The sequence below is a fragment of the Chiloscyllium plagiosum genome, unplaced genomic scaffold (genome assembly GCF_037043375.1).
Source record: "Chiloscyllium plagiosum isolate Xiang-an unplaced genomic scaffold, Cpla_swu_hap1 HiC_scaffold_52, whole genome shotgun sequence".
Taxonomy (NCBI): Eukaryota; Metazoa; Chordata; class Chondrichthyes; order Orectolobiformes; family Hemiscylliidae; genus Chiloscyllium; species Chiloscyllium plagiosum.
In genome coordinates this window covers 10,483,801-10,555,889 of record NW_028270190.1, presented here as the reverse complement: position 1 = coordinate 10,555,889, position 72,089 = coordinate 10,483,801, and the positions used below count along the sequence as shown (strand labels likewise).

Here is a 72,089-nt window from a genome sequence, read left to right as displayed (position 1 = left end):
AGTGGCTGCTTGAAGGCTCGGTGACGTTTGTTTAACGGTTTAAATTCGAAAGATTTTTTTAAAAGAAAGCGTGGAGCGGACCCACAAGCTGATGTAGCGCAAGCATACCGGGGTAGGATTGTTCCGTACAAAAACGTGCAGGTTTCAGGGTTTAAAGGTTTTAGTAGGGTCAGAGGAGGGGGTAAAAGAGGGGAAGGTGTGACATTGCTTGTCAAAGATACTATTACAGCGGTGGAAAGGACGATGAATAAAGACTCGCCATCTGAGGTAGTTTGGGCTGAGGTTAGGAATAGGAAAGTTGAGGTAACCCTGTTCGGAGTTTTGTACAGGTCTCCTAATAGTCCTAGAGACGTAGAAAAATGGATTGGAGGATTATTCAGGAGAAGAGTGAAAGTAATAAGGTGGTTGTTATGGGGGACTTTAACTTTCCAGATATTGACTGGGAAAGCAATAGTTCGAGTTCGTTAGATGGGTCGGTGTTTGTCCAATGTGTGCAGGAGGGTTTCCTGACACAATATGTAGACAGGCCAACAAGTGGTGAGGCCATACTGGATTTGGTTCTGGGTAACGAACCAGGCCAGGTGTTAGAATTGGAGGTGGTGAGCACTTTGGGGACAGTGACCATACCTCGGTGACTTTTACTCCAGTGATGGAGAGGGATAAGTGTGCACTGCAGGGCAAGAGTTATAGCTGGGGGCAGGGAAATTACGATCAGGTGAGGCACGACTTAGGATGCGTGGCTTGCAAAAGTAGGCTTCAAGGGAAGGGCGCAATTGAAATGTGGAGCTTGTTAAAGGAGCAACTATTGAGTTTCCTTGATAAGTATGTACCTGTCAGGCAGGGAGGAAAGGGTCGTGTGGGGGAGCCGTGGTTTAATAAGGAATTGGAATCCCTTGTTAAAGGGAAGAGGGCGGCATATGTAAAGATGAGGTACGAAGGTTCAATTGGGGCGATTGAGAGTTATAAGGTAGCCAGGAAGGATCTGAAGAGAGAGCTAAGAGCAGCAAGAAGGGGGCATGAAAAGTCCTTAGTCGGTAGGATTAGGGAAAACCCAAAGGCTTTCTATCGGTATGACAGGAATAAAAGAATGACTAGGGTAGGAATAGGTCCATTCCTGAAGAATAGGTCCATTCCTGAAGAAGGGCCTGTGCCCGAAACGTCAAATCTCCTGTTCCCTGGATGCTGCCTGACCTGCTGTGCTGTTCCAGCAATAAAGTTTCAACTTTGATCTCCAGCATCTGCAGACCTCACTTTCTCCTAGGAATAGGTCCAGTCAAGGATAATAGTGGGAAGTTGCGTGTGGAGGCTGAAGAGATTGGGGAGACACTGAATGAATACTTTTCGTCACTATTCACTCAGGAACAGGACATTGTTGCCGATGTGAATACTGAGTCACAATTAATTAGAATGGACGGCTTTGAGGTATGTAGGGAAGAGGTGTTGGAAATTTTGGGAAGGGTGAAATTAGATATGTCCCCTGGGCCTGATGGCGTTTATCCTAAGATTCTCTGGGAAGCAAGGGAGGAGATTTCAGAGCCATTGGCCTTGATTTCTATGTCTTCGTTGTCTGCAGGAATAGTGCCAGAAGACTGGAGGATAGCAAATGTGGTTCCCTTCTTCAAGAAGGAGAGTAGGGATAACCCTAGTAACTATAGGCCGGTGAGTTTCACTTCTGTTGTGGGTAAAGTCTTAGAGAGAATTGTGCGGGATAGGATTTATGAACATCTGGATAGGAATACTGTGATCAAGGATAGTCAGCAGGATTTTGTGAAGGGCAGGTCGTGCCTCACAAACCTTGTTGAATTCTTTGAGAAGGTGACTAAGGAGGTGGACGAGGGTAAAGCAGTAGATGTGGTGTATATTGATTTTAGTAATGCGTTTGATAACGTTCCCCATGGTAGGCTACTGCAAGAAATACGGAGGTATGGCATTGAGGGTGAGTTAGAGGTTTGGATTAGGAATTGGCCGGCTGGAAGAAGACAGAGGGTAGTAGTTGATGGTAAAGGTTCATCTTGGAGTGCAGTAACGAGCGGTGCTCCGCAAGGATCTGTTTTGGGACCATTGCTGCTTGTCATTTTTATACATGACCTGGAGGAGGGACTAGAAGGTTGGGTGACCAAGTTTGTGGATGATACGAAAGTCGGTGGAGTTGTTGACAGTAAGGAAGGATGTATCAGGTTACAGCGGGACATTGATAAGCTGCAGAGCTGGGCAGAAAGGTGGCAAATGTAGTTCAATGTAGGTAAGTGTGAGGTAAGAGTAACAAGACGATAGGGTACTGAGCTAATGGTAGTGTGGATGAGCAGAGGGATCTTGGTGTCCATGTACACAGATCTCTGAAAATTGACACCAGGTAAATAGTGCTCTGGAGAAGGCATATGGCATACTGGCTTTTATTGGTAGAGGAATTGAGTTCCGGAGTCCTGTAGTAATATTGCAGTTGTATAAGACTCTGGTGCGACCGCATTGGACTATTGTGTGCAGTTTTGGTCGCCATACTAGAGGAAGGATGTGGAGGCACTGGAGAGTGTGGGTGCAGAGGAGACTTACCAGGATGTTGCCTGGTATGGTCGGAAGATCGTGTGAGGAAAGGCTGAGGCACTTGGGGCTGTTTTCATTGGAGAAAAGAAGGTTTAGGGGTGACTTGATAGAGCTGTACAAGATGATTAGGGGTTTAGATAGGATTGACCTTGAGAACCTTTTTCCACGTATTACGAGGGTGCATAGCTTTAAATTAAGGAGTGGTAGGTATAGGACAGATGTTCGGGGTAGATTCCTTACTCAGAGTCGTGAGTTCATGGAATGCCCTTCCAGTAGCAGTGGTGGACTCTCCCTCTTTATGGCCATTTAAACAGGCATTGGATAGGCTTATGGAGGATAGTGGGCTAGTGGAGCTTAGGTGGGCTTGGATCGGCGCAACATCGAGGGTCAAAGGGCCTGTACTGCGCTGTATTTTTCTGTGTTCTATGTAGCATGGTCTTCAAGTCCTGATGCCACATTTCTAAAGCTCCCCGGGGTTCCGGATGATTCCACAGTGGAGTTAAAGCATTGTATAACTAAGCTATCCATAACCTCCTTACACTCCAAGCAGAAGAAAATGTTCATTGGTCCGACTGAAACTTTCTGAGTAGCCCATATCCTCGTGAAGAAAGTTGCGAACTCCACCACCAGCTTTTTCACTTTGATACTCCGATATGTTACAGTTCACAAGTTAACAACGTTCAGTTCTCGGGAGAGGACCAACACAATACATTATAAATCGAGTGAAAGGTTCTTCAAATCCAGAAACTGGCTACAAATGTGTTGGGTTTATTACCGCCTGTGGCTTCCTTACCATTTTACATGTATCAACCTTAAAACAAAATTCAAACAAAGTTGTGCAGTCTCGGCCAAAAAAAATATTTTTGTACGCTTGTCTGTATATTTCGCACCCTGAGGTGATTTCCTACATGCAGTTCATATGCTACCCCTAACACCTCCTGTCTGCATTCTCCCAGCAACACAATCTGGTGCACTTCGGCCCATTTCTTCTCTGCTCTAATCTGCCGTGGTCTTAAGTTCAGACTTGGGATCTTACCTTTCAGAAAATAACCCCCCAGACTACACTCTGCCTCCTTTTCGAAGTACACATCCGCATTATATATTTTCTCATCTAGTCTTGCTGTTGCAAGTCCGTTAACATTTCAGGACTAAACACTTCTGTCTGAATATCTGCCTGTTCACGTTTTTCCTGCGCTATTGCGTCAAAGAGGTAGTGCACTAACTGAACCTCAACACCTCCCTCTTTCTTTATAATGTTCGCCTTGTCCTGTCACTTCTGATAGTGCAATCTATTAACTGCACAGTCTGATTTATATCTGCAGTTTTATTTATCCCTCTTCATCGGGATTCTCCATAATAAGGGGAGTCACTCCCATCTTGCATCCTGACAAATCATTCCCAAGAACAAACTAAATTCCTGGAACTGACACTGTCTCATTCGCTCCCACAGTAACTTCCCCAGTATTGAGCTGGCACTCCAAATTACATAAGGAACTGCAAACTTTCTTTCCATTTATCCCACAAATTACCAGACTCTCAGGTACCAGGTGAAAAAGTGTGCATATTCAATCATCACTTATTAACAGCGACTGGTTAGATTTTGGCTCTCAAAATTATAACTTCTTGCCCTTCTCCCACTGTTCTTTCTGAGCAAACGTTTCACACAAGTGCGAATTCTTTTAGAAATCAGGGACTAATTCCAAAAGTCCCTGCCTGGACTGTGGCACTTTCCTGCAGCACCTGGGCTATTCTTGGGGTCTCTTTTACGACCAAAACTAATGGGCACTGCCTTTGCTACCGTTAGCACATCTTTTCCAAAGATCACTTTCTTTAACGATCTTCTGAAATCAGCAACACTGTAATTTTATGTGAAAACAGGAAATAACACCACGAAAGGAAATACCATCACCAACCCAAAGAAACCCAAACACATAAAGAGAAAGCAGGAATTTTCACTGAATATATGATAGTAAGGTAACGAAACGTCAGCGAGAAAACCAACACCCAAACTTCAACCTGAGCTATAAATCTTCTCAAAACTCTCTTTATGTGTAAACACCTGAGGCCTTTCACCGCCTGTCCATACTCTTCGGTTTTTTGTCATTTTGTGCTTAAATCTGATCAATACTCTCGACTCTTGATTTCATAGCGTGGCAACTGCCCTTCTCCCAACTTCTATCCCTCATAGGACAACATTCTGTCCAGAAGCTTGTCTTATGCGCCAACATATACTCACCTGCTAATTCTGCTACCCTTCTCACTCGCTGAACTTTCTGTTCTTCCATGTGAATCTTACCCGCGCTGAAAGTGAGTTTTTAAATTCGTCCAGCAGAATAATTTCTCTTCAAGCCTCAAACGATTTCCCTGTTATCAAAGCACGCACGCATCGATCAAATTAAATATGTTTAATTCTTTTGAACTCAACATATGTCTGAGCTGGTTACTTCTTTGTGTTTCTGAACCGCTATTATTTGTTTCCAGTGCCAATTCATAAGCATTTAAAATACCTTGACTATCCTCTTCATCACCGCTTGCAACTGCATCTGACAATGCGTTAAGTGGTTCACGAGCTGTGCCTATCATTTTAGTCTGAACTAGCAGCACCCAAAAATCCTCGGACCACTACATCTTCCTAGCCAACTTTTCAAATGGAACAATGTAGGCTTCAGCATCTTTCTGATCGAAGTGTGGCAGCGTTTTGACATACTTCATTATATCAGTGCCTTCTCTTTTAATCTACATCCTGTTACCTTTACTTTGCTGTCAAAGTCGCAACTTCCCAAGTTCAAATCGTCTCTCGTAATGCACAGCTAACAACTTTTTATCTCTTTCTTTTTCCTCCCGCTCTCTCTCTCTCTTTCCTCTGTCTCTCTTCCTCCCTCTTTCTTCTCTCTCTCTTTGTTCAGCCAAGAACCTTCTCTCTCTGTCCTTTCTCCTCACTCTTACTCTCTTCTCTCGTTCGTTCTCTATCACTTTCTTCTCTCTCTCTCTCTCTCTCTCTCTCTCTCTCTCTCTCCCTCACCTCCCCCCCCCCCCCCCACCCCCCCCATCTATCTCTCCCCAACCCACCATTCCTCTCTTTGTTTATGCTCTAACACGATTTTCCTCAACTGAAATTTAAGTTTTTTACCTCGGCTGCACTCGTCTCTTTCTCTGACACACTTAAGTGTTTGAGTTACCGCTTTGCAATTTCAACTTTACTTTTGACCTTGGTTACACGCAAATCTAACTTATTGCTGATTCTAAAACTTATGGCCGTTTTCTTTCCTTCTAAAGTTTCATGGCAGATTTGAGATTCATCTTCAAATCGCAGAACATATTTTTAGCAATTTTAATTTAATCAACCACAAGTCACCAAAATTAAACAAACGTTCTCCCATACATTTTATTTGAAGATCAAGGACCCCAGCATGCAATTGTTTAAATCTCCTCCGATTTTTCGGACTCCCAAATCTAATCAACTCTGACTTAACCAGTTCAAATCACGGACGTGAACTCCCAAAGCTCTTACAACACGGAGTAACCCTCCTTCTTAATTTAAAACCAGCAATGGAAAAAAGATATATCCCATGCGGAAATCTGTGAAAAATCGATTGGTTATGAACTATTTAAAATAAAATTTTCCACTTTATTTCTGAAATGATAACAGGGAATAAATAACTAACAATTATTTATGAGTCCTTACTCTAACCTATGTCTGACATTCCCTTCGATAATAGCATTCTGAGAAAACTACAATTAAGGTTTACAAAACAAAACTTCTGTCTCAAAAACAGATAGCTTTCAGTTCTTCTGTTTGGAATTTCCTGTGCCTTCTTTTCTTCTTAGCGATTCTGTTTCTTAGGTTCCTGGTCTATAAAGGTATTTTTAAGCGAACGATTTTTCAGGCAGTCTTTTGCATGATGGTAGCTGGGCAGTTCCCCTCCCAATGTTCAGTTTTTATTTTTAACCTGGCCATATATCACACAGCATCCGATTGTGTCATTGGCTTTTAAGCGACTGTAATTCCACTCTAATTCTTACAGAATTGGGAGAGATTGAGGGACAGAGCCAGAATGTGTGAGAGAAGAAAATTGCAGACAGATCGGACATAGGTAGAGAGATATACGAGAAAGGCAGAAGGAAAACAGGCAAGGAGAGAAATTGAAAGTCTGAGTGAGACACAACGGAGGAGGGAGAGACTTGGAAAGGACTACAGATTGAAAAGCCCTGACCCTGAGACAAAGGTTCGCAGAAGGACTGAGTACGTCGGTAGGGAATAATGCAGAGACAGCACCACAGTCAGATAGGAGAAAGACCAAGAGAGAGACGCACAGAGACCGACGGCAAGTTAGAAAGCGAGAGAGAGAGGGAGATTCACACGGACATAGACAGAAACAGACAACGAGAACAAGAGTCCCAGATAGAGATAGAGGGACCATCAGAGAGGGAGAGGGGCGGAAAGAGAGACACACAGACAAAGGCAGTCAAGAGATTAGCAAATAGGCAGAGACAGATGAAAAGCCAGAGGGGAGCTGGCGCAAAGGAAAGAGAGTGCGACAAACATGTTTGCAGAGACAGAGGGAGAGCAGCAGAGAGCACGTGGACAGTCAGATATGGAGTTGGAGAGAGAGATGAAAACACAAAGAGACAGAGGTATCGTCAAAAGGGACCCACACACACACACACACTCGAAAAGGGACAATCAGACAGGGAGAGAGGCAAAGACAAACCTGAAGAGAGTCAGAACAGAAGAAGTAGCCTTCGAGAAGGAGAAAAAATAAGAGACAGCTTTATGTATTGAGAGACAGATAGCAAGAAATCAAGTTTGAGTGGAGTCGAGGTAAGAGAGTGCTGAAATAGAGACGCAGGCAAAGACAACATAACGTAAAGTCAGTAAGTCACAGAAACAGAAGGGCACAAAGAATGAGGGAAATGGAGGCAATGTGGAAGAGAGAGAGAGAGAGAGAAATAACGATAAATAAAGACTAATTTAATTGGACAAACACAAACAATTCAAAGACGATAAAATAACTGGAAGAAGCGCAGAGTGAGAGACACCATGTGAGAGTGGGGATCAGACAAACAGAAGAAGATGGACAGGTACAGAGGGAGAGTGGCAGAGGAAAGCGTGGAATAGTTAATCCTCTAAATCACTGCCAGAATATGACACTATCCACACAACCCAGGACACAGTAAGCTTCCAGAGATTCATCTATTTATGTCACAGTGGTTTGACTTCTGTAGCCTTTTGTGGAGGGGAATTCCACAACATCATCATGCTCTCAGTGAAGACAGTTTGGCTAACAATAAAATTTCTGTCAGAGCATTACAAAAATTTAGACTCACTGAGTAAGAAGACTGTTCGTCCATCATTCTCGATTCCAACGTCATAGAAACATCTTTGCACTTAATGGTGTTCATAGGTTAATCTTAACAATGGATAGGAATTTGAAAAAACCATAGAATCCTGACAGTGTGGAAATAGACCATTCAACTAAACAAGTCCGCAGTGACCCTCCAAAGAGTATCTGATCCAAAACCATCCCTCCTTCCCTGTCATCCAACAAAAAGGATCCAATCCAAAACCAACCCGCCACCCTATCATCGTGCGCTTTCCCATGGCGAGCACAACTAACCCGAACTATCCCGTATTTGCAAATTAGCAAGGTCAATCGAATTAACTTATACATCATTGGATAGTGGGAGGAAAAATGTTGTGTTGGAAACGCATAGCAGTTCAGGCAGCATCCAAGGAACTGTATTTCTGATGAAGGGCTTTTGCCCAAAACGTCGACTTGCCTGCTCCTCGGATGCTGCATGAACTGCTGTGATTTTCCAGCACCACTGTAATCTAGAATCTGGTTTCCAGCATCTGCAGTCATTGTTTTACCAAGCATCCAAGGAGAGAAGAATCAATGTTTCTGGCATAAGTGCTTCATTAGTAATGAGGCTTGTAGGCTGGAGGGCAAAACTTCTAACTTGGCACCGCCATGTTGACTTGTCTGTTCACCCTCATTCCTACTGTCCGACCTGTCAATTTCTCCCGAAACTTCATCTATATATTGCATTCTCAACTACGTTCTCTCCAGCACCACCCACCTCCCATTTGCTTTTCTCTTATAACCAACACCCTCCCTTCCCTGTCCGAGAAGCCTCATTCCTGGCAATGGGATTTTGCCCGAAACATCGATTCTCCGTCTCCTCGGATGCTGCCTGACCTGGTGTGCTTTACCAGCGTCAGGGTCTCGACTCTGATCTCGAGCATATGCAGTCCTCATTCCCCTTGTGCATGGAAGCCGGAGCACCCAACGGTAGCGCACACAGACACGGGGAAAAAGTGAGGACTGCACACAGGCTGTCACCAGAGGCTTGAATCAAAGCCACGTCTCTTGTATAATGAAGCACCAGTGCTTGTAACTGAGTCATACTGAGTCAGTGCTTCAATGTTGGGAACGTCAATACAGAGACAATGATGCACTGTTGGAGGGTCAATAATAACGAAACGCCACATGATGGACATTCTGTACTAAGGGAGTGACGATCTGCTGCAGGGTCGATACTGAAGGAATGCTGCACTGTCGCAAGTTCTGGACTGAGGCAGTACTGCATTGAAAAAGGGCAAGTATTGAGGGAGTATTGCACTATCGGAGGGTCGCACTGAGTAGCGCTGCACTATCAAAATGTCCGTCATGAATGATTGCCCTACTGGCAGAGGGTCAATACTGAGGGATCAGTGCACTGTCGGCGGCTTAGCACTGAGTGAACTGATGGACAGTCAAACTAAAAGGGAGGTCAGTGATGCATCTGCATTGACATTCACAGTTTCCACATCTGCATTTTCGAGACATTCTGCACTATGCGGAGGTGCTGCTTTGATTATGGGTGTGTATCTGTATGATATTAAGGTTTAGTTCAGACGTTTTTTCTTAGGACGATTGTAAGAATCTGTTGCAGAATGGATGTGTTCGTCGGATGACCTTCCTTTGTTCTAGAATTTATATCATGCGATGTGTTTCTGTTTATTTTAAGTGATGACCTGACTTTGACTTCGATTAAATGCTGAAAATGAATCCGTTAACGTTTTCGAAGTAGTGAAGGGTGCTAAATTAGTTTACAGTTAAAAAAAGCAATGCTAGCTGTGTGGAGAGTGGCATTGTCATATTATTTTTTGGTTATTTTCTTGTAAGCTCGAGGCTAGTGTTCTGTCGGTGTGGGTTCAAATCCACCACAACAGGTGCTGACATTCAAATTCCAATCTGCTTTAAATACAAAAGTCTCATCCATGTTTCCATTGTTGGTAACCCATCACGTGCAGTGGGTCCTCTTCCCTCAGGATAGACGGTATGTTCGCTTCACTTGTCCCTTCATCTGATTCTAGATTCTGGGAAATTGGCGATGGGAAATAAGTGTTGACCACGACAGCAAAGCACACAATCATTGTGTGAGAAGAAGCACATTTCAATCAGTGAATGAAATGTCCTTACTTGAAAAGGGCAGCTCCTCCCTGAGAGTACAGATGGACAGGTCTGAGACATACTTTCAAACTTCTAATAAACTGCACAGGTGCAGCATCGGTAGAAATAATTTTGGTCGGAATAGGGCTCATGGTGTTTGCATGGACTATGTTGTCGCTGGCAGATTCCAAATAATGTTTTTGTTAGTTCATCATGAGATATGAACAGTTACATTCTTTTGTAATTGTGATTAAGGTTGTTATTGTACTAAATTTATTGATTGACAACAATTTGAAAATAAAAGTAACAAAACTGAGAACTTTTATTACCTCGATCTCCCCAAGGAGCTTCCACACAGTATAATGCGACGTCTCTGGGAATACATCAGCTCAGTGTTTCAAACAAGGAGCTTCTCAGCTGCCTGCAGGAACAGATCACCGCGCACAGAAAAATGCACCTACCAATTCAACACGTGGAGAAGGTGTTCTACACCATCCTTGCTTTTATTGGCCTTCCTTGTATGGCATTATGGCAAATGAAGTTGTATTAATCTGCCAATGATCTGCTCTCTTTTTTTAGCTTTTCAACAATAATGTCTCCATGTACTGGCTGGTCTGTCTTATACAAGCACCAGAACAGTGACAGCAATTCACGCAGCAGCATTCTCAATACAACGGCGACCCCCAGCTTCAGTGATACTGCGGCATTTTCTGATTTCAGTGTTCTGTCATCGGTTCCGTTATCATACGGTTTGAAGGTATGAGGACAGATCATGCAAATTAGCTCTGCAGAATGGTCACTGGCACAGAAGCGTTAACTCTGCTTTCTCTCCCGTGGATGCTGCGGATCTGCTGGGAAATTTCCAAGTTTGATATGCAAGTTAGGCCAGTTTTCTCTAGAATTTTGATGAGGACGATATCGTACAATTATTGAAAGGAAATAACAGGAAAACGTGAACTGTTTCCATTGGTTGTGCATTATAGAATGAGGGAGCTTAGTGTGCTAATTAGGTTCAGAACGACCAAGAGAGATGATAGGAAGCACTTCTGCACGGAAAGGATGGTTAGATTTGGAACTCTATTAAATCCTGGCATAAGATACTGGATCAGTTATGAATTTTAAAATGGATCACACATTTTTGTTAAATAATAGGAATCGGGGCAACGGCGCTATTTTGATTTTTAAAGCTTCATCTAACTACCATTCCTTCCGAAAATTCTCTCCTCCCTACCGTCCATGATAAGTAGATTATAGTCTTGTCAGAATAACCTCCTGACTTTATATAGAGATGTATGTCATGGACAGATGTGTAGGTTTACAACGTAAATGTCACAGCAGTCCTAACACTCATACATTGTCACGAAGGGAGCCCCTGCATCATCAGTTATGATGTCCTTGTGTAAAACAAATTGAACAGTCTTGTTTAAGATGCTGTGCAGATTTTGATGACCTGTTTCCTAGTCCTATTGAGACTCGGATCGGGATTTGGCCCAATGAACAGGGAATGACCTGATCTAAAGAGAGAGAAGAATTAGTTTCAATGATGTTTCAATCACCTGGTCGATGACTCAGTTGCGTGCGAGATTCCTAATGGGTTCAGCATCTGAAGGACTTGGAGCTGAAAACTGTCAGAATCGACTATACTCATTGGAATGTACTTTTGAGAGTAGACAAAGAATTGAGATGGAAAATAATATACAGCAGGTCATGCAGCATCAGAGGAGGAGGGAAGTCGACGTTACAGTTTGAAATATTTCAGCAGGACTCAATGGGGTAAGGGGACACAGAAATAAATGGGTGGTGTGCGGCTGGTGGAAAGATATGTGGGGTGGCAATATGTGGAAGCAAGTAGGAGGTGTCTGTGATTGGTCAGTGATAAGACTGGAATGTATGGGTGGTGAGGAAGATGGACAAATCGAGTCAGGTCAAGGCAGTGAGATGGAGAAGGAGGGTTGGGTCTGGGATGAGGTGAGTTGTTGGAAGATTTGGAAGCTGCTAAATTCTATTTAAAGGCCATAAAATCTTAGTGTTGCTGTCTGGAGCAGGCAGGGTGAATTTATGATCAGTAATTCAACGCTTCTGTTACCATTTGTCTTCCACAGTTAATTTGCTGGCAATTGCAACTCTTTTCGGGGTAAACTGCGGTTTTTCTCCAGATACTACCTGCTACCTGGTAGTTATGGCAGCTTCTGATCTGATGGTCATTATCACGAATGTTTTCCTGTTGAGATTTCGTTCTTATTATGATGGACGAACTTTCCTGGACATCATTCCTGTGTGTAATGTTATTGGTTCCTTGTGTCGTGTCGCCACTGACTGCTCTGTCTGGTTCACTATCTCTTTCTCCTTTGACCGATTTGTTACCATTTGTTGTCAGAATCTGAGAACAAAATATAGTACTGAGAAAACTGCAACTCACGTTCTATCAGCAATCTGCACTTTGTTTTGTTTGAAAAACATTCCCTATTATGAACCATTAAGGATAATCAATTTTGTGCCATTCTATTGTAGCACAAGGTCAGGCTACTTTACTGAGACTTGGTGGGTAGCATTCGATTGGATTGATACGGTTTTAACACCTTTACTGCCATTCGTTTTAATTCTGTAAATTAATGCTGTGACAGTCAGACATATTATATTGACCAGTCGTGTCTGGAAGAGGCTGAAGGGTGAGAGCAAAGGAAAGAATCGCAGTGATCCAGAGATGTCAAGCAGAAGGAGGTCTGTGATATTACTCTTCACCATATCTGGGACCTTCATCCTCCTGTGGTTTATCAGTGTTGTAAAATTCTTCTATTATGCAATTCACAAATTCAATCCTCCCGATTTTCCGCCTTTTCTATCTGACTTCAGGAGAGCTAGTTATATGCTGCGGAACCTGAGTTGTTGTATAAACACGTTTATTTATTTAGCAGCATTGCCTAGGTTCAGCACGACGATTAGTTACGCAGTAAAATACCCGATTACACGAATTTCTTGCTTTTTAAATAATAAATAAGACTAAATATCACAAATGGTGTCATTACATTTTTTAAGCATTACCTGGCCCATACCAATGGCTGCTACTCCAATGCAGTCAAAAGAAGAAATTTCCTGTCATGCATTGAAAAGTCACAATTGGTTGATTTATTGTCATGTGTAACGATGTACAAAGAAAAGTTGTTTTTACGAATAGTACTGTCAGATTATGGTAAGTTAAACTGTGAAGATCAAAAGACTTAAACCGAGACATACAGGTTACATTGCAGACAGCATGCACTCGGTGACATCAACGTTAGCAAGATAAGTATTACTTGAGGCTGGAGTGCGAATATTGCTGCAAAGCTCCCTCGTGTTGAAAGTGATACAATGCCACTCTCTGCTGGCCTCCCCGCGCCACTTTATAGGTCAAGGATTCAGTTGTAGAAGGAAAGAGGGAGGGTAGCCGTTCACAGCATTACAAGACCATCATCAGATCCGGACATACTTCGATTTAAACTTCGACTCAGCAGTCTTAGGTCAGAAAGTAAATTGGAAGGGGGACAAAGCACAGGATGTTACTCTACTCGCTCTGCCAACATTTAGGAAAACAAGTGCCCCCAGGTTTAAATAGGGCTTGACATGGGATAAAGAGGAAAAGGTAACACATTATTGGAAGTTTGCTTTGAAAATCAGTTTTACTCTGGGATGTATTCATTTTACTGAACGCAATTCCAAATCATGTACATTGTTTTAACGTGTTGAAGTCATACATTCGACTGCTTAAGATTCTCCTCGCCTCCCTACTTTGATAAAAACTCCACTCTCTTTGCCCCATTCAAAGAAAATATTAATATCGTTTTATCGTTTCATAGTCGTTCTGGTTACAATGCTACCTGTATAGCACGAACCGATCCATTAAGAAAACGTAGGAGTGCAGATGCCGGAGAGGCAGTCAAAGAGTGTGGCACTGGAAAAGCACAGTAGGTCAGGCAGCATCCGAGGAACAGGCGAGTCGACGTTTCGGGTGTAATCTCTTTAACAAAAATGCAGAGGGTCAAGTGGTATTAGAGATAAAAGAGGTGTGGAGTGGGGCTTGTGGGTAAGATAAGATATTTCGAAAGCCGATAGTTGGATGCAGGTAAGGACAACTATGATAGGTCTGCGACCATGGTGGAGTGAACGGGTAGGAAGGAAGATAGACAGGTAGGAGAGTTCCAGATATCTGTGCCAAGTTAGAGAGTTAGATATGGGATGAGACAGTGGAAGGGGACATTAGACAGCTGGTGAACTTAAGTTTGATTACATGATGTTGGAGAGATCTGAGGCGGAACATAAGGTGTTTTCCTCCACTTGGAGGGTTGATTTGACTTGGTAGTGGACGGGGCCCATGACCTACATTTCCTTGGGGAAATGGGAGGGAGAATTTGCTGTGGCTGGCACTGGGCTGTAATGTTGGTTGCTGCATGCATCCACAGATGTCCTCTGAACGTGGCATCCTGTCTCCAAGATATAGTGGCAACCACAGTGAGAGCAACAGATACAGTAGATGAGGTCGGTGGATATGGGAGAAAATCTCCGCCGAATTAGAAATAACCCTTCACAGCCTTGAAGAAAGGTGAATAGGGTCTCTTTTAGGACAATCGGCTGTAGGTTCATAAAGTGCGGGGAAGTAATTGTTTACCATTGTTTCTCTAAACAGTCACTTTAACAGATCCAATCTCCAATCTTTCACCTGGGCAGTAATCTAGGTCTTCAAACCAGTTCCTGAACATCCACCCTTCGACCCCAACGGTCATTTTGAGTGCGAGTAGCAGCAGAGTTTAAACGAACCCGGAAGGCTACAGCTGAGGTGAGACAGTTTGTTTTAAAATTACTTACCGGTAGCGGGCAGCGGTGGGGTTTTTTTCTCTTCACAGAAAAAGCGGGAGTAGCAGGGGGAAGTGACAAAGACCAGAGGGGAAGCCGGGTAGGTATTTTCCCTTTAAAAGCGCGCAGGAGAAGAACCCGAGGCACTGCAGTGGTAGTGCCTCCTACCCTCCCTCCTCCTCTAACCTAATAATAAGTCCCGTTGTGGTAAGTAGGTAAGTGCTGCATTTTGCTTGTTCTATTCTTTAGACCCAGTTTTCTAAAAAAAAAGGTTACTTTTAGAGGGATTGCAGTGAAGGCAGTGAAATGTTCCTCTTGCAACATGTTTGAGGTGAGGGATGCCATGGACGTTCCTGCTGATTACACTTGCAGGAAGTGCACCCATCTCCAGCTCCTCCAAGACCGTGTTAGGGAACTGGAGCTGGAGTTGAATTAACTTAGGATCATTCGGGAGGCAGAGGGGGTCATAAATCGAAGCTTTAGCGAAGTAGTAACTCCAAAGATTGCAGACAGATGGGTGACAGTGTGGGGGACTGGGAGGAAGCAGCCAGTGCAGGGACCCCCTGCGGCCGTTCCCCTCAAGAACAAGTATAACTTTTTGGATACTAGTGGGAGGGGGACTTACCAGGGGTAAGTAATGGGGCTCAGGCCTCTGGCACGGAGCCTGTCCCGGTTGCTCAGAAGGGAAAGATGGAGAAGAGCAGAACAATAGTAATTGGGGACTCGATAGTTCCGGGCACAGATAGGCGGTTTTGTGGGGGCGAGAGAGACTCACGTTTGGTATGTTGCTTCCCAGGTGCAAGGGTACATGATATCTCTGATCGTGTTATCCGGGTCCTTAAGGGGGAGGGGGAGCAGCCCGAAGTCGTGGTCCACATTGGCACCAACGACATAGATAAGAAGAGGGCTGAGGATGTTAGACAGGCTTTCAGGGAGCTCGGTTGGAAGCTCAGAGTTAGAACAAACGGAGTTGTTGTCTCTGGTTGTGACCCGTGCCACGCGATAGAGAGTCGAGGAATAGATAGAGAGAACAGTTAAATGCGTGGCTACAGGGATGGTGTAGGAGGGAGGGATGCCAGTATCTGGATAACTGGGGTTCTTTCTGGGGAAGGTGTGACCTCTAGAAACAGGATGGTCTACACCTGAACCTGAGGGGCACCAGTATCCTTGTGGGGAGGTTTACTAGTGCTCTTGGGGTGGGGGGGGGGGGAGTGTTTAAACTAACTCTGCAGGGGCATGGGAACCTAGACTGTAACTTTAGGATGCAGGACCTGGAGTGTAGGGAGGTTAGGAACATTGCATCAATCTAAAAGAAGGATGCCTGTAAACAGGAAAGTGGCTTGAAGTGTGTATAATTCAATGCAAGAAGTATACGAAATAAGGTAGGTGAACTTGCAGCGTGGGTTGGTACCTGGGATTTCGATGTTGTGGCTATTACGGAGACATGGGTAGAACTGGGACAGGATTGGCTGTTGCAGATTCCAGGGTTTAAATGTTTTAGTAGGGTCAGAGGTGGGGGTAAAAGAGGGGGAGGTGTGGCATTGCTTGTCAAAGATAGTATTACAGCGGTGGAATGGACAATGCATGAAGACTCGCCACCTGAGATAGTTTGAGCTGGGGTTAGGAATAGGAAAGGTGAGGTCACCCTGTTAGGAGTTTTGTACAGGACTCCTAATAGTCCGAGAGACGTAGAAGAAAGGATTGCGAGGATAATTCAGAAGAAGTATGAAAGTAATAGGGTGGTTGTTATGGCGGACCTTAACTTTCCAGATATTGACTGGGAAAGCTATAGCTCGAGTTCGTTAGATGGGTTGCTATTTGTCCAATGTGTGCAGGAGGGTTGCCTGACACAATATTTAGACAGGCCAACAAGAGGTGAGGCCATACTGGATTTGGTTCTGGGTAACAAACCAGGCCAGGTGTTAGAATTGAAGGGAGGTGAGCACTTTGGGGACAGTGACCATACCTCGGTGACTTTTACTCCAGTGATGGAGAGGGATAAGTGTGGACTACAGGGCAAGAGTTATATCTGGGGGCAGGGAAATTATGATGCGGTGAGGCACGACCTAGGATGCGTGGCTTGGAAAAGTAAGCTTCAATGGAAGGGCGCAATTGATATGTGGAGCTTGTTAAAGGAGCAACTATTGAGTCTCCTTGATAAGTATGTACCTGTCAGGCAGGGAGGAAAGGGTGGTGTGAGGTAGCCGTGGTTTAATAAGGAATTGGAATCCCTTGTTAAAGGGAACAGGACAGTCTAAGTAAAGATGAGGCACGAAGGTTCAATTCGGGCGATGGAGAGTTATAAGGTAGCCAGGAAGGATCTGAAGAGAGAGCTAAGAGAAGCAAGGAGTGGACATGAAAAGTCCTTAGTCGGTAGGATTAGGGAAAACTCAAAGGCTTTCTATTGGTATGTCAGGAATAAAAGAATGACTAGGGTAGGAATCGGTCCAGTCAAGGATAGTAGTGGGAAGTTGCGTGTGGAGGCTGAAGAGATTGGGGAGACACTGAATGAATACTTTTCGTCAGTATTCACTCAGGAACAGGACATTGTTGCCGATGTGAATACTGAGTCACAATTAATTAGAATGGACGGCTTTGAGGTATGGAGGGAAGAGGTGTTGGAAATTCTGGAAAGGGTGAAAATAGATAAGTCCCCTGGGCCTGATGGCAATTATCCTAGGATTCTCTGGGAAGCAAGGGAGGAGATTGCAGAGCCATTGGCCTTGATTTTTATGTCCTCGTTGTCTACAGGAATAGTGCCAGAAGACTGGAGGATAGCAAATGTGGTTCCCTTGTTCAAGAAGGGAAGTAGGGATAACCCTAGTAACTATAGGCCGGTGAGTCTCACTTCTGTTGTGGGCAAAGTCTTAGAGAGAATTGTAAGGGATAGGATTTATGAACATCTGGATAGGAATAATGTGATCAAGGATAGTCAGCATGGTTTTGTGAAGGGCAGGTCGTGCCTCACAAATCTTAATGAATTCTTTGAGAAGGTGACTAAAGAGGCGGACGAGGGTAAATCAGTAGATGCGGTGTATATGGATTTTAGTAACGCGTTTGATAACGTTCCCCATGGTAGGCTACTGCAAACATACGGAGGCATGGCATTGAGTGTGAGTTGGAGGTTTGGATTAGGAATTGGCTGGCTGATAGAAGACAGAGGGTAGTAGTTGATGGTCAAGGTTCATCTTGGAGTGAAGTTACTAGCGGTATTCCGCAAGGATCTGTTTTGGGACCATTGCTGTTTGTCATTTTTATAAATGACCTGGAGGAGGGACGAGAAAGTTGGGTGAGCAAGTTTGTGGATGATACGAAAGTCGGTGGAGTTGTTGACAGTTAGGAAGGATGTGTCAGGTTACAGCGGGATATAGATAAGCTGCTGAACTGGGCAGAAAGGTGGCAATTGTAGTTCAATGTAGGTAAGTGTGAGGTGATTCACTTTGGTAAGAGTATCACAAAGATAGGGTACTGGGCTAATGGGCGGATACTTGGTAGTGTGGATGAGCAGAGGGATCTTGGTGTCCATGAACACAGATCTCTGAAAGTTGCCACCCAGGGAAATAGTGCAGTGAAGAAGGCATATGGCCTTCTGGCTTTTTTTGGTAGAGGAATTGAGTTCCGGAGTTCTGAGGTTAAGTTGCAGTTGTATAAGATTCTGGTGCGGCCGCATCTGGAGTATTGTGTGCAGTTTTGGTCGCGATACTATAGCAAGGATGTGGAGGCACTGGAACGGGTGCAGAGGAGGTTTACCAGGATGTTGCCTGGGATGGTAGGAAGATCGTATGAGGGAAGGCTGAGGCACTTGGAGCTGTTTTCATTGGAGAAAAGTAGGCTTAGGGGTGACTTGATAGAGATGTACAAGATGATTAGGGGTTTAGATAGGGTTGACCATGAGAACCTTTTTCCACGCATGGACTCAGCTATTCCGAGGGGGCATAGCTTTAAATGAAGGGGTGGTAGGTAGAGGACAGATGTTAGGTGAAGATTCTTTACTCAGCGAGTCGTGAGTTCATGTAATGCCCTGCCAGTAGCAGTGGTGGACTCTTCCTCTTTATGGGCATTTAAACGGGCATTGGATAGACAGATGGAGGATCGTGTGCTCGTGTAGGTTAGATGACCTTGGATCGGCGTAACATCGAGGGCCAAAGGGCTTGTACTGCGCTGTATTGTTCTATGTTTCTATGTTTATATATACTCAATTGTTTTTCCCGGAGTAATAGAGGACATTTAGTACATTCCATAGTGATGTAATTGCTCCTTTTTAGTTTGTTTTTATTTACTTTTAATTGGATAATTTCACTTGAGGAAATTCCTCATGTTTTATCATTCTGTACACGTGGAAATTTATCACTGATCGATATTATGACTTGCTCTCCGATTTTTACTGCTTCTCTGTATCGCTTGCAGCCTGTACATTCTGGAAAATTGACCTACCCATCCATCTGCTTGCCTTCAGTGACATTAATGACTTCAATCCCTGACTCTTAACTTGTGATATCAAATCCTTCGTCCTTGTTCTTCAAACCCCTTGCTTGAAAATATGCATCAATCAATCTTAACAATTTCAATTCCGCTTCACCGTTTCTGGCTTTCTACTTATTAGAACCTCCTAATGTATTTCCGGACTGTCTTTTCTCGATCTTACTCTGTATCTCCCCCTTATGACTCATCCCTCGGGATATCTCCCCCCCTTCAATCTTAGTTTAATCCTGCCCTAACAGAATGAGCAATCATTACCGGAGGGATTCAGTTCTCATTCTGCTTAAGGTACAACCAGTATGGCTTTGTTACTACCTGACTAACAATTGTCACAATATCCCAGAAAGCAAATTCATCAAGATAAATTTCATGCAGACTAAAACCAAAAGTATGGTTTATTCTTATCGAGGTTTGCAAAACAATTTAAGAGAAATATAAATAAAATCCATGAGTGGTACTCAGAAATGCAAAGTACTTGAGAGATAAGAGGGGGTTTAATGAGAATGGTCGGGGGAATATTCATCCTCGGAGAGAATAAACCAACTGGAGAATCCTTATAAAGATGATTCTTGAATGAGCATCAGAAAAACCATAACATTCAAGTCTATGGATCACATGCTCAAAAGTGGGAAGAGTTGATAGACTGTAGTTTTGGCAGAGTAGCCTCGATGGTCCAAAGGCCTTATTATTTAGTGGGTGATTCGATAATTATGTGCAGTATGACACGAGGTAACCCTCCCCCACCCCTCCGCACCGCTAATGTAAACGAGCAAGACAGATAAGATTTACCCCATGGGGTAATATGAAAATTTGAGATGCAAACAACTATCCCAAAAGTCACTATTTAAAGTAAAAATTAGCATATTTTTAAAAGTCTATCAGGGAATATTAACTAACAACTAATTACAACTCATTTATCTAACCCTATCGATTACCTTCCCCTCGACAATACTGGATGATAAAACACCTGATTAAGGTTTGCTGAAAAATTCAAATTTCAAAAAACAGCCACTGTTGAATCTTCTCTTGGCATCTTCCTCTGTAGGTTTGCTCTCCAGGTCGGTGTCGATCTTCTTTTACTGTGCAACCTCCTTCTCCAGACAGGTAACTCTCAGAGAGTTCTGATGAGCAGCCTACATTTATTAGTATTTTGGCAATTCTCTCTCAACTGATCAAGTTATTTTTTTCTCTCCTGCTTTTATACCACAAAACATTGATCGCTTCATGGTTTTGATATTGTCAAAATACCAAATTCAAATTTGATTAGAATGTGGTGTCTTGGGGCACAATGTAAACTGACTGGTTGAATTTGCATTTGCTTTTGTCTCACAGCAGCTCAGCCAGTACTAGCTGTTCTGACCAAGCGTTACATTGTAATGTTGTTCTGGGCTCTGTGCCTCTCAGTTTTTTGCTAGCTTTCAACTGTCTTAAAGTTACAGCACCCCTTACGTCATCAACGATTGCAAAAGGATAAAAATCGTTACAAGTCCACTATATTTTCAGAAATGTGGAAAATCACAATATTACTCGCTGACATCACAGAAACCCAAGCTCACACGGATGTTATGTATCATACTTCATATTTAATATAGCACATAATTTATTCAACATGTAATACATATCACACAGTTTACATTACAACATCTTGCAAAGGTGTCCAGCACACTGGCCAGCATCTTGGAACAGCACACTACGTTTCAGTGATGTTGTGAATAAAACATATCAAGTTACATTTCAGCTTGATGAATCCCCATTAGAACTGGAAAATGATTGAGATGTCCCTTTTTTAAATGTGGAAATGGACGCACGAAGAAACTAGTAGAACAAAGGCAAGAAAAGGGAACAAGGCTCTGGTAGGAAGAATGTTGCTGGTGATTATGTGTGGTGAGGGATGAAAACACAACAAAAATATCTGGACAAAGTAATATTTTCTGGAATAGATCAAATTTGCAGGATTCTTTCCTGGAACTACTAAAGGGTGAAGTGAAATTTGTTATGTCTAGTGATCATCTGTGTCACAGGGGAACTTGTCTCATAAGATTTGTCTTATCGAGAAAATGGCATTGTATCCATCATTACATCTGTATCATTGATGCACATCAGAATTGAAGTATGCATACAGTGTGCCTTATGAGACTTGACAATCCAAAAATCCAGTTTCAAAAACACATTTTTCATAACCTTTGGTTTTTTACAAATACCATGTAGTCACTTGGCAATAATTCCTCCGTTTCATCAAAGTTTTCGTCATTTCTTTCCCCAAAAAATTTCTAAGTTCTGAAACAAAACAACAGATTCATGGCCTATTCCACAGGAGAATATAAAGCTTAGAACTTGAGCTGGCATTATGGGTCAGGGGTTAGCATTGCTACGTCACAGTGCCAGGCAGCTGGGTTCAATTCCCGTCTCGGGAGACTATTTGTGTAGAGTGAACACATTCTTCCTGAGCCTGCAAGGGTTTCCTCCCGAAATCCAAAAGATGGGCAGACCAGATGAATTGTCCATGCTAAATTACCTATGGTGTGAGGTGCATTAGTCAGGATTAAATGAAGGGAAATGGGTCTGGGTGGGTTTCTCTTTGGAGGATTGGTGTGGGTTGTTGGGATAAATGGCCTATTTCCACACTAATGTACAAAAATACATGAAGGCCCTTCAGCCCACTGTGTGCGTGTTGTCCATGTCGTCGTAATAAACATACACCATTTGTCTGCACATGGTCCATTTGTCAATTCGATGGCTTTTCATGCATCTTTCTGAATGCTTCTTTGGTGTCTCTATCGTATCCATTTAACCTGGCAGCATACTCCAGGCCTTGTTCACGTGCTGTTTAAAAAGAATTTTTGTTGCAAATCCCCCTTAAACTCTTTACCCCCCCCCCCGCCCCCCACCCCTGGCCCCAACTAACATCAAGCTATGCAGCCTGTTATGTGACATTTCCACCCCGGGATAAAGGCTCTGACTATCGAATCTGTTAATTCATCCCACCACTTTGCAATTCTATCAGGTTTTCCCTTGGCCTCTGAACCCTCTTGAGGTCATTGATCCAAGTACATCCCTCTTCTGCTGATACCTAATGGATTCCGATCCATGAAATATCCAGGTAAACCTCTTTTGCACGCTTTACAAAGACGTAATATCCTTTCCTATATTTGCAAACAGAACTGCACGCAATACTCCAATGTGACTCAAATTTAATATGCTTACAATATGACTGGCCAACTATCGCAGTGAAGGATCATACCGATGTCAAAAAACATAGCATTTTCCTTCTTTACCACCTTATGCACTTTTGTTGTCACTTTCGGGTGCAAATGGTATTTATCCCATTTAATACTTCATCGAAAATGAAAAAGAAATCTGAAGTAAGTTTGGAAAGCGTCAAATTGAATTCTGTAAAATCCACAATTAAGTTTAGATTTAATTAAAATTAAATTAGTTTTATGGATATCGTGTAACTATTTAAACAGCTGAAAATAATATCTAGTTTACGAACATGCTTCTAGAAGGAAATTTGCCTGTCTTACCGGGCGTAGTCTACATGTTATTAAAAGATATAAACAATCCGGTTGATTCTGAAATGTTCTTTGAAGCAGATTCGGAAGCCAATCACGCATGTAGATAAAATCGCGAAGTAAAATAGGTTTTGAATTACTCATTGAGAATTACATTATTCATTTCTCTTGTGTGGTAATGTATACATATCACCTACGCATATACACAGAAAAATCAATGTATTTCTCGGTCACAGTTAATTGTCAGAATCAACATAGTGGTATGATTAACCATCGTAGCCCCAACTTATTTTCAATAGTATTTCGAGCATCATTGGCTTCGTCGGAATGAATTATTTTCTGACACTTTTATCGTGTGAAATTCATTTGAAAATTATCACTTCTAATCTGGAAGTTGTGCAGCTCATTCTGCACGCGGACATGGTTGATTAGGGTTCTGTGATGTCACTAATATCGTACAACCTTTGAACATCATTGGTCGAGATGGACAAATGTGGTAATTCCACATTTATTAAGATGTAATGCATCACTTGGTATGTTTGGACTGAGCACATTGGGCTGAGGAACACCTGAATTGGCAAGGTGTGATAATTGTAATCCCTATCAAACATAACAATCTTGTATGATTCCTGCTTTGACAGTCCTGAGACTTCCCGCTGGCTGCAATTGATTTCAGATGCATTTGGATTCTTCGATGTTGTGATTATTCAATAACTTACTCCAGGTCATGGGTAGTTAGCCATAGTATGTGCATTTCCTGATCTCGCTCATCCATATGAGTCAAATGGAACAGAATTTGTTCCTTTCAACAAGTTCTGCAGAAATTGAGCATAGTTGAGAGGATGGTACGTCAAATCAGTTTTGCTGAGACCTCCTGTCAATGTTACTAACTGGAAACAATTGGACAAACTGATCTTGTCACGTTCTTTGTCAAGTAATTGTCATCTTTCCCCAACAATGCACTGGTGCAGACTTGGGCAGTATGCAAGTCACCCTGAACAATACTTTAGACAATGGGATTGATTCAAGTTTCTGCTGTCAGGTCTAACGCAATTGGAAGATTGATCTCTGCATTGGATGACATGCCTGCACTATTTATAACGTCTGGATTTGCACAAGCTGTTCGGAGGACTGGGTTTGTTGACGGCCATATGTCTGTTGAACATTATCCCATTGTTGGAATTTTTACATCACAGATTCATGTCAGGTGGATGTGAAGGTGGTTCAATTTCAGTTTCTTTGCTGAATAGTTTGTATCATTGAAGAACCTCTATTGTTTGGTGAATCATTACAGATTGGGGGATACTCTGGAGTTGAACATCATGCACTGGTTGGAGAATGACTGTTTTTTGGATGATATTACACAATATATATTAGATTGGGGGAATGGGCATTCAACTTACAATATGATCTATTGGGGTCATTTGTGTTAATTGTACTTATTTCAAAAGTCGAATAGGCTGTATTGTTTGCAACATGTGCTTCTTGGAACTGAAGTTCATTTGAAATGTTTTATTGCCTCGAACCTCCGTCGAATTCCTACACTGTGGAAACGGGTCATTTGGCCCAACACATCCAGAACGACCGTCTGGAGGGTATTCCACTCAAACCCATTTCCCAACCCCATTTATGTACATTTCCTCTAAAGCACCTCACCTACACATCCTGAACATTATGGGAAATTAATCTGATCTGCACATCTTTGTGTTGTGGTAGGGGATTAGAGCACATAGGGGATATCTGTACAAACACAGGGAGTCTGGTCCCTTGAGCTGTGAGGCAGCAGTGCTCACCACTGAGGCTCCATGCTGCACGAGGTAGAGATACTGAATGAGTTGAAGTCATAGAAGTCGATTCAGATTTTCATTTCGTGTCTGTTTCTGTGTGTGCATATGGAGAGTGTTTGTTTTGTGTGGTTGCAATTGTCTTGCACAGTTGTGAAAATTGCTGCCTCAGAGGACAAATTGCTGGAATGAACAGAACTTGACAGGCCTGGAGACAGTGTTTCAATATAGGTTTGTGAAATTGCGAAATAATTCCACCCGTCCACACAAATTGTAAATATATTCATATCAAAGAGGAGGCTGAAATGTACTTTATAAATCTGGGATATGAAGCAGGCTTCAGTAATATTGATGACAATGGTATTACGGAATAAAAATCGATTTTACAAACTGTGGATGCTGTGAATCAGAAACAAGAAGCACAGATATTGCTGGAAAGGCTCAGCAGATCCGGCAGCATTTGTGGAGAGAAATCAGGTTTTACATTTCGTGTCGACTGACGCTTCCTCAGAACTGTTGACTCCTAGGTCAGCTTAGATGCAGAAGATAGTCTGAGGGAGGGGGTAAGGAGTAAGGGAATATAATCCAAAGAAAGAGAAGGAATGTTCAACAAATTGATATGGCCCAGGAATGCGATTTGCAAATTTACAAACCTGCCTCGCCAGGTCAATCAAGCAATTCTGATAGATGTTGAAAATGTTCTTTGCTTGTGTGATTAATGATCATCAGGTCGTCCATACACACCAGACAACCGAGTAATCCAGAAACAACTTCCTTGGCAAGTCTTTAAATTGTGGTGGAATCAATTTTCATGCCAGATGGTATGTCTTTAGATTGGTATAGTCCGTTATATGCCACAAATGCCAAATTGCCGTTTCTCTTTAAGATGAAGGTACCTGACAGTACCCACTGAGTATGTTCAGATTGTGTTGCCGATAGAATGAAGAGAGGAATTATTGCGAATTAAATGTCGTCAGTCATCTAGGATTAAGGATGATTTAGGCCAAGAAATAGAAGCATTTTATTGTTTTGGATTGTGCAAAGACGCCGTTGAATTTTTCTGTACCTTCATTATGTACCAAGAAAGCCATAGGTAGAAATAAAATCATAGCCTTTGATGTCAATTCCCACATTTCAATAACCTTTAGACGGGTTATAATATATTGTGTACGTCCCCGAACTAAAAACAAAAGTGGGAACCAATTTTTTCTAATTATAATGGGTGTGTCTACCAGGCTTCCAGAGACAATTCCACGATGGAATGTCAGGGCATAAAGGTTGTGGCGGAGCTGCTTGCTTTACATAGGAAGATTCAGTCAGACTAAAGGCTCAATTTTACTGCCGAACTATTCAAGGAGTTTATGGACAGTTCAGGCATCAGTCACTTTACGTCAAGTGTGCACCATCCTGAATCTCAGGGAGTATTATAAAGATTGCAGCTGGCGCCAAGGCTCACTTGAGCACTTATTGCCAGGATTACCCAAATGATCCTATTCATATTATTTCCATTAGGGATGCTTCACATGAAGGGATTCTGTTTACACCACTCGAATTGGCATTCAGACAGAATCAAGAGGGCATTTAAAATTAAATATGGAAAAGTTGGCAGGTCCGAAGTCAGATAGCTTGAGGTTGGATTACATTTCTGAGGTGAGAGAAAGATGCAAAAGAGTAGATGAATTAGCGAGACAACATTGGACGGTGGCACAGCACCGAATGAAGCACGAAGCAGGTAACAAATCTAAAATCCGTATGTTTGACGATGAAGATAAATAATTTGTGCTGTTAGCAGTGGTAGGAGATTCTTTCAGAGCAAGATTTAATTATCCCTATCAGATTGAGAAAAATGTAGCTCAGATGAATTATCTGGTAAAGATACCAAATAGGAGAAAAGACTGTAAAGGATATTGTTTGAGTATGGTGGAATTGTACTATGGTAGGGAAAAGGAATCAAGGAAGCAGGTATTATTTCCTGCACTCAATATGAGTAATCAAGTCGTGATGATTTGGATTTTGATGTGCCACAGAAAAAGGTTGAAGGATGAAGAAGTCCTTAGGGAATTGGATAGGGTAGAGCTCTATCTGTCCCAGGAGAAGAGAACTATATTGAATGATTTTTGTTACCGTGCTATGGGCACCTATGCATAAATGGAAGAGGGAGGACTATGGCCATAGTCGATGAGGCTGACAAATGGATAAAACAACATCCATACAGGTTCAATCTTTTGAAATAAACGCAGCTTCAGAAGGAAGTGGAAGTTCATTGAGATGAATTAAAGCAAATGTAGTTTGCCAAACCTGTATACGAAATTTGAAGTTACTGACCTATTCTGGATTGACTGTCGGTAGATCAACGCTATGACTAAATCTGACTCACAATAAATTCCCAAACTGAAGATTTGTGTGGAGAAATCTGGACATGACATCACAAAGTTAGACTTCTTTTGTGATTCGGGTCAAAGTCAGAGAGAAAAAAAGATGTTTCTGCTTTTGTGATCCCAAACGGGCTATTTTAATTTAAAGTAATGCCCTTTGAAATTAAACCTGCAACAGCTACTTTTCAAAGTCTTGTGAACAGACCTGTTGTAGAGTTGACCAATTGTGCTGACTTAGTGATATTTAGCAATTCGTGGAAATATTACATGGAAAATTTGGTAGAGTTCTTTGAAAGACTATGGCAGGGGACGTTGATCATAAACTTGCAAAACGAGGAATTGTGAAGGTGGAAGTGGCATTCTTTGGGCACAGCAACGGAAGTGGGTGATAACACTGAGGAACATGAAGGTGAAGGCCATCGAGGAATTCCCAAAACCATCCTCAAAGAAGTAAGTATTACGAGTTTTACAACTGAGCGGATTCTACAGGAAAATTGTTCCAAACATTACTAAACTTTTAGTTCGTAGTTAGGGGGACAACCTCCACTTCATAAAAGCGTGGATTTCACTCCTGAATACATTACATCTTCTGTGACATAGCTACCGTTGAATACAGCTGCAGCATCACTTTCGCGCTCTTATTAACAAAGGCAAGTATACCATATGCCTTCTTAACGAGGTCACCCACCTGTTCTGATCACAGACTTCTTGTGCAGCACCATTCAAAGCAACGACGTTGACAATCTGGTAGCATAAGGGCTGTCTCACGTTGAAACACTACTCTCTACAATTTCCCCACCACGCCAATATCTAAAACTTCCGTTATTTTCTTGAATTGTTTCCTGTGTTCTGATTTGGTCTATCTTTGCTTGCAATTGGGTTGCTGGTTCATCATCATGTTTTGGTATACATGGTGAACTGTAAACTTATGCTGGACCAGATAGCCTTATATTTATCTGTACAGTAATTGCAGAAGACAAGTTGGATTGATTCATGTGCTAATCCATGTTTGTACTGGTCCAGGTTCTAATTAGCAAAAATAGAAGGACTATACGAAATCCTCAGAGAAACTTGGCAATACTTGTTTAATTGACTGCCAAGACTTTATACGTAATATTGAGTAGTTATTTATTTTGCATTTGAAGAAGATAATCTCATTTCAGACACAAAAGAATGCAAGCCTTCTTTCTCAGAACCACTGTCTCTCACACACATGTATGCACATGCACACATGTTTTCACACATACTCTCACACAAACTTTTGCAAGCATTCTCATTGTATCAAATACACCAACTCAAAGTCACACATGCAATCTCTCTCGTTCTGTCTCACTCTCACACACAAATGTCGTCTCTTGCGTGCACTATCAGACATGCAGAAAGACTCGCTCACTCTCTCCCACAGTCACTGACGCACATGAGCAATTCCTGCCTCGCATACATACGCTGGTCTTTATCCAGGAGTTCGTGTTTTCATTTTAATACTTATATTTTAACGGTTCATGAAGACTTAGGTGCAGCTACAGGTCTTTAATTAATTCTTTGCGGTTCAGGCATCTGGTCTGCTCTCTGTGTCGAACGAAGTCCAATTGATCAGTGAATTGAGACAATTCATGCAGTCAATGTGCAATTCAATGACAATTTTCTGGAATAACGGGACTTTCATTTTCAACGTTTCTCTCTCTGAGGGGTAACGATACAGTACTTTACTAAGGATTGTGGACTATCGTGGCTGTTCGGGCCAGGTGTCCTGTCAGCAGAGTGTTCAAATCTCTACCCACAATCCTTCACTTCTGGGCTTATTAGTTGAAGGGACTTTCGCACAAATTGACAAAATATTTAATTTGTATGTTGATTCCCAGAATAGTGAGGGCCTTGTGGGAAATCATTGAAATTTGAGGAAAACAAATGCTATGTCTACGTCATTTCAAACCCAATGAATGACAATATAACCTGATGCAAAGTAGGTTAACAGGTGAAGCACATAGATTATATCCTTCACTATCAGAAGAGTTTTTCGGTGCAGAAAACAGTGCAAAATATAATTACTTATCAGTGAATGCCTCAAGGCATAGAGGGAAAGGAGAGAACCAGGGCAAACCTATATCAATAGGTTTGCCCTGATGCATGTGTAACTGCTTAGCAGGAAAGTAACCCCCTGCTGGTTATGAGTTATTCTCTGAAACTAAATACTTTAGTTTCATGTCCAGCTCATAAATTGGAAACGAAGCTGGGTACATACAGTGAATGATTGGCAGTTGGCTTTTTGCAATACGAACAAAGGAACATTGTAGTTATAAGTGGGAGTAGGGAATTCATTCCTCTGCCATTCCTCTGCTCGCGCTGCCATTTAATTTTTTCAAGGCTGATCTTATCCTGACCTCACCTCCACTATCCTACCAAATGCCTATAGCCCTTTATGACACATTTAATCAGAAACACATCTATTTCTTTCTTGAATCTTTTGATTGATTCTGTCTCCACTGAACTCTGGGGCAGTAAGTTCCATATTAACAAACCCCTGAAAAAGTAGTTTCTCCACATCTCAGTGTTGAAGGTGCCTCCTCTAAATCTATCTCTATGTCCTCATTTTCGAGACTCTATCACAAGGGGGAAAATCTGATCAACATATCCAGCTTATAAATGCCCTTTAGTATTTTAAATACCCCAATCAAATCGGCTCAATTTATTCTGAACTGGATGGAGTACAAGCCCGAGCTATTTAAACCCTCATCGTTTCACAACCCTTCCATCCCTGGGAAATAACCGGATGAACCTCCTCTGAACGGCATCCAATACCACCACATCCTTCCTCAAGCGAGGAAACTCATTTCTGAGTTGATCATTATTAATGATATCTGAAGGTCCAATATTTGCTTCCACTATTCACTTCCTGTTTATACGCTTATAGAGGCTTTTGGTATCAGTGCTTACGGTTTCTGCTAACTTAGCTTCTCTTAGCTCGATTGATTCTGCTCTGAGTGAATCCTTGCTGACGTTTACAATACTCCCACTGCTCCAGAGCTTCACTAACCTTCACAGCATGAAATGTTTAGTGTCTATGCTCTCATTGACTTCCTGGATGATTTTGAACTATTTTACAATTCATATACTTCAATTGAGATATATTTAGCAACTCCCTCAGCATTTGCCACTGTTCTTCAGCTCTTCCAGAGCTTCATTTTTTCCCCAAGCTCCTCCAACCAACTCCTGCCTTAGCCCTGCAAAACTGCTTTTTCCCAACACTAAAACTCTATCACAAGGGGGAAAATCTGATCAACATATCCACCTTATAAATACCCTTTAGTATTTTAAATACCCCAATCAAATCGGCTAAAACTCTCATATAGGACTCTGTCTTCACTCGAGTATGACGTGGTCAATCCCTCCAAGTGGATTGTAAACGACAAGTTCATTTACCAATGTTTCATCGTTTCATAATATCAAATCAAAAAGTGCCAATTCTCTAGTTGGCTCCGAGACATGTTGCTTTAAGAAATAGCACCTTACACTCTGAATAGGCCTTCGAGGCTCCCCTAACCACGTTAATTAATCCTGTCAATACCTATGTTTAAGTCGCTCATAACGGCCATTGCGCCTTTCTCACAAGCCATCCTTTATTTTCCTGTTTTATGTCATGCCTTACTTCATACGTACTCTTCAGGATTCTGTAAATTATTCCTATCAAGGTGTAGGAGTACCTTGCTTTTTTTATTTCCATACAGACAGATCAACCATTTTTGTCCCTCATGTCAATATCAAATCTCAATACAACCTTGATCATATCCTTCATCAATAAAGCAACTCCCCCTTGTTTCTTCTTGTCTATCCTTTCAGAATGTTGAATATTCTTGGATATTTTACTACCAGTCCTGATCATCCTGTCACCATTTTTCAAAATCCCAACGAGGTCGCACCTAGCTGTCTCTATTCGTCTCGTCAGCACAAATGTCTCCTTCTGTGCTGCATAAACAAAGCCCTGGGTAGTTGCGGCTTGGAATACTGTGAATAGATGTGGTCAGCACATCTTGGGAAGGACATATGGAACTTGCATGGAGTACAATATACACGTATGAGTCAAAACTAGCCATGTAACTATTCAAATCCCGTGTGCTCATCCATTGGTCCACAGTCTTGGCATTTAAGTGCACATCTGAATACTTCCTCAATGTTGTGTTGTTCAGACATCTTAGAAGGAGTATAGCATAGACTTATGACGATGTTTCTTAAACTTCATGGATCAAGCTATTTCTGGAAAGCATATCGAAATTTTATCCTTTCCCTGCGAATTTGAAAAGTTATGTTGTGATAGATGTGCTGTAAAGTTTCAAGATATAATACGGAAAAGACTGGGAATTTAGAGATAGAACATCTCCACATGATTCTCGAACTAGGGAGCATGGTCTGAGATTTCGCACCAGACAATTCTGGGGAGACATTAGAAAATGCATTTACAAACAAAAGGTGGTAGGTGTTCGCAACTCAATTCCACAAATGGAAGGGAATAGAATATAGAACATAGAAAAATACAGTGTAGAACAGGGATTTTGGCCCTCGATGTTGCGTCAACCTGTGAGCAAATCTAAGCCAATTCCCCTACACTATACCATCATCATCCACATGCTTATCCAAGGACTGTTTAAATGAACCTAATGTCACTGAGTTTGCTGCATTGGCAGGCCTGGAATTCCATGCCCTTATCACATTCTGAGTCAATACCTGCCTCTGCGTCTGTCTTCAATATATCCCCCTTCAATTTGCAGCTATGGCCCCTCGAACAAGCTGACACCATCATCCAAAGAAAAAGACTGTCACTGTCCATCCTATCTCATCCTCTGAGCATCTTGTATGTCTCTTTTAAATCCACTCTTAGCCTTCTTCTCTCCAAAGAGAACAGAACCAAGTTCCTCAGCCTTCCCTCCAGCCCAAGCAACATCCTTGCAAGTCTCCTCTGCACCTTTTTCAATGCCTCCACGTCCTTTCTGGAATGGGGTGACCAGAACTGTACACAATGTTCCAAGTGAGGCCGCAATAGCATTTTGTACAGTTGCAGCATGACATCATGGCTCTGGAACTCAATCCCTCTCACAAACTAACACACCGTATGCCTCTTAACAGCGCTACCAACCTGGGTGGTAATTTTCAGAGATCTATGTATTTGGACACCAAGATCCTTCTGCATAGCCACACTACCACGAATATTTCCATTGACCCAGTATTCTGCCTTCCTGTTATTCTTCCCAAAGTGAATTCCCAAAGTGAGTCATTTATCTGCATTGAATTTCATATCTACATTGAAATCCATGGCGTTGGAGATTACTGAACTTGATTTTGAATCCTGAAGACGTGAGTCTCCAAGAGGAAGGCTTTGCAGATGTACCAGCACTATGGACTATAGAATGTTGGATAAGTTGTTAATATTAAATCTGAGAGAAGGATTCAAATGTTGCTCAAAGTTTAAAGGGGTCTCAGCCAAAGACACTTGCCTTTGGCATATGGAGTTAGCGCAAAATGCTGAAGAAACACTTTAGGTATGTCAACACCTCTAGAGAGACAACAGCGTTAACTTTTTGAGTGCAGTGATGCTTCTTCAGAACTAGACGCAGCTTGGAAAATGAGGAATTTCTGCTGTTGATGCGTCGTTGGATGCGGGTCTGGTGGGTGGGAAAAGGAGCGATCAGATAATTAGTGAGGGAGCCAAGAGAGAGAGAGAGAGAGAGAGAGAGAGAGAGAGAGCGAAATCAAACGACAGGTCGGCCAAGACAATTTTGATGGTAAACCAGGCAAGAAGACAAACTGTACTGGTTACAATAAGCTCTCTGAGTTGGTAACAATGAGTTGATACCAATGAATGTAACCCATTTCATGCTAGGGTGCGTAGTGTTGTTCTACCAAGGAATGGAGCATTAGCACTTTGATATTATTGAACTCGATTTTGAATCCTGAAGTCTTCAGGGTCTCCAAGTGGACGGTTGTTTGCAGCTGTACCAGCACTATGGACGATTAAGAAAATTAGCTTTGACAGAAATAGGTTTTTTAAAGCGGTTCTCTGATTGTTTCCAGGTTGGTTGACATCTTGTGGGTGTGCACGATATTGGCAGAACTCTTCAGTCCTCCAGTAACCAGCGGGATCAGAGTCATTGCACGTTGTATGCCGGCCAGCCTGTGCCTCCTGCAAGGAAGTTAGATTATCCTGAAGAGGTGACATTAAAGAGAAAGACGCACTGATAAGCAAAAGAATCATATTGGTAAGGCATGTGGACTGCGGCCAGTGAAACGAATTCTCCTTTATACCACACCATCCAATATACTGAATGATTTTTTTCTGTCTATTTTCCATCGAGCCATATAAGGTAATGGCAGAGGAAAAGCCTCTTGAAACAATGAAGTTGCACCAGTCGAGAGCAAATACTGAAGTATTCTCATCCCATATTCCACCAATTTTATCCCTGTCCATTGCCGCCATTACTTCAGCTGAAAACTCAATTAAGTTGTCAGACACGACCTGCTCTTAACACAGCCATCTCTATTATCTGGTATTAACTTACCATTTTTCCAAGTGGATATTGTTTACCTTGGTATCTCAAGTCACATCTAAATGCTTCTTAAATGTTTAAAGGGTTTCTGGCTCAATCACCCTCACAATCACTGTCATGGTATTACAGAAGTAAGTAGGTCAGACGAGGTCCTTCGACTCAAATCTACTAAACTGTCAAGAAATACTGACTACAAATGTAGCCCTTGGGCTACACAAAACTTCATTCTCAAAACAAAATGTGTAAGTCGACACTTGCCCCACTTTCATGCACTAGGCCGATAATTGTGAACTTTGTGACATTTCAAGTCTTCATCTGAAATACTTTTTCAAAGGTTTAGTGATTTGCATTCTCAACTACCCTGCCGGACAGTGCATTTCTGACCACCATATAACCCTATACATTTTGTAACATCTACCGTCATTCAAGTTCACCTGACGCTCCCTGGTGCAATTTATCTCCACCACTTTCCCAGGTAGTGCATTCCAAATTCTGATAGATCATTGTGTAAAAACGTTTTGCTATTATGAGGGGGCATAGCTTTAAATTAAGGGGTGGTAGGCATAGGATAGATGTTAGGGGTAGGTTCTTTACTCAGCGAGTCGTGGGTTCATGGAATGCCCTGCCAGTAGCAGTGATGGACTCTCCCTCTTTATGGGCATTAAAGCGGGCATTGGATCGGCATATGGAGGATAGTGGGCTAGTGTAGGCTAGGTGGGCTTGGATCGGCGCAACATCGAGGGCCAAAGGGCCTGTACTGCGCTGTATTCTTCAATGTTCTATGTTCTATGTTTCTCATAAACTGGCTCTTGCTGACAGACTTCATATTGTTATCAGCAAGTTACTAATTATAATTGGAAAAGGATATCACTCTTTACACTGTCAAAATTGATCTTAGGTTTAAGCATTCCAAATAGGTCACTTTTTAATGTTCTCTGCCTCAAGGAGAAAATGACTATTCACTCTATCTTTTCATTGGATCCAGAATTCCTCCACATTTCTTCTCAAACTCCCTTTCACTCTCTCCTGGGCATTAAGATGTTCCATACTGAAGCTGCCCACAGCTGAATATAAAACTTCAAATGCGTCTTCCAGATGGTTTTTCTAGGTCTGTTTCGCTTCACTGCTTTTATCTTCCACGCCTCTATGTAAAAACCGTAGTATTCTATTCCTTTTTCAATAACTGTTTCACAGTGCCTCACAGCACCAGGTATCCAGGTTCGATTGCAACCTTGGGCGACTGCCTGTGTGGAGTTGGCACATTCCCCTCCTTTCATCGTGGGTTTCCTCCATGTGCCCCGGTTTCCTCTCACAATCTAAAGATTAGGTGAATTAGACATGCTAAAGTGTTCAGGGATGTTTAGATCAGGTGCATTACTCAGGAGTAAATATAAGATAATGGAGTAATGGGAATGGGTATGGGGGGATTTGTGTTCCGAAGGTCAGTGCGGACTAGTGGGGCTGAAAACCCTGTTTCCAAACTGTAGCGATTTCATGATATTCTATGATGTTTCAACTTCCCTGGCAACCGTCTGAAATGCAAACACATTAACCCTGAAGTCTCTCTGCTACTATATGTCCAGCGAAGTTGAATCATTCAGTCTGCATTGCCTCTCTGTTCTGTCTGTCAAAAACATCGTCACCTGTACCTATATATTGCAATTTATCTGCCAGGCGTCTGCAGATTCTGCCAACATACGAATATTCATTCGAAGATGATCAGTGTCATCCTCATTACTCACTATTCCACAAACCACCTTATCATTTGCGAATCCATATTCGAGTATTATCCTCTCTGTTGCGTTTAAGATTCTCTTCCTGATGCTGACTGCTATTATTATCGTGGCATGCATCACATGTCATTCATTTCCTTCCTTATTTTCTCATCAGTATCCTTAGTCATCCAGATTCCTACCATTTTGGATGCCTCAAATTTATTTCTGATGGGCATGTAGTAAGCATGCACACTATTCAACTATATTTCAAATATATTATCCCATTTTTCATGCATTGTTTCTTATCAACGTGCTCCAATTTAGATTTTAGACCCATGACATCGTTCATTTTCCAGATGCAATATTAATCATTGAGTGATGTTTATATACTTTGAACTAAATTTCGAAAATGATTAAGTTGTTATCGCTATTGCCTAACTGCTTCTCCACTCTGATGCTCCGCACTTGGCCTGTCTCAGTTTGTAGGATCAGATAGAGTACTGCCCCGTTCTTTGTAGGACTAGAAATGCTCAGTTCTCAGAAGTTCTCCCGCGCACTTTACAGAATTTCACCCCTTCTGACAGCGCACACCCCTGTAATCTATCAGCCTCCAAAACAGCCATCCAATCAGATGGAATGCCGGCTGGCGCCAGTACACGAACTCATTGCTCCTCACCCCCGCAGCAAGTTGGTCCACAGCAGAAGACAGTTTATTGATCCTTCACGTCCTCAACATTACTAGCCAAAACACCATCTGCACCAAAACCTAGAGAGACTTCCAGACCGACCACTTGAGAATCCATAATGGTATCTACACTATTTTTGGCCACAAAGCCTACCCATCATTTCCTGACCCAGGAGCTGTTATGTTGTATATGCGGTGCAGTCCCATTTGCATATCATTTCCAGTCTGTCCCTTTACGACGTCACCATATCACAAGAAGAGAAGCCTCACCAATCTTGACCTGGTTTTCTCTATCCTTTCACCCAAATATGCAACCACTCGTTCTAAATAAAAACTCATCTGCTGGCCTCCACCTTGGAGGAGGTAACCAACGACCAGCTGAATGCCAAAACTGTTGGCATCCCCAATGTGACCCTGCAAAACTGGATGATCCAGGATTATCTGCTGTTCGAGAAAGTGGGCTCATGCACCCTCATCGTTTCCGATTGCTGCACTTACATACCCAACCCCAGTGAGGACATCAGTAACCCAGCCTGGCATATCCAATGCGCTACCGCAGTACTGCTCAACCAAAAACCAAAATGGGACCTATGGAACTGGGCAAGAACTGTGGCAGTTTTCCTGAGGCACAGCCTTGCTACAGGGATTCATATTCGTCATTACTATCAGCGTCGATATCTCACTTCTTGCATGGCTCTTAAAATGTGTTTAACTCGCCAGCGTTTGTGCTTCAAGGTGCTACCCCCGTCCCCTTACCATGCATCAATGAAGGCCCACTCGAACAATAACTTTGCAACCGACACGGAATAGGCAGCTTTGGACTCGGACTCCAAATACAACCCAACAGATGCTGGCCCGACCGCGTCAGACAACCCCCCTAGTTCTTGCGACACACCCCCTTCACCTCAAACCCAGTTCTCAGACAAAAACAAAAAAGGAGGAATTGTCGGAGAAAAAAAAACTACTCTGCCTGCCCACTACTTGTTTGCAGAAGCCATGTCGTTTATTAACTAAACACAACATACGAAAAATGCCTCAACTTGACCACAATCAGCTCAGTAACAAAACAGCAAAATAAGCCATTTTCTAAACAGCTTCCAGACTCAATGAATACACTCCTTAGATGATCTGACAACAGTATCCCTAGCTCACAATAGCATCATCTCTATCGAAGTGATGCAAGGACATCCCCAGTCTCCTCAAGTACTGAACCACACAAAGCCTACCTCGACTGAGTGACACCTGATGCGACTGAAGATTGCACACCAACCTGCATAAGCATTGAAACGGTGATACTGGAGATGGGCACCTGCACTAGACGAGGAATGGATACCCCTGTTACAATTACATTCTTTTTTCCATTCAACATAATTTAATTCATATTGTCTTGGAATTAACAATGCACGACTGGAACACGGATGTAACACTATGCACACTATTTGTATCTACAACACGGGATAGAGAAACCTGGAATTATCTGTGCAGTGTGTCCATGCTGTACCATTCCTAGCAATTTCTCCGGCCCATGATATCGTCAGAAATAAACTAGTATTCATCTATTTCACAGATCTGTGTGTGAGCTCTTTTTGTCATTGACGGTTCTCCACCAGTATTGCTTTGCAATACTTAAAATACTCCGTGTTCCAGTTTTTCTATTCAGTGCCAATCAATAGATGAAATTACATATTCGCATTTGTCTGAACTGAATCTCATCGGGACACTCCCAGTCTACAGTCTGGTCAGCTTAACCTTTTTCCAGGAGGGTTTCTGGTTAGATTCCGTTCAATTAAGCCTGATTGTCCTCAACAACCCCACTGCATTTATTCAGTAACTGTGCTGGTGTCAAAAAACACAGACTCTTCAAATTTTCTGTGCATTTGTCTACAATGTGGTTTGACAATAGATTTCACAGCAGACAAGACAATTCATTCGGCACAAAGACAAATCCGTTCCTTTGGAAAAAAACAAGCTCTGAAAATGATTGCTGGCAGCCTTTATTATATTGTTGGACATCAGCAGTACATGCAGATTATTGTCTTCTACAAGCTGGAGAGTGTACTCATTCTATCATTTACAGTGGCGATATGTATCAATCAGACAATGCCATTGGTTTTATATGAAGCGATAGAAATGTGCAAAAATCGTTATTATTTCACTTTTTAAATTTGCAGCAGACAATTAAAGCAATGTCTTTGAATGAATCAGCATTAACAGAAATGGTCCGGTTTTTCATTCGGCTGGGATTGATGAAGCTCTGTGTTATCAGTTGGCTCGTTACACGACAGGGTACCACACAAAACTGGCAATTTCACAGTGATTCCCTCTATCCTTAGCAATTTTGATGTACCCGTCTTCACCCCAGTCTGTTCCCCAGCTGGAAAATAAGAAAATCGATTGGTGTTGGAATCAAAACGCTAATAAAAGAGACATGTTTGGAGAAGCAGCTGTTTTAACTCTGGTATATAATTGGAATTATTTTGGGGACTGAATTCTGGAATTACTGAGCTAGATAATGAGTTGTAAGCATAATTTGTATCAGGCTGGAAAGAGTCAATTGTTTTCTTTTGCATCAAAATTGCTGATCTGCACAGTACGTATGGACTCACTACAACATTTAAAATGACATGAGGTGAGATCATTATCAGGGATAGGTCTGCAACTGGAGTGGATATGAACGGGAAAGTGAATAGGGACGAGTGAGAGCTTTATGGCCTCCTGGAGATTTCCTTCTTGCCGTATGGAGGATGACATTTTCTCAGTTTTTTTTTAACCCTCATCGTTCTGAGATTGCCTGCCACAGGATAGAGTCTGTGCAGAGAATGAATTGGTTTGGGCTCAGTTTGCCTAGTGTCTGCTAAACTGCAAGGATACTTCGGCCTTAAAATTTGTTCCATACACGGTTACCCTGCCCAAATCTCATTTCCCGCTTTACCAAACTATTCCAGAACCCATTACACTGTAATACTATCTACCTTATTAAACAACAATGTGTATGTTTAATAAGCTACCCACATAATGTTTCCTCTGGGAAATCATGTCGAAATGTGTGTTTGTGTCTGTGTGTTTGTGTGTGTGTGTGTGTGTGTATGTGTGTGTCTGTGTCTGTGTCTGTGTGTGTGCGTGTGTGTGTCTGTGTCTGTGTGTGTCTGTGTGTGTGTATATTCACCCGAACCACAGGATTTATTTAATCAAACATTTTGTATCCAATCTCGCCCTGAAGATGTGACTGCTTCTTCCAAGCCTGACCGCCGTGATTGTAATAACGGCAGCCAGCGATGCCTCATGGAATAAATCGCTGAAAGGAGACAGACGGTGGTAGTTGATGGAAAATATTCATTCCTAATGAAGTACTGCAAGGATCAGTTTTGGATCCACTTTTGTTCATCAATTTTTAGATAAATTAACTGAATGAGAGCACAGAAGGATAGTGGATTAATATGCGGATGACATTTAGTTCGTTTGAGTTGTGGACAGTTACTAAGGATGTATGGATTGCAGAGATAAGTAGATAAGCTGCAGAGCTATGACGAAAGGTGGCGAATGCAGTTTAACGCGGAAATGTGTGAGGTGATTCAGTTTGGAAGGAATCCAATGTAATGGCCAAATGGTCAGATTCGTGCTTATGTAGATGAGCACAGAGATCTCGATATCGAGGTACATCGATGTTTGAATGTTGCCTCCCAGATTGATAGGGTTATTGAGATGGCATATGGTGTGTTAACTTTGATTGATAGGGGGATTCAGTTTCGGAACCAGGCGATCATTCTTCAAGCCGTACAAAACTCTATTGCAACCACATTCTGGGTAATGTGTACAGTTCTGATCACCATATTACAGGAAGAATGTGCATGCTTTGGAACGGGTTCAGATGAGATTTACTGGGAAACCGCCAGTTATGGCGGGAGATAGTAAAAGGAAAAGCTGAGGGAGTTAAGGCTGTTTTCTTTAGGAAAAAGTTTGAGAGGTTAATTAATTGAGACACATAAGTTAATTAAAATATTTGATAGATTGGATAGTGAGAGGCATTATTCCTTGAATGGCGATGGCTGGCAGGAGGGCTTTAAAATCAACAGTGATAGATATTGGACAAATGTCAGTGGTAGTTTCTTTCCTCAGATTGTTGTAGGGCTTGGAACTCTGCCTGCAACATGAGAGGTATTGCCACATTTCAGAGTATTTAAATGGTCATTGGTCAGGCATATGGATGAGAATGGAATCGTGTTTGTTACATGGGCTTCAGATTGGTTTCACAGGTCGGCACAACATCGAGTGTTAAAAGGCATGTACTGGGCTGTAAAGTTCTATGTTCTACGATCCAAAATTGGGGCTGTTAATCTGATCCCATCAGTGCCCTAGTGACAAGTGATTCGAGCTTTGTCCTTGTTTCCCTGTGAACAGGTTGTACAGTTGGGTTTGGGATCTGACTTTGCCACCCATTTCCCCAATAACTTGCTTTTTGTTGTGTATAGCTGTTAATTTTAACCGTATGTTTGTAATTTGTACTGGTAAGTTTAAAAAATGATTGTGATTCAGGGATAATGACACTCTGATGCCTGCCTCTGTACGAAGCAATACTTCAGTCAAGAACCGTACACTTGTAAGTGCAGCGTTACTTGGTAATGGGATACCTGCCTCAGACGTTTTTTTTAGATATCATCCCAGACAGCACAACCATTAAGCATTCACTTCCAGATAAACACAATGTTACCTGCTCGTTGGACAGATACGCAGGTTGCAGCACAGAGACAGGAAATTCACGCCATGTCACTGTCCCTTCTCAATCTGTGATCAGGTATTTGTTATTTCATAGAGTACGGACCTGTTTTTAACCAGCCAATAGTTAATTCCATCCTCAATTCCAAAACCAACCACCAGCACTTCATGGGTTACGTATCCATTGCAATTTTCATCATAGTAAACTCCTGTAAGGAGACACATATTAAATGGTTTATCTGTGAAATATTTAATTAGTGTTAATTTAGCTTTGATTAATGAACACTGATATGTCTGTTTTTACTAACTGTCTTCAAATTGATCGTCAATTCAAACACTTTAATCAATGTTTCCCAATGACATTGTCTCTAGCATTCTCACTTCCTCTCGGCACATCCTTCAGAGTCATAGAGTTTTATAGCGTAGAAATGCTTCGATCTTTCGATCGAAATCGTCCATGCTGAGCACATATCCTCAACCAATCTAGTCCTATTTTCCAGCACTTGGCCAATATCCCTGTTCATATACCCATCCAGATGCCTTTTCTAATGTTGTATTTGTATCACTCTCCACCTCTTCCTCTGGTATTTCATTCCAGACACGTACCATGTTCTGTGCGAAAACATTGCTCCTCAGATAACTTTTAAATCTTTCCCTTCTCACCTTAAACGTACGGTCTCTAGTTTTGGACTCTCCTTCTCTTTATTCGTCCCATACCCATTATTGTTTGTGAACCTCCACAAGCTCACCCTTCAGTCTCTGTCGTACTGGCGAACAAGGCTGCAGCCTTCTCAGCCTCGGGCGAAAGTGAGGACTGCAGATGCTGGAGACCAGAGTCCAGATTAGACTTATGCTGGAAATGCACAGCAGGTCAGGCAGCATCTGATGAGCAGGAAAATCGACTTCATCAGGAAGGGCTTTTGCCCGAAACTTGATTTTCCTCCTCTTCAAATGCTGCCTGACCTGCTGTGCTTCTCCAGCAAAACTCTAAGCTGGACTCAATTCAGCCTCACTTCAACCCTAAAATACTTCAACCTAAGTCTTTGTCAATATTTTCTGGATCCATTCAAATTTAACAAAATCTTTCTTATAGCAGAACGTTCAGACTTTAACATAAAATTATAAAACTGGCCTTACCAATGTCCTGTGCAGCTGGAACATGACATCCCAAAACATATACTCAATGCACTGAGGAATGCTGCTTTCACTACCCTGTCTACGTGTGACTCCAAAATCATGGAATTTTGCATGCGGGCCCCGAGGTCTCTTTGTTTTTTAAATAACACTCCCTCAGGCCCTGAAACGTACTGCATACATTTCTTTACTTTCTTTAATTGTCTCCTTTCCATTCCTGCTGGCACTGGAACACCATCCCTTTTTTTATTTAATTTCCTTGTTCCACCCAATTACAGACTATCTGCTTTCCAATTGATGGTCCGACCTTGATAACATTCTTCCATTTTTTATCATTTTTGCTGTTGTTTTTATATCAATGATTGATATAGTATCTTGCTGAGATTATTTTCGAAGTAGAAATAATTTACCAGACATTTGCAGAACACACTGACCATGGTATCTGACGTGTGAAACATCGGTTTGCTACCATGTTTGTTAACACATTCTGATAACTTACAAACTCCTACACCTAGGGTGATGAAGGATTCAGTACTTTCCAGTTTGTCTCCAATTGTGGGTTGTACAGTAGAAGTGCTTTGTGATTTGAAATGATGATGAAGTCAATAGGGAATGGTCCTGCACATGGAGACGACCTGTGTCATCATCACAAGGAAGCTGTGCTGGCGTCCACCTCCCTGTTCAGACCACCGTCTTTGCAAGTCATACGAGAGGAGATCAAGAACAGAATAGAAACAGCTGCTGAGAGAAGAGGTGGAGCAGAGAGTGAAGGACTCTCAGCAGGACGCCAAGAGATTTCAAGTCGAAGGTCTCGCCCTTCCTCTTAATCCAGATACAGTTAGTGCAGCGTGTTCAGTTTACAATTAATAAAACGCTGACTTGTGCAGGCACTCAGCAGCACATCAGGACAGTTACACCTCACTATCAGTTCTCTTGGCTATAACACAACGTTATGAGCTATTTGCATCACTCCGAATGGGAGCAGGTCCATTTTTCATTACCATTCATGAGCTCAACTTGTAGCATGGTCTAGCTTTAACTCGATGATATCTGACAGAACTGGACGGCATGTAACACGGGGGGAGTGTAGGTTGAACAAGGATAAGGGTATTGGTCCATGGTAAACTTTGCAGTAATATTAATACCAAAATAGTGACAGTAAATGTGTCTGTAGATGTATGATTTCTAATACCTTTTCTTGAACAGTCGATAATCTGATTCAAAGACATCATCCAGTGCTCTGCGACTTACCTCCTTTATAATGTTGAAAGGATTTCAGACTTGCATTAATCACAACAGACATCGGTCCTATCTCTCTCACTGCTTGTTCCAATGCTGCCTCGCCTCCAGAAACCCACTTGTAGTCAGTGATTTTAGCAGCAATTTTATCTGGCTGAAATTTGCAGTAGCGTCCATGCTATATTTTAAATAAAATGTTCAAAAGGAATACTCATTAAGATCATAATAAAGCTATTTTTTCTTTGCTTAACACTTTTCTGCATTCCGACTTTGGCAACCAATTTTTTTTCCCAAATCTGTGCGATATTTGTTCACTATTTGTTTAGAAAAAGGCACATTTTGCATGACTTAGCATGAAAACAAACCATTTGTTCAAACTCGTCCACGCCAGTCACATATCCTGACGTATTGTAGTCCCATTTGCGACCACTTGGCCCTGAACACTTCCAATCCAAAAACCCATCTCCGTACCTTTTTAATTTTGTAATTGTACCAGCCTCCACCACTTCTTCAGGCAGGTCATTCCATACATACTTGGTCCTCGGCGCGAGACAGTTACAACTCAGATCAGTTTTAGGGTTTTCTTGTGTCAAACTTCATATTTATTGCTCTATGTATTCGAAACATTCTACACTGAGACGAAGCAATGGTATTACAAATGACTTGAAATGTGAGAAAATCAAAAAAGTACTTTGCCTTGACAACTCAATATCCCAATCAGGCTCACCATCTAGTTAGCTCATACCGAAACTCCATTAGAAAGAGTTGAGCCTTTTCACAGTTTTCGGTCGACTCATCTGAAACTTGTGATCATAGAGTAGTGAATTAAATTCTGCACATGCAGATCAACGTTTCCCGGGGGATCCAAGATGGCGGCGACCCAGCAAGTCTGAGTCTACAGTGCTCCACCCAAGACTTGGGTAAAGTGGGTCACCCACCCTCACCACACTCACCAAATCATTTATAATAGCTGTTTAATTTAATTAGTTGTTTAATATTAAATTTAAACAATCTAATCTTTGGTAAAAATGACTAAAGGGAAGGGAGCCCACAGCTCTCAACAAGCAGAAACCCCTTCCCCACCCTCTCCAGCTGCAGCTGAGACGTCCACAGCCGCCCCTGGGGACTGACCTACAGTGACAAGGCTGTAGAAATGATCTCCAAACTGGACGCGAAGATCGACGCTTTCATCGAAGAATCCCGAAGTCGAAGGGAATCACTCTCGGCCGCGCGGCAGAAGCACGACAGAGGCATCCAGTAAATCGAGCGCGGAGTCGGAGCGGCGGAGTTAAAGGCCGCGACCTCCGAAACTACAGCACAATCGGCCGTGGATCAGGTCCGGACTCTCGAACAGCGAGTCCAGAACTTAGAGAATCACATTGACGAGCTCGATAATCGAGGTCGTTGAAAAAATATTCGTTTGCTGGGCCTTCCCGAACGGGATGAGGAAGGCCAGCTTACAGCGTTCCTCGAGAAGTGGCTGCCACAGCTTTTAAATCTGGAAGTTGGATCAGGCCAGGTAAGGGCAGAATGGGCTTACCGGGTCGCAATACGCGGGCCCGGCTCGAACCAGCGCCCACGCGCCGGTCCTGTTCCAGCTGCAGAGCTACAAGGAGAGGCAGATACTCCTTGAAGCCTCTAGAAATCTTGGAAATGACCCCCAAGCTATGATCTATAAAGGATCCAAGATCATGTTATTCCAGACTTTTTCCCAGCTCTGGTCCGAAAGAGGAAGGCATTCGACGAGGCGAAGAAGCATTTAAGGGACTCAAATATTCAGTACTCCTTACGCTACACAGCGACGCTATGCTTTAACCATGAAGGATCCGTGTATAACTTCGGATCGCCAGAAAAGGCGAAGGAATTCTTGGACTCTCTTAGATAAAATGTGAGACATAATGGATGTTGGTTTGCCTTTCCCGCCGCTTTTGTTTATATCCCCTTTTTTTCTTACTTTACCGATTAATATTATCCTGGGGGGGTGGGGAGAGGGATTTGTTTTTCTCCCCCCCCCCCCCCCTTGGGGTTGTTTTCTTTTATTATTTTATGTATATATGTGGGATGTATGTATATGTGTGTGTATATATATATATATATATATATATATATATATATATATAAGCTGGGGTGTTTGGTTAATGTTGGTGGGGGAGATGGTTTCCTTATTCAATTTTACCTCTGTCTTTAGAAGCGGGGTTGTTTCTCCCTTGTTATTTGTATTAGTATATTTAATTATTATTTGTTGAGGTTGTAATTTTATAGTTGAATGTTTATATATGGTATTAACATTACCAAATGTATCCAGGTGTTGGTATGGGTGGGGGTCGGGTGCTCACTGATAACTCTAGCTTTGTATTATATCTGAATTCTCCTCATTTTATTGAGGAGTGCCTGGGTCAAGGGTGGGGCATTGGTTGGGAGAGGATATGATACACTTTGGAGAGGAAGGGACACCCCCTGGGAACAATGGGGAAAATCTCCACTTCGATACGTTTTATATTTTTTTTATTTGGAAATAGTTTTTTATTGTATTGTTGTGAAAGTATTAGAGAGGCTTTATTTTTGTAAATTTTATATGCTCTACGCTCCGGATGTTCTGGATAGGGTTCCCCCTCCCGGGGGATCTAGGATTGGCCCAGATGATTATGGTTGATCAGTCGGTTAAGTGGTGCACCTAAAATGTCAAGGGGAACAATTCGCCAGTCAAAAGGAAGAAAATATTATCAAATCTTAAGAAGGAAAGAGTTGATATAGCTCTCCTACAGGAGACACACCTGTCGGATAAAGAACAGGCTGGATTTGATCAGGCCTTTTTTTCTTCTTTTAGCTCAAAAAGCAGGGGAGTTGTTCTTCTTGTTCGGAAGAATTTCCCTTTCAAAATCCTAAAGCAGATAAAAGACGAATCTGGACGATATATTTTGATTAAAGCCCTCATAAATGGAGAGGAATATGGGATTTTACATTTGTACTGCCCCCCGGCACACCCCTTTAAATTTGTTAACGGAAGCCTTTTCAAAATTGATGGCTTTTCGTGCCCGTCATGCAACTATAGGGGGAGACTTTAATTGTATTATGGATCCGGAAATAGATAGGATTCCCAAGACTACGGCAGGAATATCACCCAGATCTAGACAATTGATGGATCTGAACAAAGAATTAGGATTAGGAGATGTATGGAGATGTCTTCATCCACAGGGCAGAGATTTTTCTTTCTACTCCAATCCACATAAATGTCACACCAGAATTTATATGCTTTTTGCCCCCTCGATTTTTTTAAATTCCATCTCAACCTGTAAAATAGGTAGTATAGCAATTTCCGACCACGCTGCTGTATACATGGAAACTAAGGCGAGGAACAATGGGACAACCCCTCGGCATTGGCGTATGGATCCCTTCCTAATGAAAGATAGAAAATTTGCAAAGTACTTCTCTCAAGAATTTAAAACTTTTTTAGAAATTAATTCAGGTACAGCTAGCAACCCATCAATGATGTGGGAGACCATCAAAGCTTACACGCGAGGTTTGATCATCTCCAACTCAGCGAGCCAGAAGAAATTGAATGGAGAACAATAGCGTCTGCTTGAAGCTCGCTTAAAAGCAGCTGAAACAGCACCCACTGATAGACCTTCTTTTATAAAATTGCAAAGGATTACGGCTCTTAGGACAGCTCTAAACACTACGCTTACTCAAACGGCTAAGAGGGAAATATTATTTGCAAAACAAAGGTTATATGAATATGGCGACAAAACGGGTAGATACTTAGCATTCCTTGCAAAGAAAAAAAAGGCCCCTCAGACTATTACGTCTATCAAGGAAAGTATGGGTATTCTGACTCATGGTGATATAAAGATTAATGCGATCTTTAGAGAATTTTATTCTCAGTTCTATAAATCGCAGGATTGTGAAGATAGGACGAGGAGGATGCAGTCACTTTTCAAAAATTTGACTTTTCCAGGCCTAACTCCGGAACAGGTATCGGCCCGAAATGCTCCTCTAACAGTCCAAGAAATACTTGATTCAATTAGGCAACTTCAGAGCGGTAAGGCACCGGGCCCAGATGGTTTTCAAGCTGAATTCTACAGAAAATTTACAGATATATTGGCTGGTCCACTTATGGACATGTATAACTATGCATATAGTCAGGGCTGTCTCCCGCCTTCGCTGAAAGAGGCAAATATCTCTCTTATCCTTAAAAAAAAGAAAGGATCCAGAAGATTGTACATCATATAGACCAATATCCTTGCTACATGTAGATTTTAACATCCTTTCTAAAACGTTAGCACTGAGACTAGAAAGGGTAGTGACACATATTATAAAGGAGGATCAGACGGGGTTTATTAAGGGCTGTAGATCATCCAATAATATTAGAAGAGTTTTGAATATGATTCAAGCCTGCCATCAGGGAAAGATACCAGGAGTAGTAGTTTCATTAGACGTGGAAAAGGCGTTTGATAGGGTTGAATGGTCATATTTGTTTTACACATTGGAAAGGTTTGGCGTTGGAAAGGTGTTTACCAAATGGGTCTCAACATTGTCTCGTGATCCCAAAGCAGTTGTGGTTACCAATGGATGAGGTTCGGATAGCTTCAGTGTGGGTAGGGGCTGCCGTCAGTGATGTCCCCTCTCGCCATTGTTATTTACGCTAATAATTGAACCACTAGCAGAAGTTATACGAGCTGATCCTAATATAACGGCCCTGAGGATTGGGACAGGTAAACATAAAATTACCCTTTATGCAGATGATGTCCTTCTATTCCTCAGTAATCCTCTGATGTCCGTACCTCGCCTAATCCAAGTTATTAATACATTTAGCGCATTCTCAGGCTATAAAATTAATTTTTCAAAATCGGAGGCTATGCCAATGGGTGGCCTTGCTATGACACCCCATTTAGTGGATGGATCCCTTTTTCCCTTTCGTTGGTCCCTGGAGGGCTTCTTATAGTTAGGCATTTTTATTACTCCAGTATTTGGTCAGTTGTAGAAGGCTAATTTTGTGCATTTACTGGAAAGGATCAGGCAGGACCTCCAGCGATGGGGAGACCTTCCAATTTCCTGGTTGGATAGAACAGCAATACTCAAAATGAATGTCCTGCCCCGTCTCCTATATCCTATGAGAATGCTTCCGGTGATGCTGCCGAGGACGGCTCAACGTAAATTATATGGCTGGCTGGGTTCCTTTATCTGGAATCATAGACGGCCCCTCATTAAGCTGAAGAAGCTACAGCTTCTACAGACAAGGGGAGGATTGGACTTCCCAGACTTAAGGAAATATCAGTTCAGTTCCCTATTAAGTTACATAGCTGATTGGGTCTTGTCTGATCCACAATCAATCTGGTTGGACATCGAGGCCTCTCAAGTAAAATACCCACTTATTAACATTTTATTTTCAGACAAGAGGAAAATCATTCCAGATCGCTGTGAAAACCCTATAATACTAAACACAATTAAGGCTTGGAAAATAATGCGGCAAAATGAGGGCAATTCACATAAAACATCCCCCTATGCACCGATAGTGGGAGCATGGGGATTCCAACCGGGGTTTACAGATGCCACTTTTAAACTCTGGAGATCCAGGGGTATCTCATGTCTAGGGGACCTATTTAAGGATGGGGTCCCGATGACTTTTGAACAGCTGCGTCAGAAATTCGGATTACCTAATGGAGACCTCTTTCGATACTTCCAAATTCGAGATTATATACAGAAGAAGACTAAGTTATTAGATAGTCTTTATAAATCAGATATAGAATGTAGTGTTCTACGACCAGTGGGGGTATCTTCCGTCAGTACTATTTATCATTTACTACATGATGAAGTATCGGGAGATATGGATAATCTGCTTAAAACATGGGATCAGGATTTGGGACTAGAAATCTCTATAGAAACGTGGAATGATATTTGGGAAAACGCTAGAATAATTACTATCTGTAACAGAACCCAGGCTATCCAGCTGAAGATACTTCATAGGGCCCATATAGCACTGGTTCGACTGGCAAAATTTAAGGCAGGAGCATCTCCAAAGTGTCCCAAATGCAAAATAGAGGTGGGCACTCTTGTACATTGAGTATGGACCTGTCATAAGATCCGGAGATATTGGACTAAAGTAGCAAGTACCCTGACAGAAATTTTAGGAACAGAAATTAAAGTGGACCCTGTTTCTCTCCTTTTGAGCTTTTCGAACTTTCCCTCCCTGGACATGTACGGGAAGAGACTATTTTCTATTCTTTCTTTCTGTGCAAGGAAACATATTTTGGTGAACTGGGTGGCTGAGGGCCCCCCGGACTTTCAAATTGGCACAGATTAATTATGGAATGTATTCCCCTTGACTTCCTTACAAATATGGTACACCGAAAGACCGAATTATTTTATAAAATATGGCAGCCCTTCTTGAATTCCATAAATACAGATATCTCGGCTATCCTAACAAGGCTTTTATTTAATTGAGATTACAAATCTGGCTGGTCCGGGGCCTCTGAGGAGAGGAATCCCGCACGTATACGGGCTTTATTACATCTGATGTTAACTCATTCCGAGCATGTAAGAGACTTAAATATACACTTTGGTTAGTTGTAGGTGAGATTAGTAGATAGTTGAGTTTTTTTAAATCTTTTTCGGTATTTATTTTCTTTTGTTAAATTTTGGCTATTGTATATTTGATTTAATTGTACATCAATGTTTATATTTGAGAGTTTTGTTTATTTTTGTAAACTTCTAAAAATGTTAACTTTCTAATAAAAATATCTATTAAAAAAAACGTTTCCCAAACCGTCAATAATTACATCATTAGAGTCATTGGATTACAACTAATTAGTATTAGTCTCAGTACCTATTCAAATATTTCCCCTTTCATCTTAAAGCTCTGCTCTCTAGGTTTGGACTCTGATCCCATGGCTAAAACATTCTGCTCTTCACCCGATTCATGCATTTCATGATTTTATAAACCTTGATAATGTCACCCCTCAGCCTCTGTTCCTCCGCTTGGAGAAAAGCCCCAGACTATTCAGTCTCTCCCGATAATTGAAACCCAATCCCAGCAACATCCTTGTCAATATTTTCTGCACCCTGTGAAAGTTAACAACATCCTCCCTTTAACAGAGCAACCAAACGTGTGTGCAGTTTTACAAAACTGGCCTCGCCAATGTCCTGTACAGCTGCAATATGACGTCCCAATACCTGTACCAATGTTTTGAACAATAAAGGTAACTGTGCCAATTGCCTCCTTTACCATCCTATCTGTCCTCGGCTCTACTTCCAAGGAATTATACACCTGCAGCTCTAGGCTTCTCTGGAAATTCTTGCATGTTGGAAATGATGGAGTATATTGATTGCCTCAAGTATGGTCTCGATGCCCTTGTTTAAACGAAAATTGGAAAATTATAAATGTGGTGACTTTGCTACTCTCTGATGGAGTGAAGATTCTGGTCAATAATTTTCAATTACTTCTCACCAATGTTGCAGTTACTTCAGTTTCAGGACACAGGGCAGAACATGATGCCAACTCTGGGGTGAGATTGATACTGGGAGTGATATCGAAATGGGTGGGTGTTTGTAGCAGGAGGAATTGCCACATACACCGAGATTTAATTCCAAAATGGATTAAAATGTAGTTGTGGCATTCTGTGTCAGCGTTCATTCAAACTTGGCTTGGAGAAGGTGTGATGAGCTGCCATCCAGAACATTTACAGAAATTTTGATCGGTACTATTCTGTGCGAGAGGGAGTTCAAGGCTTTTGACCCAAAGTCGGTGATGGAATGACAATAAATTTCTGAGCAGGAATGGTGAGTGATTTGAGGTGATGTTGCAGGGAGTGGTGTTAACTGTATCTACTACGGTCCTTGGCAGAAGTGGTCTTCGGTTTGGAAGGTTCTGTCTACAGACCATCGGTCAACTTCACAGCTGTCGCTCGTGGATTGTATATACTGCTGTCACTTTGTGATGATATTGGAGGGAATAAATATTTGTGGATTTGATGCCAGACAAATGCAGTGAATGTCCTGGATGGTGTCAAATCTACTCAGTGTCAAACATAGAACATTGAACAGTGAGCACAGTGCAGGCCCTTCGGAACCCAATGTTGTGCCAAACATTTATCTTAATCTAAGATCAACCTAAATACACACCTCTCAAATTGCTGCCGTGCATGTGCTTGACCAGCAGCCGCTTAAATCTTCTTAATGTCTCTAACTTTACGACCAAAGCTAGCAGTGCAGTCCACGCATCAAAAACTCTTTGCGGAAATAACCAACCTTTGATATCTTCCCTTTACTTTCTCCAGTGACCATAAACAAATGAACTCTCCTGGCAGCCTTTTTCCTGGGTAAACGTCTCTGGTTACTTTCCACTTCTTTATCCAACCCAATTATAAAAAAACAACAATCCTTAATCAAAAATATTTATCCAAACAATCCAATATCATATATCTGCGAACATCTTTCAGTACCTTGCTGACCACAGACTTAAACCTACCTAGACAATAATTTCCAGGTTTTTTCCCGATTTACTTCCCTGAAGAGAAGTACAATATATGCCTCCCTCCAAACATGAAGAACTACCATGGAGAGGTTGGATTCAAAGATCATTGCCAGAGTTGCAGCAATCTCATTCCGCACTTCTCGTAGGAAATGTGGATATATCTGATCCGGCCCTCGAGATTGAGTCATACTCATGCTTTCCAGAATTTCCACCATATCCACATTCTTAATATGAATCTGCTCAAGCCTATTAAGCTCTTCCCCAGTATTCTCCCTAACATCAAGCTCCCTCTCTCTCATGAATACAATAGCAAAAAACTCATTTTGCTCCTTCTCTATCTCGCCACGCTCAGTGCTTAAGTTTATCCACTGGCTTGGATCCAGCTTACGCTCTCTCAGATCATTCTCTTATTCCTAATGTACGCGAGCAAAACATTTGGATTTTTCCAAATCCTTTCGCCACGGCTTTTTCATGCACCAGGAGAAAGTGAGGTCTGCAGATGCTGGAGATCAAAGTTGAAACTTTATTGCTGGAACAGCACAGCAGGTCAGGCAGCATCCAGGGAACAGGAGATTCGACGTTTCGGGCACAGGCCCTTCTTCAGGAATGAGCAGAGAGTGTTCAGCAGGAGAAGATAAAAGGTAGGGAGGAGGGACTTGGAGGAGGGGAGTTGGAAATGTGATAGGTGGAAAGAGGTCAAGGTGAGGGTGATAGGTCGGAGTAGGGTGGAGGCGGAGAGGTCAAGAAGAAGACTGCAGGTCAGGAAGGCGGTGCCGGGCTGGAAGGATCCGGCTGAGACAAGGTGGGGGGAGGGGGGATGAAGAAACTGGTGAAGTCCAAGTTCATCCCCTGCGGTTGGAGGGTTCCCAGTCGGAAGATAAGACGCTCCTCCTCCGACCGTCGGGTTGTTGTGGTTTGGCGGTGGATGAGTCCAATGACCTGCATATCCTCGGTGGAGTGGGAGGGGGAGTTGAAATGCTGTGCCACAGGTTGGTTGGGTTGGTTCGTCCGGGTGGCTCAGAGGTGCTCCCTGAATCGCTCCGCAAGTAGGCCTACTTGCGGAGCGATTCAGGGAGCACCTCTGGGCCACCCGGACGAACCAACCCAACCAACCTGTGGCACAGCATTTCAACTCCCCCTCCCACTCCACCGAGGATATGCAGGTCATTGGACTCATCCACCGCCAAACCACAACAACCCGACGGTCGGAGGAGGAGCGTCTTATCTTCCGACTGGGAACCCTCCAACCGCAGGGGATGAACTTGGACTTCACAAGTTTCTTCATCCCCCCTCCCCCCACCTTGTCTCAGCCGGATCCTTCCAGCCCGGCACCGCCTTCCTGACCTGCAGTCTTCTTCTTGACCTCTCCGCCTCCACCCTACTCCGACCTATCACCCTCACCTTGACCTCTTTCCTCCTATCACATTTCCAACTCCCCTCCTCCAAGTCCCTCCTCCCTACCTTTTATCTTCTCCTGCTGAACACTCTCTGCTCATTCCTGAAGAAGGGCCTGTGCCCGAAACGTCGAATCTCCTGTTCCCTGGATGCTGCCTGACCTGCTGTGCTGTTCCAGCAATAAAGTTTCAACTTTTTCATGCACCAACCAGCTTTCCTCAATCCATTTTTGAGTTCTTTCCTTTCAACCCTGGAATCTTCAAAATTTGCGCCAGATCCCGCTCTTCTGCTCTTACCATCCAGGGCTCCTTTTCTTTCCAATTCCACACCGGTCTCATTGGGACAAAGTTATTCAAGACAGCAAAAAGATGCTCCACATTTCTGTTGTGCATTTCCGTAAAGCAATTATTCTTAATTTACACTCCACAGGTCCTGTCTAAGAGCAGTAAAACATCCCGTCCCCAGAAAAATATCCCTCTCATCCAGTCAGTTCCTATTCCTCTCCATGACGACCGCAAAGTTGAGGCATTTATGCTCTCTGTCACCAAAATGCTCGCCACCGAGATATCTGACACCTGGCCTGCGAATTGCCTCGCACCAAATCCAATATGGCCTCCCCAGTCGGCATATCGACTTCTTGCGTCAGGAATACTTCCTGGAAACACCTAACAAAATCATTTCCATCCAGATAATCTGCACCACGGATGTTCCAATTAATATTGGGGAATTTCAAATCACCCTTATCAGCAATTCTGTTCTATCCGCTCGTTTCCAAGATCTACTGCCCAATCTGTCCAATGGCTATAGCAGACAACCAATAAAATAACTGTTTCTTTCTTTGTTGTCGGAGCTGCAGTCATCCAGGGAAGTGCAAGTATTTCACCATATCCTTTGTTTTTGTTTAGTTGATGGAAAGGCTTCAGAGATGTTGATAGTGTGCGATTCAGTAATGGTTAAATTCTCTCCCATGTTGGATTATGTCATTGTCTGGCACTTGTCTGGTGAGAATGCTATTTGTCATTTATCTTCGCAAGTGGAGATATTGTCCACACTTTGCCGCATTGGACACAGATTTCATCAAAATGTGATGAATTCAAATGGTGCTGACAATCGTGTAGATTTTCCCTCTGCGTACCTTTTGGATAGAAGGCCAGTGACGAAGCAGCTGAAGATGGCTGTACCAAGAAGGCTACACTGAGGAACTCCGATCGACATGGCCTGAGCAGAAAGATATCAAATAACTGCAAACACCTTCCAGTGTGTTCGATATAATTACAACTAAAGGAACCTTTTCTTCCAATTCCCATTCACTCCAGATTTTCTTGATGGAAAGGGGTGTCATTCACACTGTAACTCTTGAGATCATTTCGTTTCCCCAACTGTGGACTGTAAATTAGGGACTAAAGGTTTAATGAATCACAAGCCGAGTATTCGTGCTGGACTCCAAACTGAGGCTGCCAAATTGGCAATTTATAATACTGAGCAGTTCTGATCCCAATGCCAATATAATTCATTCAGGGGTGAGGAAGGTGCTCAACATGAGAGGAGAGGACAACGATATGCAAATGTGTTCAGCATTGTTTGTAGATTTAGGAGTCGGGAAATATCAAGTACCAGTTGAGGAAGAATACACCTGCTGATATGTGACCTTACTGCACCACACCCCACCCGAGCCAAACACACCCCTACACAAAGCTGTGTTGTGATCGTCACCTCCCCTCCTCACTCAATCACTTACTGTTGGTCTGTTACCCAAGCTCAATACCAGCCCTCAGATTGTTGTTGTACTGAATGTTACTGCATTCCTGTTGAGCAGGGCCACTGGCCTCTGGCTGGTAATGACCACTCCTTGGGGCTATCATTTGTGCAGAGCCCTTCTCTTGTCCAGCTTCGTGCCCGAGTGACAATACGTACACTGGGGCTTCATGAAAAGAGGAGACTCTGTTCATGTTGACTCGCCAGCCAGTGAGTGAGAGGCCATCACCTCCATAAAACATAGCCAGAGAATAGGTTTAGTTTAGAGTGATGCCCAGTCACCAGATCACGTACGCCTGTCACATGAAGAGAGTGTTTCTTTCATTCAGTTGTCTATTTGGCCAATGAAACGCTGGATTTTGGAGAGCAGAGTGGATGGGCAGACAATGAACTTAAACTCTGCGTGGCCTCAGATTACCACAGGAACAAGTAAATAATGTTGACACAAACCCAAAACAAAAGCAACAGCTGCCCTGGATAATAACGCACAAGTCATCTACAATAATCCAGACATGAGAGTGTGGAAGAGCTGGGGTAAGGACTTGAAGAATGAACTGAAGAACAAGCTGAAACTGTGTGGCACTGAGACAAAGAGCTGGGATTTGCAAGCAAGAGGCTGATCCCAATCAAATCCAATACTCGGGGCAATTGTGACGTGTAGAAAGACAACAACAGCTTCTGGAGGAACAACATCAACCGTAAAGCCACTTACACAAAAAAAAGTCTCCTGAGTAAAGATTCAAGCCAAGTTTCTTAATTACACACAATGTGCCAAATGTCAACCCAGCAAGTTGCACGTTAAATGACATTCCTAAAGAGTAAACACCTCTCTTAACAAAGGACCATATTTACACACAGACCTACCAACGACTTGAGCACATAATTCGAAGATTTCTCATCAAACGTTTATAACTTCTTATAGCTCACACTCCAAACGTAAGTTGTTCCTTTTCATGTAAAATTGCAACTTATATTAGAGTGACTGACCAGCCCGATGGGGCATATGGGAGAAGCAGACAGACTAAAATAATTATCTTTATTCCTGACTCTTCAGATCTGTACTTCGCAGTGTTAGTACGTTACTGTTATAGTGGATGGTGCACGTACCCGTCTGAAGGACAGAACATGCTCAATGTTACGTTCATTCAGCTGAACGTCACATCCACATACTAACTCACAGTATCAGAGAATCCTCAGAGTGTAGAAAGTGCCCATTCGGCCCTACCTTTTCCTAGTAATCCTGCGTCTCCCATGGCTTGCATACCTAACCTATAATTCCCTGCGCACTATGGTTAGCTTAACATAGACAATCCCCTAACCACCACATCTTTGAACTGTGGGAATGGTGAACATTAATTCACAGAAATGGAAGTACTCTTAACTCCTCAGACCGATTGTCTGAGGGTACGAGGTGTTGTGTCAAGATGTAGGAGAGCATTCCAAGATAAGGTTGAGATGACTGGGAGTGCTGAAAGATTATATAGTCCTTGCTAAGTGCTCCATCATGAACATGCTGGTCAGGCATGTGTCCCGTTCTCTCTCACCGTCGGAATGAATATCGCCCAATCTTTGGTAGCATCTTGACTCCGCTGATGCCTTGGTCACAAAGCGGTCTTGATGTACCTCAGCAAAGTAAATGCCACTGATGCTGCTGGGCATGACATTGGTCCAAACTCGATTCTGTTGTTCCCACGAGGCTGCTTTAGATATCGCTTACTGATGCAGTCACTGCAGTTGCTGCCGGTTCTTGTACTGGGCCGAAGCTCCATTGCTATCTCCATGAATCTGTGATGGCGACATGCACTGACAGGAACCCAAACTCACCTTTTCCAAATCTCCATGAATCTGTGCTTGATACAGATCATGACAGGAACCCGAAAAAACCTTTCCCCTCTCTCCATGAATCTGCGCTGGATAGCGATACTGCCAGAACCCAAACTAATCTTCACTCTGCCTCAATTAATCTATGATGGATGCAGTAATGACAGGAAACCAAACTCACCTTTTTTTTAGATTAGATTAGATTAGATTAGATTAGATTAGATTAGATTAGATTACAGTGTGGAAACAGGCCCTTCGGCCCAACAAGTCCACACCGACCCGCCGAAGCGAAACCCACCCATAACCCTACATTTACCCCTTACCTAACACTACGGGCAATTTAGCATGGCCAATTCACCTGACCCTGCACATCTTTGGACTGTGGGAGGAAACCGGAGCATCCGGAGGAAACCCACGCAGACACGGGGAGAACGTGCAAACTCCACACAGTCAGTCGCCTGAGGCGGGAATTGAACCCGGGTCTCTGGCAGCAGTGAGGCAGCAGTGCTAACCACTGTGCCACCGTGCCGCCCACGAATCTGCCTCCTTGAATCAGAGCTGGATACATATACTGATAGGAAACAAAACTCACCTCCGCTTTGCCTCCATGAACCTCTGCTGGATACAGACACTGACAGAAAACTGACCCACTTGCACCCTACCTCCATGAATCTGTGCTGGATGCTCATGCTGCCAAAATCCTGGACTCACCTCCACAGCTAATTTTGTGAATCTATGATACATACAGATATTATCATGAACAAAAACAGAGCTCATCTGTTGCCTGCACGAAACTGTACTGAATATGGACACTACCAGGGACGTAGACTCATCACCGCCTGAGCAGCCATGAATTAGCGTCAGGACAGGAGCCATCAGGAACCAAAACTCTCTCGGCTATCTCCGTTGTGAGTCCATTCTGCTCGACACACTCACAGATTTCGCTGCTCTTCACCAAGAGGTAATTAAATTAAAAACCCAAGAAAATTTACAAGCGAACGCAGACAGGAGAGAAGAAATAAAATAAAACGAAATGAGAATGAATCCCGACTCCACCACAACCTTACTAGAAGTCTTGGGGATTTACCTTTCCTATGTAAGGGTAAGTTTCAGCAGAGTTGATGCCTTGAAGTTGAATCACCAGAACAAAGGCGTCCAATGCGGTTGAACCAATGCATCCAATAGGTCCTTTACTACAATCAATCAGATTCTGTTCACTGAGAGAAACCAGTTTTCCATGCCTTTTTGCCCACTGTCCTTCTATGGCACCAGTTGCACTGAAAGCCCAGTCAGAATGACATTGACCCTAGTGTTGACAGAAACATAACCACATTAAATCATATTGATCTAAAAACGATATCCAGTTTGCATCTACATTGATATGGAACACAGTCTCACACTAATGTTCTTAGTCTAAATGTTTGTTCAAGTTTCTCAGAATTACACAGAATCTGTGAATATCGGTGTGCCTAGGTTCGGATTTGATTCGATTTATGCATTGTCACGTGTCGCGAACAACAGTGAAACCCTTTGTTTATGAGCAATATAGGCACGAGGATGCGAGGATGAAGTATACGAGGATGAAGAGATCAAAAAAGACTTGGAAAATGGTACATTGCAGAGAGTGCGCACAAGGCAAATTCAATGTCAGCAAGATCAGTATGATTTGAACAAGAGAGTCTCATAACCGTCCAATAACAGCTGGGGAAAAGCTGTTCCTGCACCTGCTGGTGGATGTGTTCAAGCTTCAGTGTCTTCTACCTGACGGAATGCATGTAAGGAGTACATTACCGGGGTGAGTTAGGTCCTTGGTGATGTTGCCTGCAATTTCGTGGCAGCGAGATGTGTAAGTGGAGTTCATTAATAGAGTATTCGATTCCATAATGGCCTGGGCTGCGCACACAACCTTTAGTAGTTTGTTATGATCCAGAGCTTCGCAATTGCCATACATGGCCTTCCGGACCCAGACAGTATGCGCTCAAAGGTGCAACTGTCGAAGTTAGTGAGGGTCCTTATGCACATGCCAAAATTCCTGAGCTCTCTGAGGAAGAAGTGGCGTTGTTGTATATTTTCCAACGGCACAAACATATGGTATTTCCCGGAAAGATTGTCCATTATGGTCAGTCTAGGAAATTTGACATTTTCCATTCTCTCAACCTTATTCCCATTGATGGAGATGGAAGCGTGTTGTTCTCCTTTCCTTCTGAAGTCAATTATGTGCTATTACATTTTACCAAAATTGAGAGAGAGAAACGCTATTCTCATTGCACCACGTCAAGGATCTCTCTATCTCCCTTCTGTCTTTTCATTAATCGTTGTCAAATTTCCCTCCTGTTACAGTGCTGTCGTCAGTGAATGTATAGATGGTGTTCGTTCGGGATTCGTGGGTGTAAAGGGAGTACAGTAACTGGTTGAGCACTCATTATTTGGGGGACGCAAGTGGTGAAGGTTATTCGGGAGAAGGGGCAGATGCCTATCTTCAATGACTGGTATCTGTGGGTCAGACAGCTGCGGATCCAGTTGAAGAGGATAAAATCATGACCAATGTCACAGGGTTTTGAGTTCAATGTAGAGAGGATAAGAGTGTTGAAGGCAGAGGGGTAGTCAATGAGCAGGAGTCTGACAAAAGTGTCCTTTTCCAGATGTTCAAGGGGTGCAGGGCGAGAGATATTTCACCCACTGTGGACCTGTTACTTTAAAAGGCAAATTTTAAGTGACCGAGGCAGGCTGGGAGAATGGAGTTGATGTGGACCCTCACCAGCTTCTCGAAGCACTTCATGATTATTGTGCTCAGGCCACTGGTCGGTCGTCATTAAGGAACAATGCATGAGTTTTGTTTCCTCACTTACGAAGATGATGGTGGTCTTCTTGAAGCAGGTTGTGACTTCAGCTTGTAGAAGAGAGAGTTTGAAGATGTCGGAGAATTTCCCGCTAGCTGGTCCACACTGGAGCTGAGTTCCTGGCGGGGACAGTGTTTAGGCCAAGCAGCGTCCTTAGGGTTATTCCCAAGAGGACTGATCTGATTTCTACAGCAGTGACTAACAACTTGAAGCATTGACATGTAAGAGGATTATTTGATGATGTAAAGTATCCTTACTAGCAAAACTTGTCCCATTATTCAATTTCCCCTCTTGACAAATTCACAAAATGCATTGGCTATCTAGGGAACATGGCATGGCTCTCAGAGAGGGACAGGATGAACGCTGTTTCCGATTTGTTACAAACGACCATGGTGTTCGATCAGACCAAATAGCATCTCAGGGCAAGATGCACAGGCTCCTGTTGTGTGGGCCTTGCCCATGAACTTTGGCATCTGGCATTTGTTTGTCCACAGTCCAGGGATCGACCATAGTCTGGTGCGGGGGCGGGGGTGCGGGGGGCGGGGGGGTGCGGGGGGAGTTGTCTTTGCGTATGCAATCCAGAGACTTGGTTTCAACTCCAAAGTGACCAGTTACCAGTTCGGGGATTGGGAACTGTTGTCACAGGAAGAAGAGTTTGAAATTCTTCACTTCTGAGGGCTGTGCGTTGAGAAGTCTGGGAGATTGCAGTTGTGAGCGAGGATGGGTGATAACACTAGATGCAATGGTGAATAAAATGAATCTTGGATGGGAAGGGATTCCATAAAGTTGTTGGATGAGGTGTGACGGTGTTAGCAGCACATCCTTACCTCTGCAAACCTTGTTCCTCTACCTTCAACATGCGACACCAGGCTCTCAGTACACACATTGATCCGATGTAACCATGTCATTCGGCATCATGGTGCTGCAGTTATATTAAGCCTTCTCTCCACCGAGAGAGAAACAGCCAAGTGGAAGGTCAAGCTGATACCACTTATCGAAAAGGATCAAATAACGTACGAGGTTTGTCACGCTTGCCACGAAACCTCCCTTTCCTTCATTGTCTCAGATTTAATGAATACAGGTTACTGGGTTGAGCAGGAAGGATCGGACTCCTTGTTGCTGCCTGTTAGCCCTGCAGTGGTTTGTTCAGTCAGCCTCGCAGCATTTCTGTCTGGCGGGGGTGAGGGAGCTCTGGCAATGCTGAGAAGAACTGGGCAGCAGTTTGCAGGTGGAGACTCAGCCACTTCTATGATATCTTGAGTCTGGGTCTTCGGAGAGACCTGTGTGTGCTTCCTCCTCCAGCAGGGCACTGTCCCTATTACTTGTGATTAGAAAGTGGCACCTCGACTACAGGCCTGTGGAGCAGTGGGCGATGGGGTACAGCTTTGTGGCCATAGCCAGCAGACTGTACGGGTGCTGGGTCTGCTTCTCCATGGCAACTGCCAAACTGTCCTTGGAGGTTAGATGATTCATTGATTGGGATATCTGGGTTACTACAGTGTATCTGCATCCCTGTCGTCTTTCAAGTGTACATCTCTGTCTGCTGCATCTGCTGTTCCCTGGTAAATGTCGATGTTTGCCGTCACCACGGTCTCTTCTGCCCGTTCCGGGTCGCTGGCAGCCCTCCGAGTGCTGTGGGAAATGACACAGTGAGGGGCTTACCAAACTGTGCTCCCACACCCTCAACAGCTCACATTCCCAGGGAGCTGAGGGTGTGTGCTGGACGCAGCCTTACTGATATTTCCTCTGAGGCCGCAATACTTTCATGCTCAGAGAACGAGGAGGTGTCTTCTTTCCCTGCGGAGCGAGAGTAGATGCTGACGGAACCGACAGAACACGAGAGACAGAAGTTTCAGGGACCAATGCAAAGAGACACTGAAGAATTAATGAGACTGACAGAGCGCTAACAAAGGAGTGATGAGTGGTATTTACTCGCTCAGTGGAATGTGAGTGTATCATGTTTTCTTGTGAGAAACAGGAATCACTCCTCACAGGTTGAGGAATCTGGTGTCAGACACCTCTCCACCAATCGAAGAGCTTTCTGCCCTCCAGTGTTCTCTCATCTCCTGGAATGCCAGAAAGGGAAGGATTGAGTGAGAGATTTAAGTTTTGCATGGCTGTTGGTGTTGGTACATGCGGGAGGTATTCCGAGGTAGTGAAGTGGCAAAGCCGATGTGATGTTGGTTTTGAAGATGAGGAAGACGTCAGTGACAGCATGAATCTGGGTCGGAGGGGGTGCTGGGGCTGGGATAGAGTGTGTCGGAGGGGGAAGGTGAGTGGTCACAGCGATTCTGACACATAGCATTTTTATGGCAATGTTGGTTGTTTTTCTGTACCATTCTCTGGCATGTTCGAAAGCATTCCTATCTGAGCAGGGCAAGGTTACCATGCTCGTGCTCATGTGGGTTCACAGCAGCTTTTTCAGAATGGCCCAGCTCCCAGGATATCGGGCGCTAATCAGGAATCTATTGAATTGTTCCGGGAAGAATGTGTGGGAAGATTAGACTCGGAGCGGATATGCGGGATGTTATAGCTGCATTGACATAGCTAATGATAACGGTAGTGAGAAATCTCACTGAGCCTCGTGGCGGTATCCCTCCCAAACATTCAATGCAACTGACATTTAGTGAATTACAGTATAATACGATCTTTTACAACTCCCATTTGTACACAATACTTCATATACTTACCAGCAGGCTCTGCTCTCCTGTCGATCAGCCTTGCCCAGTTTGAAAGAATGATTGAGAGAGCTACAAGGCCCAACAGAAGTGAACTGTGAATGTGGTTTTAAAAGTTGCGGTATCGAGCATATGATCGAATATTCTTTGAATAAGACTGGACATGGTATCACAAGGAAGCTTGGCACTGCAGCCTGCAACATTACCATTGTTGAGTTGTGCCAATTTACATCTGAGCTTATATTTCTTACATCGGAATTGTACCTGTAGACTTCAATTTTACAATTTAATCTAACCATTGAATTTGATTTTGAAGTAAAAATTCTCTAGATATTATGAGTAAAAGCACGAACATTACAATTGATACATATACCATGCTCCCTTGCCTGACCATACCAATACCAGGAAACAAATGCAACAAGAAAGCAGGAGAAGCAATTTAGATTAAAAATGATCTACCGAAACGTAGCCTTTCCTAACAATTCCTACAAGCTGATAACAACGTCCAATCCTGTTGAGAAGTTAATGTCTGCACTTAATAAACTTGAGAGCTTTTTCTGATTTTTACCTGGTTTTTCACTGGAGTAACTAATCCTTCTCTCCGCCAGTCAACAGTTGCAGTTCTCAATTCAATGTGACTTTCTTCAGATTCACTACTTTCATCTCTTTTATCAGTTTCAATTTCAGTCATGTTGACAGCTTCGATTCGGAGAGGTCCATTCATGAGCTTATTGAACTCTTCATTGGTCTGAAAATTCAAACACATTGGTGAAATGATTGACTTTTAGTGGTGATTATGTAGGAGAAGTGTCAATAACGTAAGAGAGCTACATTCTACATATTCACTGACTTTAGCATTAAGTGCGGGGAAAGCAATGAGGGCACTCGCTACTCGTGTTTAATCTTTGACTGAATAAATGAGTAGCAGGCAAATAAGTGGCCATCCATTTCGTCCCAATCCAATATAAAGCTGTGTGAAAATCCTCGAGCAGCTCAAATATCTGTGCTCGATCGTTCAATTACCAAAATGGCAGGGGCTTTATAATGTGTTTCATTTTGCAAGAATCAGTCTTCTCTGATCATTAAAACCTGACAGGTCAATTTCATCATGGAAGGATAGGTTAAGTCACTTCAGATTGGTGGGATTTATTGGTGTTTGAGATGAACCTTCCCAATCAGGAGGATTTCAAATTTCATCACCGGCCTGACCTGATTTCTGGATAAGACGTTGGTCTTGAGTTGGCCTCATGCCCCTTGGACCATTAGATTTAGATGCGAAACTCAGATTGTTCATTTTCATGAAGATACTGGATTGGAATGGTTAGAAAAGGACCAGATTTGATGCTATCCATCATCACATAACTTATCATCCGGAACTGTGGCTGTCTGCATATCAAACTGAGATTGCAGACTGGTATTGAATCATCTGGTGTCTCTTTTTGATGGGGAGGGAGGGGTACATGTCGGTTTGAAAGGGGATTGAATATGTCCCATCCTCTGAGTAATAACCTGGGCCCTTGGTCCATGCAAAAGTCCGAGTTGCGGCTGCCTTTTTGCAGGCGATATGGAGCACGCCTTGTTCCAGTCCTACTCTGACCTCTGTCAAAGTTCTGTCTCTGATCCATTGATTGTTGCTTCCTACTCTCACCCAGAATTAGAAATAGTAATCAATTTTACTTCGAATTTCAACCCTTGTCCCAACTTCACCTGGAATCTCTGAAAATCTTCCTTTCCTTTCTTGATTTTAATGTTTCCATTTAAGGGCTAGACCATCTACTGTCTCCCACAGTTACGTTGAACTACGTCTCCTCACACCCTGCTATCTGCAAAGATTCCATTCCATTTTCCAGGCTATCCACCTGTACTGCATGTTCATTGGTGTCACCACCCACCGGGGTGTTTATCCTTAGCTAAGGACTCCTCTCAATGTCGTTGACAGGCATTTTAGCTGTCTTACTCAGTTTGCGCAATTGTTTCCTCACCCATAAGAACATAGGAAGTAGCAACATGAGTAGACTGGTGGCCCCCTCCACCTTGCTCCATTATGATTGACTGAAAATTGCCCATGTTCCAGTTCCTTCATTTTCATTGTAACACTTGATTCCCCTACCGCTTAAGAATCTCTCTCAGATTAGGCATACAGAGAGGCCTAGTGTCATAGAGATGTACAGTATGGAAACAGACCCTTCGGTCCAACCTGTCCATGCTGACCAGATATCCCAACCCAAACTCGTCACACCTGCCAGCACCCAACCCGTATCACTCCAAACCCTTCCTATTCATATACACATTGCAAATGCCCTTCAAATGTTGCAATTGTGCCAGCCTCCACCATATGGTCTGGAAGTTTGATCCATTCATGTACCACCCACTTTGTGAAAACGTTGCCCCTTAGGTCTCTTTTTTGTCATTTCCCTCTCACCCTTAACCTATGCCCTCTAGTTCTGGATTCCCGATCCCAGGGAAAAGAAATACTTTGTCTAATTATCCTATGCATGCACCTCATAATTTTGTAAACCTGCATAAGGTCACTCCTTACCCTCTTACGCTGCAGAGAACACAACCTCAACTTGTTCAGCCTCTTCCTATTGCTCAATTCCTCAGTACTGCCAAAATACTTATAAATCTTTTCTGAACCCTTTCAAGTTTCACAACATCTTTCCGAGTGGATTGAGACCAGACTTGCACGCAATATGCCAACAGTGGCCTAACCAATGTCCTCTACAACAGCAACATGACATCCCAACACCTGTATTCAATAACATGACAAATACAGGGGACCATAAAAAAACGCTTTCTTCACTATCCTATCTTCCTGCAAAGACATTCAGGCCTCAGGGAGAAGGCATTCCTCCACACCTCGATTCAAAACGCTGTTATTGTGATTCGATGATGTCAATTCCGAGCCTCTCTTATTCGCGTTATCATCATCGATGCACTCACCCTGTCAAACCCAGTGAGAACATATAAATTTCAAAGGGATCACCTATCATTCTTATAAACCCCATTCAGTAAAGTCCCAACCTGATTAGTCTTTACTCGCTAGACAATCTTTGGTGCAGTTGTTCCCCTCCATCCCAGAAGAAAAATAGGATTATTTCTGTCTTCACTTTCTACCATCCCATTCTCTGTTTCTTTTTTAGCGAACAAATCCTCTACCAATGCCAATATGTTACGCAGTAAACCATAAGCTGTTATTTTGTTTAGCAACAGCTGATGTGGCACTGCAGGACATGTATTTTAAAATTCCAAGTGCACACAATATATCGGCTTTCCTGTGGTAAAACAACGTTTTGGCTCTTTGTTCACTTATTAACATTTGTGTGCACATAGATCCAGCAAGTTATTAAAGAGGCAAAACAAATATTTGTCTTTAATGCAGAGCAAAGACAGAATCAAAGTGGGGAAGTCTTGTTGCGATTGGACAAACACAGAAGGCACTGTGATGAGCATTGATTTCACTCGTTACGGAGGAATATTTGGAAGGAAATATGAAGCAGGTTAATCAGAACTATTCCTACGAAGAAGAGGGTTATCACAAGAGAAACATTTTGACAGACTGGGCCCACTCCACAATAAAGTTGAGGAGAATGAGTGCTGATCATACTGAAACAAATAAGACTCGAGGGGGATTGACAGGGCTAATGGTGAGACGATGATTTTCTTGATGGGAAAGGTGAGTACAGAACCAAGGCCTGGCGTAGACATTGTCGCTATTATTTACTTATCTATGCGACTTAACTCTGTGATCTGCCTGTATTGTTCGCAAGACAAAACTTTTCACTGTGCCTCAGTACACGTCACATTAATTTCAATTCGCTTCAATTCAATTCAGTTCAGTTCAGTTCAGCTCAGTTCAGCTCAGTTCAATTCAATCCAATTCAATTCAATTAATTTATTTTCAATTCATGGAATGCTGGTGTAATGCTGATGTCATTAGTCACATTTTTTTTGAGATGCCAAGAATAGGGGAAATGACCAACTGTCCTGAGGAGCAATAATACAGAGAGCAGGATCATGTACTTCAATTTGTTTGGAATGCAGGCTAGTTTAACTGCTGTGGGATAAAGTTCAGTCAGCGACAGATAGGGCGGAGCCAGAGATGCAGCAGACTCAAAACGAATATTGTTGCCGAAGGGAGCAGCTTCCACAGTACAGAATGCAACTCCTGCTTCCAGACGTCATAATGGACACCGTCTGTGAAGACTCAACAACATAGAGGTGTATCCATAGTGTGACTGCGGTCCATAGAGGGAGCTCAAGCCAGCCAGTGTTGTTTAATGCAATTTAGTTGTACAGAATCTGATCGTGCAAGTGAGCAGAAATTATCGAATCAGGGGATTGTTAGTCATTAGAGTTCTCTTCCGCAGAGAGAAATGGAGACTTGAGTCATTGAATACATACAAACTTGAGAGAGATGTTTATGATTTCCAGAGGAGTTACGGGTTATGGAAACCTAGAATGAGAAGGAAGGAATCAACAATTTGGAGTAAAGTGATATCCTTCATTGAGTGTACTGAATGAGTGAGTCAGCTTGGAGGACCAAATGTCCAAGTGCTGCTCCTGTAGCTGAATATAACTTCACAATTATATAGCTTCACAATTTCACAATGACCAGCATCAAATAGATCTCAGGCGATACATCCTATACACACCAGAGCTGCAAATTTGTTCATTCCCACTTTAGATGTGCGTTTTCCCAATGAGTGTTCGATGTTGTGTTGTTCGAAGTATCTTATATTGTCCTCCCATATCATTCTCCTGTAGCTCTCCTCATCCTGAATAAAGAGATTAATATAATCAGGCTGCAGCATCTTTCATTTATAAAATTATACAGAAGCATTAAAAATCCGCTTGTGAAACCTGAAATAACATTTTGCTGTCAGGGTCCATCCTCCCACCCAGATCTGAAAATTATTAATCAGGTTCCCCTCACCCCACTCAAAATAACGCACCCGTAGCAAAGCCTGTCGAGCTGCCAGTCTGAGAGATTCATGCTGAAAGTGAATTAAGAATAAAATAGCTGAACAAGAGGATGGTTTAATCGACCGTCATGAATGACGTTGACAATAGATACGTTCTCTGTACTACCACCTGTCCCAGTCTGAAGTAAGATTACGCCAGTGGCAGGCGGGGAATTCAATAAGCCACGTACTTGCAAAAACACCGAGGTCAATACATGGGCAATTACTGTGCATGTATATACCTTCTTAACCTGTTGTGTGAGAGACCTGCCTTAAGCTGCCAGCATAGTAAAGGCAGTGTCGGCAAAGAGACGCTTCATTGAATGGGCCGCTTGGGATGATCAGACGGCTTCCCCATCCCTCTGTCTCCAAGTTGCCCACTTACAATTGCCTCTTCAACACCATGAATGGATCTTAATCTTCTCGAGGCAGGTTTTTGGTCTTTGTAGTAAATCCAACAGGACTGCAGCGGGATCCTAGTAAATTAAGATACACCAATTCGCTACTGATTCACTTTGTGTTTGGTCTAATGAAGTTTGAAACTTGGAGAATACCCATTGAATTTCAAGATCAGTATTTTCTTAATGTCACTTCACTCAACAGATACCTCTCATTTGCTGTAGCTACATATTCTCAATCTCTGCCAATTGTGTGCAGACCATTCCTATTCTGAGTGAGCTTAACATTACAGACTCTCCTTTTACCTTGGTGTACTGGTTCCCATGTTGTGATTTCCAATTTTTCCAGTCTTCATCCAATTTCGAATCAAATGTGCCTGTTGAGGCTGCAGCCAGAATAGATACCGCCACACTGCCCAGAAAGAGCCAGAAGTTCATGATGGACAACCTAATAGGCAAAACCAGTGGGCCTTAGACAGGGAGTGGGTAATTTTCAAGTTAGCTGTTTCCTTATTCTGAGAAGGAACAAAATAAATTGTACAAATAATACAAACAATAAAATTCCAACAATTCATCCAATGCTGAAAGTTTAATGTAATTCACCTTCATGAGGCATCGTCAGTGGATTGGAATCTTCCAGAACTAGATTGATCAACTTAATGACGTTTTAAATTTAAAACCAATTATTGGAAAGAACACGGTAAAATGAAATCATACTTTTTCATAAATTGCCTTCTTGTGATGAAAATTATTTGACTCACGGTCCACAGGTTTAATCAGTCAACAGCTCATGTCGTAATGATTACATTGCATTCAACCTTACATTGAGCAATGAGTCCTCAGAAGGTATGACTGTCGGATCAGCAGCAGGAAATAAAGAACAGGTGGACATGTTTTATATCGTTATCTTCTGTCACTTTAGACAATGCAAAAAAAAAATCTGAAGACGACATGTAAATCGCGAGTTGAAAGGGAAGGAAGAAATTGAACCAATGCAATCAAAATGGAAAGATACAGGAAAAAAAATCAAACTGAAAAAACTCGTATGTCCTCAGTAAAAAGATAGAATTAATGATAGAATTCCGAAATTGAATGTGTGCAGCATTTTTAAAATGTTGATGTATAAAGTCACAAAACAATGTGTATGACATGAAAGTTGTTTCAGACGAGTGGTTCCAAAATGGTCACGGAAGGGATCATTCAACTGAGTATTCAAGAATCCTTCATGTTTAAGAAGTAAACGAACAAGGCAGAGGGAATTTGGCCAGCTCGTTTGATAAGCTTCAATGTGAAAAGGGAAAGTTGAAACGAGAGGCAAGCATTTGTGTTTTTTTTTACACAGAGGCTGGCACATGCCTGGAAAATGCTGCCAGTTGAGGTGCTCGAAGTAGATGCAATGTCGAAGTTAAGAGAAATAGGGACAGACACATGAACAGGCAGGATATGGAGGGTCACAGAACATGTGAAATCAGATGAGATTAAATTAGAAATGCATCATGGTCGGCGCAACCATGGTGGTCTGAAGGGCTAGTATATTTGCTGCATTGTTTCATGTTTAAAACCATCGGATATCAGTGAAATAGTTAGAAATGGTTTTCTGGATGACTGTGTGTGGTGATGAGAAAGGAAAATAAGTCTCTGTTGGGTCTTATTCCTGCGTTTCTTAAGAGCGTAGATGGAGAGCACAAACCAAGGAATAGTGGGATTTTGTAAGAAAGGTATCGAAGAAGTCATTACAATTTTAAATTTCATGTTGATTGGATGAATCAAATTGACACATACAACCTTGTGGTTGAATTCATGGGGTGTAATTATAAGAGTTTTTCGAAGAATACGTTGTAGGATCAACTGGAGAACAAGTTATTTTCGTCCTGGTATGCATGAAACGAGACAGGATCATCAATAATAATCCAGTAAATGATTCCTTCAACAAAAGTGGTTACAGCTTTCCGGAATTTCATATGCAATGTAAAATAGAATATCTTGGATATCAAGCTAGTGCCTGAAACTGAAAGAAGATCAAGCACAAGAAGGTGATGTCAGCGTTTACCGCAGTGGGAGATGGAAAAAAAAGGTGAGGTAAGAGACTGGATAAACAGTGGGATACAGTTAAGGTAATATTTAGGTATTCTTATCAAGGAACTATTCAATGGTGTAGATTGTAAGAGAAGAATGTACCACTTATGGCTAAATATCAAATTCACGTCTCGTCGAAAGAAATTAATCATCGTCTGTGCAAACATCGATTAGGAGATTAAAAAATAGGAACTGACAAATGACAAATATTGAAGAAGAGAACAAGAATATGAATGTTAATGACAAATAAAAAAAGAAAGTGAAAGCAAGGAAGTTAATCCTTATTTAAAGGAAGAAGCTAGCTGAAATATTGATTATTTCGATGGTGAGATTTGCCCATGAATAATGGAAAAGACAAAAATAGCAGGGAGTTTGAACAAATATCCAGGTTCATGTTAAAAACAACAAAACAAAAAGATTCAGAATCAAGAAGTAAAGGGAGGGAATTACCTTGATCACTGAAGGAACAATTACTCAGAAAGCAAATGAGTTTAAAGTCTGACATTCACTCGGATCTGACTGATTAGATCTGAACGTTTTAAATATAATTACTGCAGTGATAATGGGTACAATAGTGGCAATTTCATTGCGGTTCAGGAATTGTTTTCGCTGATGGAAATCTGCAAATAGGGCAATTCACAAAAAGGAGAAGAATAGAAATTTGGAAGATTTATGCAAGTTAGGAAATATGATGCCTAAAATAGAACAAAGAGTAACGACTGTTATCGCACAACAACAGGCCTATCGGCCGGACAAGCCTGTCTTGACACATATTGCCCGTCACCAATGAATTGTCTTCACTTAGAGGAACCATGACCCTCAACCTCCGATCCAATTCTTGTTTTCGACCAGGTACGTCTTGAATACTGCCATTGTGTCTGCTTCCACCAACTCTTTCAGAGAGCGCTCTCGGCACTCATCACTTTGTGTGAAATGTTTGCCTCTTTTAAAATGCACGCCCACTACGCATGTTTCCCTTAGTACTGACTCCTCCACCCTGGGAAAAAGGTCTCCTACTCACTATTCGATCCATGCCATTCATGTCCTATTATCTGACAGGTCACCCCAAAAAGCAAACCCAGTCTCCGTGATAATGAACATAACACATAGAAAATTGCAACACAGCACGGACCCTTCGGCCCTCGTTGCGCCGACCTCCAGAACAAAAGTAAATCACATCTCCATTACACAATAACAAATTCATCCGTACGTTTTCCAAATGACCATTTAAATGCCCTTAACCCTGGCGGGTCAGTTGCTGTTGCAAGTAGTGCGTTCCACAGCCTTTCTACTCTCTCAGGAATAAAAAAACTACCTCTCACATTCGTCCTATGTCTATAGCTCCACAATTTAAAGATGTCCGGTCGTGCTCGCCATTTGAGGAATAAAGGCTGTCAGTCTCCACCCTGTCTATCTCTCTGATTATCTCTTATGCCTCAATTAAGTCACCTCTCAACCTTCTTCTCTCTGACCAAAACAGAATCAAGTGCCTCAAACTTTCCTAATAATACCTTCCATCCATAATGCAATCTAATCTAATCTAAAAATCAGGCAACATTCACGTAAATTATGATTGAACCCTCTCCAAAGCATAAACATTTTTCCTCCGATCGAGCTCAACTCCACCTGCCATTTTTCTGCCCATGCAGTGACTCATTTATATCCTGCTATCTCCTCCGAAGGTCATCCTCACTGTCCACAAAACCACCAATCCTTGTCGTCCATAAACTTACGAATTTGCCCAGCCATGTTTTCCTCCAAATCACTTATGTAGATCACAAGCGACAGATGTCAAACCACTGAATCCTGTGGAATTCCACTTGTCAGAACCCACCATTTTGAAATAAATTGTGAATAATCCACAAAAACCCTCGTTCTTCTACAACGAAGCAAGGTCTGTTTCTATCTTGCCAGTTCACCCCTGAGACAGTGTGACTTTACCTTTTGTACCAATCTGCCTTGAGGGACCTTATCAAAGCTTTTACTGAAGTCCATGTCGACAGCATCAACTTTTATTCCCTTGTCTATTATCTTTCTCACCCCCTAAAAAATATCGATCAAGTTCGTGAAGTGTGACCTTCCCCACATAAATAAATTGAGTCTATCCCTCAGAAGTCCATTTGCTTCTAAATGCCGACAGATATTGTCTCTGAGAATCTTTTCCCATCGTTTCTCTACAACCAGTGTGAGGCTCACAGGCCTGCAATTACTATACATATCACTGTGACCTTCCTTAAACAATAGGATAACAATGGCTACTCTCAGCTCCGTTAGATCCTCACCTGTGGCTTCCCCTGGTGGAATCCATTACAGCACAAATATTAAGTAAGGTCACAAAATGCCAGAGGACCATGGGTTTCCTCTCTCTCAGTGGACACAGACGGTATGTCATGGTTAACCATAGGGGTCACCATACCTCAGGAACAGGCAGTGGTCGAGAATATCGGACTTTCAAGATAACCGTATGCGATATGGAAAATAAAGAATAACAACACCTATAAATATTACACGATAAGCAAGGTCGATCAACATCGTTTTCTGAAAGGAAATTGCATTTGTTCAAACGATTTTGAGGATATAACTGCAGATTAGAACTCGTAGGAAGAAGGATAATATTGTGTTTAGGTATCTAAAAATGTTCAAAATTGTGAGAGATGAAAGACACAAGAGCTCACACTGATGGAGTTGTATATCAGCGGAAATAGGGAGCTAGCGA

The 72,089-nt window shown here is 42.5% G+C and overlaps 1 protein-coding gene across 2 annotated transcripts; it reads right to left on the bottom strand.

The window, feature by feature from the left end:
• Nucleotides 1-37,866: 37,866 nt before the first annotated feature.
• On the bottom strand, nt 37,867-67,807 carry LOC148134788 (procathepsin L-like). Of its 2 annotated transcripts, none has more exons than XM_087985417.1 (7): nt 67,604-67,807; nt 66,591-66,713; nt 62,504-62,683; nt 57,505-57,723; nt 42,989-43,154; nt 40,710-40,812; nt 37,867-38,264 (listed from the first exon to the last, which is right to left on the bottom strand). In XM_087985417.1, exons 1-7 carry the CDS (start codon nt 67,733-67,735, stop codon nt 38,165-38,167), a joined length of 1,023 nt encoding a protein of 340 aa, XP_087841543.1. In that variant the 5' UTR covers nt 67,736-67,807; the 3' UTR covers nt 37,867-38,164. The 2 variants fall into 2 exon arrangements, 1 of the variants encoding a protein (XP_087841543.1); XR_015755667.1 differs by having other exon boundaries at nt 38,232-38,264; nt 40,599-40,812; nt 67,604-67,806.
• Between the last annotated feature and the right edge of the window lie 4,282 nt (nt 67,808-72,089).

What these genes read in the sequence shown, in the direction of transcription:
- LOC148134788 (XM_087985417.1), bottom strand. Translation starts at nt 67,735, where the DNA reads ATGAACTTCTGGCTCTTTCTGGGCAGTGTGGCGGTATCTATTCTGGCT. An exon ending in ATGGGAACCAGTACACCAAG is followed by an intron (nt 66,714 to 67,603) that starts GTAAAAGGAGAG and finishes CTCTTTATTCAG; the next exon opens with GATGAGGAGAGCTACAGGAG. An exon ending in CTTACCCTTACATAGGAAAG is followed by an intron (nt 43,155 to 57,504) that starts GTAAATCCCCAA and finishes TTTAAAATATAG; the next exon opens with CATGGACGCTACTGCAAATT.